A 63,093-nucleotide genomic window follows, 5' to 3' on the forward strand; every position below is an offset into this window, starting at 1 on the left:
ATCATTTGAATGATCCCATGACCTTTCCTCTAGCACCACCCTGAGGCAGAAATGTGAACTTTGCACACAAAACATCTCTCAATCTAGTAGGAAGATTGCAGGATTTTAATAATTATACTACTTTATTTTATTTATGTTTATTCAACAAAATGTGCATTTATTGGTCAATGGACAGCTGTGTTGTTTCTAATTCCAGACTCAAGATGAATAATTAAATTGGAGGGCAGATTTGGCACATGAAACTGGTCACCAGTGGGATGATGAACTGTGTAACTTGATCAACCTACCCATCTACAGATCCCGTGCCAAACAAGCCAAGGATGGAGAACCATGTGAAGCCAGCACAACACAACACAACACCAGTGATGGAAAAAGTACTACATTTTTTTTACCTAAGTAAAAGTATCAATACTGCAATGTAGAAATACTCTGTTACAAGTAAAAGTCCGGAATTCAAAATGTATTGGTATCAAACTATACTTAAAGTACCAAAGTATACTCATTAGGCAGAATGTCCCGTTTCACAAGTTTTCAAATGTATAAAAATCCTTTGAAAATAGCAGATCTACAAGCTCACAACCCATCGCTTTGCGACGCGTTGTGAGATTGTAGATTGGCTATTTTCAAATTTCCAAAGTACAGGTCTGAAGGGCTACAATGGAACTAACTAAAGTTTTCAAATAATGGTGTAAAAGTACAATATTTGCCCTTGAGATAGTGGCGTAGAAGTTAAAGTACTGAAAATTGGAAATACTCTAAAGTAAGCAACCTCAAAATTGTATTTAAGTACAGTACTTGAGTAAATGTACTTAATTACTTTACACCACTGAGAAATATTAGTACCATAATTGTAAGTAACAGCATGTAAATATGAGTATCTAATTTGTTAGTCCTTAAAGTGTTTTTAATGTCATACTTTGTGTTTTCTGTCTCTGCTTTCCATTAAGCTGTTTATTTTCTAGTGGGCAATAATGTCATCACAGCTGTTTTGTCTAGAGTTGTAACCTTGTCGCCACTCTCTCTCTGGGTCTGTCCTTTTAGGATAGTGAGTAATGCTGCCCTGTCATTGGTGCAGTTTTCAACTGGCCTCGTTTTGCCTACCCTACTAACTTTCCTTTCCTCCCAAACACACACTTGCCAGCACTTACATCTCATCTCATACCTTAACTTAACTGTAAATCCCAATTTTGTCATTCTGATCTAATTCAGGGGTCATCGCGCTGGCTTGTGGTGGACATTTTTGTCAAAATTCAATTTTTGCCTTGGACATGCAAATGAGTGGACACTAATATTACAAGAAACACAGAAAGAGCCTTAAATGACCTTTACAGGTCTGTAACTCTGTGCTACTGGTCCATTTTGTTCTATTTGTGCACTCTCAGAGTTATGGGGCCTTGAAAATAAAAAGTTAGAGAACCACTCCTAGTGTGCCATAGTGTCATAGTAAATCATATTCTCAGAAAAGCCTGGAGACTGACATTCAGCAATTGGGTCTTATGATCAAAATAAAAACATTACAATGTTATGTAAAAAAAACAAAAAATCTAAACATTTGCCATGGACAAGGCCAAGTCTTGCCGCGGACACATTTGTCCGTGTACGGACACATTGATGACCCTTCATCTAGATACTTGATATGGTGCTTGGTTCAAATAATGTTTGGCTCATATGAGTGCGAGATGGCTGACGTCCTTGCATATATACCCAGGTTTCCTGCAAGCCTTTTAACCAGGGTTCACTGTAGATTTTTTCCACAGATGGGTCATGCTTTGGATCTGATTTGTAATGTAACCATGCCCCCTGCTGTTCAATGTTAGGTATTTTTTACATTTAAAACCATGGTATCCTTCGACCTGCCTCTTCCCCTATTTATGGTATATGTAGCATCAAACACCTGTTATTTATTGCATCGTCATGTCAAGGCAGGAAGGCCTGTCCATAAAGACACACAACTTGTAGAGTAAATGACCGCTCTCAGAAACTGATTTTATCTGGTGGAATAGATGTGTGTACCCATTGTCTAGCACCATATGAAATCAGAGTTTTGGGAGATGGAATATCTACATACAGATGCTGTAAATAAAAACCTTTACACAGCTCTGTACGGCACAGTACAGAGCTGTTGATGAGCCTTAGATAGATATTTTCCGGTTATTCTGAAAAGTCGATTGGATACATTACTGTGCAGTCTTTTTCTGTGCCTCATTTACTACAATTTAGGCATTTAGACTCTTATCCAGAGTAACGTATAAAATATAAGATCAGATTGCATGAACGCTAGTCAACAAATGTTGACTAGGGTTAAATATATTGCAAATAAAACTATTAAATGCTACAAAGTAAATATGATACCAGGTAAACATCAAATATGTCTAAACAACATTCTATCTAAATAATATTATTTGCATTTGCGGTCAAGCAAACAATAGGCCTATAATATATTATTATATTATTTAGATAGACATGTCTATCTATGTCCAACCTATTGTGTACGTCAGTATAATATAACGTGCCTCTACTCAAAATAGTCAGCAAGAAGTGATATAAGTTATAAGGAATGAGGGGTGCTAGAGGGTGATGTAGAGCCTGAAGAGGTGAGTTTTTCAGACTGCAGTAGAAAATGGAGAGTGAGTCTGCAGTCCTGACAGAGGGGTGGGGTGGGTTGGAGGGGGGGGGGGGGGGGGGCTTGGGAGACAGGAGGGAGTAGTAGTCTAGGAGGACACTTTGAGCATTGGCCTCCCCTCCCTACAACACATAGTGAAGGGAGGGACAGGACATGACTAAACTGGCCACAGTTTCCTGCTTACTGTAGCATTATTGTAGATGCCTCTGGGACTCCACCTAGGTTTTTCTGACTTTCTCTGTATTCTATTTCAAAAGTAAACGGCCTGATCCAGCAGCACTACAACATTTTGCCCCGTTGAAGCACTATTTACCAGATGTGTTTACATACAGATTTACTGGATTTGTTTTGTGCATAGGATATTTTTCATTCTGAAATTTACTGTAATCAATTGAATTGTCCCTTAATCTATTGTCACTTTTTATTATTATGTGCCAACATATGGGTTTAACTTGCATTTTGAGGCTATTTTGCAGCATCTGCAACACTGGAGGACAAGAGATTTGTATTTTGACTTGTGAGCTTTTGATTAAACAAACCTTGTTTTCCAACTACAAGTTTGAACCTTTCAATTTGAAATTCAGATGATCACTTCAATTCCAGGTTACATGTTTCAAGAACTCGATCATACTAATATTTCCATGCTCCGTTACTCAAGAAATGACAGATTTTTCCTGACACTTAATAACTCACAAGGAGCAGGAACTGAAATCAACAAATCAAAAGGACCAATCCATTTGATGTTCTACTAAGTCTAAACCAACTCAGGAGTTTGAGAGTGGGTTTTAAAACTGAACTAGAAGTAGTTGTGAACATGCAAGTGAGGAGAAAATATATCATACAACATTCCCTCATTATACCTTTTTGATAATAATAATATTTTAAGTGCGCACACGCACACACACACACACACACACACACACACACACACACACACACACACACACACACACACACACACACACACACACACACACACACACACACACACAGACACACGTGACTTAATGAAGACAACCTTGTAAGTGATATCAGGCGTCATATTTCATGTGACTGACAGTTCTCCTGATTAAAAGAGGAATTGATGGCCTCACTGAGGTGATGGTCTGCTCATGAAGGGCAGAGGGTCAAAGGAACTAATAATGTCCTCCTTGATTTACAGTACTGTATGATCACCCCAACCAAAGGGTTATGGAACATCAATACTCTGTATGGTCCAGTATACCTATACACAGAAAGTGTTAATTTAACTTTGAGAGAGTCAAAATGGACCAGCCTTACACCCTTATGCTCTTACTTATACTTTTACACACTCTGGGTTCAGTTTTTAAACACTGAGTTCCATGTTCACATTCTCAGGCTTTGAACCCTAGCATTCCTATTCTGGGCATGTCATAACAAGCGAACGTTCACAGAGAATAGCAGGTCCACAAGCTCACAATGCACTGCTTTGCCATGTGTTGTGAATGTTGATTGGCTATTTTCGTCAAACAGATTTGGTGTAGTGTAGACTGAGGGAAAAAAGGAGTGGACCAAGTATGTCAATGAAATACATAGGGTTTAAAGGTAGTACATAGGGGTTTAAGTAATACTGATAATCTTACTATATGTTATATACGCAGTGGTTTGTTACAAAGTTTATTCTAACTTCTCATTATCTGTCAAGCTTAGTGCTTGCTCATGAGTTTTGGTGGGATGTTGAGTTTGAGCCACATACTTCAGAATGTATTTATTGTTTTGTCTTCTACACCAAAAACTGTAATCTTATATTCAGTGACACATTTATATTTGTGACCGCAAAAATCTCCTTGAATGCAAATTAGAAGGTTTTCCATGTTATGTTCTCCATAACATGGAAAAACTGTTGCTTTTCAAATTGTATCCCTTGTTCTCATCTATCAGCCTGGCAGGGTCGGGTATCACATGATGTCACACTCTCATGTTACAGATATTTTAAAACCCATTTTTAACCACTCATGAACAATGAGGTGCATTGTTTGCATTCAGTATATTCAGAACTCAGACAACAACCACACCCGCAATATTTACAGCAGATGCATTTTGCCCTCCATAATGGTTGGTAAAACACAAAATTCTGTGTTATTCTTGCTTTTGACATCACAAATATATCATACACAATAGATATATAGATAGATTGTGTACTTAGTTATCCTTTAACTGTTCACAATTCAATTATGCAAAATAAAATAAAAAAATGCTCTAAATTTTATCCCACGATTTTGTAACCCATTTTTTCACCCAGTGCCAATTGCCTATGTAATACTGGCGCTACTCTCCCGCTGCCAGCCTAGGGAGAGCCCAGACTGAGCTCATGCCCCCTTCAATGCATGAGGTGTGAGCAGGCCGCTTCTTATCACCTGTCAGGCTGGAGTTTCCGCGGTTGGACGTAGCGCATGGAAGGAACACGTTATTCCAAACAGTTCCTTTCCCCTCCATCAGGCGCCCCGGCTGACCAGGGGGAGGCAGTATAGAGACCAGGATTACTGCATGTTTTTGTGAGGGTACCTAATTATGCAAAATGAATGCTGAGTTTCCACATAGTAGCCCAGCACTGCACCACACCGCCTGCTTGTGCCTTCGTTTCCATATACAAGGACCCGGGCCAAAGTGGGATCAGTGGGGCCGAAAGGGCCCACAAAGGGTGCCAATTTTGGCCCCACTCCCTGAGAGGTCTGAGGCAGGCCAAACAGGGCAGTGACGTGTAACACGGCTTGCTACTGTTTGGCCATGGTCATGATGTTTTGGTGGACTCGCTCCCCCCCGGGACATGTACAGTATAGTTTGTTGCAATTTTTGTTCTTATTTGTACATATATTTTGCATTGGATTTTCAGTGATTTGAACTCAATTCGCTGTGATTTGTTTACATGTGTTGTTAATAAACAGTCCATTTGGTTCCTACGGTTAGCTGTAGTACTGCCTCGACAGGTGATTTGCATTTGTGTACAGGACAATTGGTCACTTTACATTACATTGTTAGGAAAGAAGCAACAATCTTCTATGTACTTACAGGCCAACTATATTGTGCTATGGAAACAGGAGATATTTTTGGTGCTGGGCCTTGCGAGCCAATAAGGTAGGTAGGTATAGGTAGGTAGGTACTTTATTCATTCCCGATGGGAAATAAGGTGTTACAGCAGCTCTCATAGACACATCAATAAAAACGAATTATTGTAAAAAAAAAAAAAGAAAAGAAAAAAGTCTTGCATCATCATGGCTTCAAGCCAACCAGATGAGGAATTATGCAGTCATGTTGCTGCAGGCAGAAAAGATCTCTTTATAGCGCTCACTTCTCGCAACTTGGGTGTAACAGTCTGTTGCTAAAGGAGCTTTTCTGCCATGCCACAGTGTCATGTAGGCCCTACATGGCACTGTGGCAGGACAGAAAAGATAACCTCAACCCCTAGGGATGAGGTGCGGTGTGTGATGCTGGGCTGGGTTGCTATGTGGAAACGCAACATAATAAAGTCTTGGGAACCAACAGTTCAAGCCATGTGGCCCTGATTCCTAGCCTGGTTCCAGACCATAGACCCCGCCCACTCTCTGAGAGGACTGCTCATCAAGCTACGATTCCAGGTACAAGAACATGATGGTAGTAGTATGTCAAAGGGACTTGATGCCGAGTACCAGGCATGGAAGCATTGGGTAGGCAGGCTACCATTTTTGTAGTCTTTGGTATAGGCTAGTACTTGGCGAGGGATTGACCCTGACCTCCCAATCACCAGGCCACTAAAGCTGGCCTGGTATGTTAGTTTATCAGTAGGCTATTAATATTGACTTGATCTGAGCTTATGAGAAAAGAGAATCTTTTTTATCTCAGCAATTAGGCTATTTTCTACAGGAAAATACAACGATACCTTTGGGAGATGTTCTATTAAATGGCAAAGACCTTTCCATGACCTACATCACTTCATCAGTCAAACATGGCATCATATCATATTTGCACAAAATATAAAAAAAAATAAGCACCAACCAAGAGAACTAACAATCACTTTATCAACGGATTCGTGCTGAAAATATTGCATGGGTCATGGGTGGTCTACAGTGTGGTGAAAGCATGTTATTTATTAACAAGTAAACCATTCATAACTTTTATCTCGGTTTACAACCCCGCCCACCGTACAGTGACCAGATTGTGACCTGACTTGGGTAGAGATATCGCTGGGCCAAAAAAACGACAGATCTACAAGCTAACAACGCGTTGCATCGCTACGCGTTGTTAGCTTGTAGATCTGCTGTTTTTTTTGGCCCGGCTAAAACTAGTTCCTCCCACCCTATGGTATCCAAGCAACAAGTGCCCAGAGCCTAGTGTTGCCATGTCCGCTTATTATAAGTGACTTTGGGCTTGTTTTTCTGTGAAGTTTCTTGTAAATAATTGGTATTGTTGCGTTTTTTTGGAGCTTGTTTCTAAAGGGGAGTTGTTTATTTGGGCTTGTTTATAAAGTGTAGTTGCTTATTTGGGCTTGCTTCACAAGTTGTACATTATTTTAACCAGTGGTTCTCAATTTGGGGGTCCATCCACCATGACATCAAAATATTTGAGATTCTCAAATATTTTGATGTCATGGTGGATGACCCCCAAATTAATATGTATTTGTTTTTGAAAATATGTTGTGCCAGGGGAGCCTCGTGCCACATTTGTGTTGTTAGAATGTTTCAAAAGTCTTCCAAATATTCCACATTTTATTTCACGATGTTTTGAAAATAGCACATCTACTTGTGTGAGCTTGTAGATCAGCTGTTAGAGTATATAGGTTTAAGTGCTCATAATAGCTAGCTTGCTTCTTTTGGGCTTGTTTCCATCAATCACATGGGGCTGCTTGTTTCTTTCTCACAATCTGGCAACACTGTCAGAGCCTTGTCGTGATTGGCCGCTTTTCAAGAATCCGCCATATTCAAACTTCCGCCGTCATCATCATTGTCTTTCTGCGTTGCTGTTGTTGTTATCGATATTCTCAGTAGTATTATCCGTCATAAATCACACATCTGACCGGTTCACATACGTTTTTCTGCCGCTTTTATCTCGGCTATCGCTGCTTAATTGTCACGGGAAGCTTGGTTAAAATGGACGGGACGGAGGACGGAATAATACAACAACATGCCGGTAACAAAAGGCAGAGCCTTCGCCGAATGTCCTCGAGGACAGCGTCCATTAGCAGTGTTATCAGTGCTGTGGCTGAGCCCCCGTCATCACCACCACAAACAACGAGACGAAAGAACTCCAAAAAGTAAATATAATTATCACACTAAATACTAAAGTTACGAGTTATTTTTGATTGCCCGTCGTGAAATTGTTTTGCGATACTATTTACTTCGTTGCCCAGTGTTAAAACAATAATATAAAAATAATAAATACAATTCCTCCAGCCTGCAGGGCTAGGCTACGATGGCCCCCTGCTAGCAATGATGCTACATTAGTTGTCCAGTGACAGGATAGGTGGGCACTACTATGGACATCTGGGCACCTCGATGTAAAATTGGCCATTTTGTCCAAAATGTTTAAAAATGTAATATTTGAAAAATAGTCTTAAGTAAAGTATACATGCTTAATTAAGGTCTAATATTTCTTCAATTGCTACAAATTGCTGCGAAACATGTATATCCAGTCATTTTGGGGCATAAACAAGAAGCTGAAGGATAAAATAAAGTCTGACGATGATGTACCGTGCATGTTCACATCATATATACTTTACATTCCTTTTCCCTTTTTTTTAATATATATATATTTTTTTTAACATTTTGGACAAAATAACCAATTTTACATTGAGGTGCCCAGATGTCCCGAGTGGCCCCCTATCCTGTATCCATTAGTTCTCCTGTCAGTTTTGAGAGATGTTCTACAACTTCTACACCTTGTTTTTGTCCTTTTTGTTTTTGGGTACAGTTACGTTTCATTTAAATATGTTTACAAAATAATAATATTAATTTAAAGGTAGGGTAAGTGATTTACTTTGGTCAAAATAAGTGTTAAATAGCTCTATATTCTGATAGTATTAGTGTTTGTTAGTAAAAGGAGTCTCCCATGTCTCTCCAGCTCTTTATTAAACAGAACATGCATTTTCAGTGCTCTTTCCTGATTGGCTTAAAATGTGTCACCTACCTGAAAATGTACTGTATTCTGTTTACTAAAGAGCTGCAGAGACCCCTGTGACCAAACAAACGCTCTGTACCAATTATTACTATCAGAATATAGTACTTTAACCTTTTTAACAAAAAATATCACTTACCCTACCTTTTAATTTAAAAAAAAATAAAAGTAGGTGAAATGATTTGTACAAGTACAAGCTCCCAATGTTTTGCACTGATAAGAATAGAGAGAGAAGCAAAGGAAACGGGTCAGATGACCCGACACAATGTCAAATAATATATTCATAAGCTGCATGGTCAAATAGAAATAAGAATGAGGCAGAATGTCAGTCTTGAGTACATATTGACAATGACTGAAGAATTGTGCAGGAGTGGCCAAAAACAAATAAACCATAAGGGCTTGTCAGGTTGCTCACCTAATGTGGAATATTCAACATAAAGACAACAAATAAAGCAGAAGAAACGATTACATAAAAGTGTGTATATATATTTATATATCTATATCTATATCTATATCTATATATATATATACACACACACACACACACACACACACACACACACACACACACACACACACACACACACACACACAAAATCGCACGGCAGTGAGTGTTTATATGATGACGCATTGCTTAATTGGACAACATTTTATATATATATATATATATATATATATATATATATATATATATATACAATTTTTATATATATATATATTTTTTTTATATCTATACTGTATAATGTGTGTGTATATATACACTGTATAATGTATATATGTGTTTGCTACTGACCCGGTAAACTGTTCCAACAAAGTGGACATCGGAATCTAATGGAAAATTGGTTAAATGTTGTCTTAAAGAAGGTAGGATGAAAATGATTGACTGATGTTGTATCGTAATGATAGATTTGGGAATTAACTTGCATTTTAAAAACAGACAGAGGAAAGTGAATAGGTTGAAAAAAATACATCCATCTGGTGTACATCTGTACAAAGTACATCTGTTGTAGAAAGACATCGATACCATTATGTTATCATTTTGATAAACGTTTTTTTGGACAATGAAAACAGTGGGAGTACAGTAAAGGAGCCTGACTTAGTTGATCACTGGCGTCGCTTACCGAAAACAGCAGATCTACAAGCTCACAACAACGCGTTGCGATGCGACATGTTTTAGATCTGCTATTTTCGGTATATGACACAGCGGGCAACCAAGTATAAATTAGGCTTTAGTGAAGTGTGCATAGCTGTTCATTTCAGCCTGACTTCTGTGCACTCGCTTTCACTGTTACTCTGACTGCAACCGCTTTGTTTTGCCACTGTAACTTTCTGTTTACCCATTCTTCATGCATGCGTCACTCAGATTTTCATCATCCATAACAATCTCTTTCCGTTTCTCTATTTTTAAATGCTATGATCTGAAGTTTAATAACATCATTACAACCACACCCTTTAGGGTGGAAATGTTTCCCCTATTTGTGTGATCCCTGCTATTAAACATGAGGGGGAAAGCAGAGCATGGCTGTTTGATGTATCAAAACACAGAATTCATAATCTAAAACAATTGCTTATTTTTCTCAACTTCCGTCCTTTCCTGCAGGCCCCCACTGCAGAGAGGAAGCTCATTCACCTTCCTGACTCCAGGAACACCATGGGACTTCAGTCTAGTGAGTTAATATTAATTGCCACTGTGCAAGTTATTTATTATTACTTATAGGATCCACCTCTTTCATACTATCAATTTCTGTGGTTGCTATGAGGCTGAACGGGCCATGATTCATGTCTCACTGACTGGAAATATTGTTAATGTCACTATCATTTTTATTTTATTTGTATTTAATATCGCTTTGGTTCTTTGAGACATAATGATAGTGATCATTAATTTTAGTCGTCAAAATCTGTTGTCAGCTTATTGGACTTGTGAAAGTAACTTGTGCATCGTCGCTTCCCTGCAGAAAAGAAAACGGAAGGAGAAGGATGATGACACAGTCAGTCTGTCCAGCTTTGACCTCAAGGTGAGTGTCATTCCAACCCATCCGTCTCAGGGACAGATCCATTTGAACACCCTTGTGTAATCCTTTTGAGTTATGGCCTAGCAACAGATAGCCTTGAGAGAGAGAAAGTGTGTCATGACGTCAGGATAATCTCCAGACTGAAAGGCTCTCCTACTATTTGTCTTAGAGACTAAAAGTAATGGAGGATTTAATAGAAGTGGGCTTGTTCCTCAGCATGAACTGAGTCTGTCTTCAAGTCCTCAAGTACAATGATTGGGTTTGAAACAGGTTTGTTTTCTCTACTTCCAGGAACCTAACCACAAGCGTGGACGACCACTGTCCAGAGTGTCCTCATTGGCCAACCTGATCTCCCCCTCAAAGAATGGGGCAGTTCGGCGGTTTGGACAGACCATCCAGGTACATGACTTTTCTCCCAAAATGGACTCGTCCACGGTCAGTGTTTTGCAGGATGCGCTACCCTGACATTTTTTTTGTGCGGTCTACAAAGCAGAGCAGCTTGCAGCAGCTTTTTCACTTTATCGCTTTGAGTTGTAATTGTTTTGAGTACAAAAGCAGAAGATGCATAAAGCTTCACTCACATTGTTAACGATTTCAAAAAGGCGCCCCCAGCTGGCATTGTAATTTCGTCCTCTAGGCTTGCCGTAGACAGATTGCCTGTGCCAATCCTTAAAATGAACTTTGGTGTAAACAGAAAGAGGACTAAGGACTGTGAAAACCAAGCGCATCCTGTCTGATCCGGCTCTTGATTTATCATATGCCGACATCAACTAATGCAACTTCTTCCAATTTCTTCCTGTTCGTAACGGCACTTTTTTAATTATGTCCGTTAGTCAATGGCGCAGCGCGGTGATAACAAGTCACCAGGACTGTCTCTCAAACACAACAGCAAGGCAGCAGGCCCCACCCCCACCAAACGAAGAAATAGCACACTGTGGTCTGAGACGATGGACATCCATCAGAAAAACACGTTCTCCCTAAAAGAGATCAAGAGACAAGAGGTAATGAGTGCTCAGCCGGTTAAAAAATACAGAGAGCAAACCTTATCATGCTGTGGTTGACGTTTTTGTGCATTCTCTCCAGGCCATTCACGAGCTTTACAGGGGAGAGCAGGATCTCATTGAAGACCTCCAGCTCGCACGAAAGGTGCTGAATATTATTTTAATGATCATACAGAATTGAAACATTTACTCTGTGCTTTGATAACTAACTCTCTCACTTGTGTTTTGTGGGAATTTAGGCATATCATGATCCCATGTTGAAGCTTTCTATTTTGACTGAGGAGGAACTGACTCATATCTTCGGGGACCTGGATGCGTACATCCCTATGCATGAGGGTAAGCCATTACCACTCACACTTGCAGTCACTGTTAAACCTGTTAGCTGTCTTTCTAGTTCTCATGTAGGGAGGGCAGCCAGTCATTTAACCGCTTTAAACTGGCTACGTCATTAGATTTTTTGGGTACAAATGTACAACATCTTTAAAGAAATGTCAAAATATTTGAAAATAGCATATCTACAAGGTCACAACGCGTTGCATCATGCCATTCACTGTTTGCCGTATGACATGTCTATAGGACTTAAGTGGTTAAATGTTGCTGGTTCGATCCCCAGCATAGACAGGAGGGTGTATTTCAGCTGTTGACTGGTCACTGGTGGGTGGCTGATACTATCGATTCTATAGTGCCTACCAACTCTTCCAAAGGGCCCATGAGCAAGTTCTCTGACCTGAGTGACCTATGTGATGAATTTAATATAGACTAGAAAAGAAAGCCTTTTATTGTCAATGTTTAAAACACCATAAAATTTGAAACACTAACAAAAAAAATAAAGAACATCTAGAATAAACAAAACAAAGAAACATAACCGTGGTAGAACAATCAACCACTAAAAGTATCAATATGGTTTTAAAATGCTAAGTATGGTAGATACAATACAATAACAGGCCTGGAAATGAAAAATAACAAATACACAAATGAAAGTTTGTGGTAAGATATTTGTCATGCTTTTTGAAAGTAAATGTGTTACTGACAGCAGATACGATATTTTTAAGCAGAGAATTCAAGAGTGCCATTCACATTGACCTGTATATGACGTTATGTTTGAGAAAATATTTTCTTGGAGCTGGGGGTGCTGTGTGACCAGAGGCAGCTCTTCTAGTGCTCTAACCATGCTCAGAAACCTTCTGTAACTGGTGAGCCACAGGAGCATCAGCCCTGCCAGTTGTTCATGCATATAGCTATAATAAATGTAGGATAAATATTGCACCAGACCAGAATAAATGTGTATGGGACTGTATGTTGGACTTACATGCTAAAAGGCAACTTTTAACCTGTGTGTTCCATGACAAATACAATGTTTGTTCTTCTAATGAGATGGTTTTGTCTCTGCAGAACTATTGATGAAGCTCACCAAAGGCACTGGCCTAGATGGAACAGTAGGTCAGATCGGACAGATTGTGATAGACTGGGTATGTATGACAGCAGTCACAGCACACACACACACACACACACACACACACACACACACACACACACACACATGCCTTGCTATTTATGATAGAAATGTCTTTATTGGGATGACAAAACTATTAGAACTGATGCTACACAGTGCAGCTTACTGGACACATCGCATCATGTGAAAGGTCATGGTTGTAATTGTTACTTAGGCTGTGTTCAGACTATGAACTGCAAAAACCTACTTTCCTAGGTATGTTTGAAATGTGATACAAAAGATACTAAAGATGTGTCTCAGTCTGGAGTGGATACTCTGACACTGAAGTCTGATTTATACTTTCTTTGTATCCCAGTGTTGCTTGCCGAAAATAGACGATCTAAAAGTTCACAACGCCTCACAATGCAAATCGCTGTGAGCTTGTAGATAGGCTGTTTCCTGGAAGGTACATCGTCAAACGACAGCACATATAACTAGCATTACTCACGCCTATGTCGTTACATCGTTAACACAGCAACCAATTCAGATAGGTCGGCGAAGACTGAATACACAAATCTGATCTGATCAAGTTACAGTGTGGACACTCAATCCTAAAGACCATATTTGATAATCAAATCAGGTTTGCCTGCAGTCTGAACAAAGCGTTGTGTCTTTCTCAGTTGCCTGGCTTGAATGCTTACAAAGAGTACTGCAGCAATCAGCTGGCAGCCAAAGCCCTTCTGGACCAGAAGAAGCAGGACAGACGGGTCCAGGACTTCCTGCAGCGTTGTCTCGAGTCACCCTTCAGCAGGAAACTGGACCTCTGGAGCTTCTTGGACATTCCCCGCTCACGCCTGGTTAAATACCCGTTGTTACTCCGAGAGATCCTCAGACACACGCCACCCGATCACCCGGATGTACCCAATCTGGAAAGAGCTGTATGTTATTGCATATATAGTGACGTTGCATGCATAATGTCAGTGAGACATGACATGGCAATAGATGACTAAATGATTACTGCTTGGTCCTTGTAATTGTGATACATTCTACTGGTAATCTTTTGTACCTTTTTGTAAAATAACCAAATATATGTGGTCATTCAGATTACCATAATCCAGGGAATTCTGACTGACATCAACTTGAGGAAAGGGGAATCGGAGTGCCAGTACTATATTGACAAGTTGGAGTACCTAGACGATAAGCAGAGAGACCCACTCATAGACGACTGCAAGAGTCTTCTATGTCATGGAGAGCTGCGGAACAAGAGTGGCTCGGTGAGAATCTCACTCTTAAACCTGATTTATGCTTGGGGCATGCAGCATCACTTAAACGCACACAATAATCTTAGCTGGAAAAGTACAAGTAAACATTTTCCTCTGTTAAAGGACGACTTCACCACTTTTCAACATATCTTCATATAATAGGTCCTCACTAATGCTCATGATAATATGATACAATTTTTTTCTAATCAGTCTGTGTCTCAGAGGAGGGCTGTAGACAGTTCAGAAACCCGTCTACCAGTGACATCATCGATGGGGAATCCAAGCTAATAGAAACGGCAGGCTTTGTATTCCTGGAAAGTTGCAATGCAATAATAGATCCCATTGTTCTCGCCTTAATAAAAATCTGAATAAAATAATTGTAATCTTTTTGAAAAAAAAAATCCTGCCTAACGATGATGTCACTGGTAGACGGGTTTCTGGACTGTCCACAGCCCTCCTATGAGACACAGACCAAGTAGAAAAAAATTGTATAATTTTATCATGAGCAGTAGTGAGGACCTATTATATGAAGATATGTTGAAAAGTGGTGAAGTCGTCCTTTAATGAATTTCACGCTTGGTTTTCATGTTGTATTTTAGAAACTGCACGTATTCCTGTTCTCCGAACTTTTGGTTCTGGCACGACCGGTGACTCGCAATGAGAGGAGCTGTTTCCAGGTCTATCGGCAACCCATCCCAGTCCGGGACTTGGCACTGGAAGAACTCCAGGACGGGGAAATCCGCATGGGTGGTTCCTTCAGAGGAGCTTTCACCAATGGGGAGAAAGGTAGGTTGAGTCTATACCTTAGAGCCGTGATACACCAGGTATAGATTAAGGATAATTTGGTGTGATACCTGAGTGGAAATTATTTCTCTGCAAGTTCAACCCTGCTTGTTTTGAGTGAACGCACAGGGGAGTGTTTTTTTTGTTTCCTTGTGGCTGTCTACCACATCATTACAACAAAGGCATGGCAAACTGTGTGGTCATGGAAAATAAAGAGAACTTTGCATTGAAACCTTTTGGCTGTTGTCTTCCCAACCAATGCACCAACATGACATGCTCAAGGTTAGGACAGTGTCTTGCTCAGGGACACTTCGACACATACTGTAGACTGCAACCTTCTGATTGCCACAGTGCCTCGCTACCCAGTCATCCTCCAGTAGAGATGGCAAATATAATCAGTCCTCAAGTGTCTTGCTCAAGGACACTAACCAGCCGACACAAAGCTTAGGACAGGATGTCCAATTAGTCCATAATGTTGGTCTGGCCAGGTTTTTAACTAACAAGCCAGATGGTAAGCTCTGATTATCGTGTAATTTAAATGGACACCAGACTAGAAACGTTTAGTCGATAACATGACATTACGACCTCTAGTCAGGTGTCTCTCAGTTTATCCATATCTTACTTTGCCAGCTGAGAGGCTCGCTTGTCACTACTCAAACATTTCAAGACAATGTTTGTATTTTGTTTTGCACCACCTCCAGCTCTATGAAGCCTTTATATTCCCCATTGATCTCTATCGACCCATGTCTTTGTCCAGAGGTGGTCAATTATGAAACAATACATTTTCTTTACAATAAAGGTGTAGTAGGACATTTGTAAAATAGCCACAAGTATGGAGTGAAGTTTTTATTTGCATTAGTAATTGTATTTAGCAGGAGAGCCTTTTTCATTAACCATGTCCCTCTTCTTGCAGCTAAGAACATATTCCGTGTGAGCTCCGTGGATCCATCCCACGGCCAGTCCCACACCCTGCAGGTCAACGACGTTTACCACAGACAGCAGTGGCTCAACTGCCTGCGCAGCGCCATGGCCCCGCACCAGGGAGTCATCAGAGATGAGCGGCGCTCCTCCACAGTCTCAGACAGCGTCTGTGATGAAGAAACCGACGAGAACTGCCCTCATGTCTCCATCTCTAAACTCGGCCCCCGGGCGCGCTCCAGCACCGGGCTGGAGAAGAAGTTCCGCAGCTCGCTAAAGAGGAAGGAGACTGGGGTCTAGAAGTTCTCTTGAGCCGAGTCTGGGCTCTAGCACATGGACAGTGTGTTAAAATTCTCTTGGAATCCTTCATGTGAATCTGTCAATGAATGTTCATGCCACCTCTGTTTTAGCTATACCGTAGAAATGAACTATAGAATGGACATTTACATTAATAGCAATGCTGTGCTTCCATGTCAAACACGAAAGAAGACTTAATTATTTCTGCTCTGTGAAACGTTTTTTTGATGCAGAATTGTCCTGAGTTTCATGCAGTTCCCTATATCCAGCCTCAATGGGTTCACCAGAAAAGTAGATGGCTGTGGACACGTAAGTAGGGTGCTTATGACCTATCTATACTATTTTATATCTATGGTTTTTGCTTGCTTAGTAAAAAGCTCTTATGATGAGTGGTAGTAACTGTTTAGCAGCTATGAAAGAAATCCGTCCAACTCTATATTGTTGAGTGTTGTCCCTTTTTAAAAAAGTGTATTGGTTTACAAATGAATCATGTGCCAGTGTGACTGAAATGTATGTTTACAGCTATGAAATCTGTGTAATTATGTTTTGCATTGTCTTGTAAGTTAAAAAAAACAACATTGTTTTATACCACTGTTATAGCTCTTAAGGATTCTTTACTCCAAACTCAATTTGGCAAACATTTATCCTATTGGTCTCACTTGCTTATATATTTAAAAAAAAAATGTTCATGTTGCTTAGAAAAGGGTAAACTTTTTGTCAGTTTTAATTTGTTATGGGTTGTGGAGAAGAATGTTTGGTAAGGTGACCTATAGGGGCCACCCTTATACACAACTGACAGACTGATGAAGTTACAGAATTGGTTGGCTAGTTGGCCTAACAACGAGCTAGCCAATTGTAAGCTCAGCTTGTGCTTGAAGAACAATGATCGATCAATCTCTGTTGCCCCTGTACAGTCTTGTCCAACTGAAACTGTTTCTGATTATTTTAGGTGAGAAATAGCCCAGGTTGCTCAATTTCACTTTTACAATATTATGGAAATTTGCAGTTGCTTAATCTTCTGCATCAATTTCACACTTACAACGCCTAGTTTAAAGGTTTGTAGTGTTTGTGATTACAAACACAATCTTCTTTCAACAGTCACAGCTACTTTACTAGTGCAGAGCAAGATAGCAGAACGACACAAGTAGCTCACTGGCACAGCCCAGACATACATCTTGTTACTTAAAGTATCCACAGCTCTGTGACAAGCTGAGTGTAAACATGATGGTCGACATTTCTTAAGAGGACTGAAAAACTATACATGTACAGTATGTGGTGAAATAAAAAGTATTTGTACACTGAAGCTTATTATTTCCTGACTCATGCAACCCAACATCCCCTCTAAACCTTATTGTTCAAAAATCAGTGTGTAGACTGATACACATTTTCCCACATTATAATCTGGACTAGTTTTTGACAAATTTCTAGCAAGTATATATAAAAACATTATACACCTATTTAAAGCATTGATGGATCATCAATGCTATCATTGAAATCTATTATCTGTTGTAATTATCTAAATGTTCCCATCACTTCATTTAGAATTTCTGAAATTCTATAGCAAGTCACTAAATTGTATAACATCTTACAATAAATGCACAGAATCTCTGTACGTATGTCTAGTTCACGTATCTCGATAACCGTTCGATCGACCAACTTCAATTTCGGCACACACATCGCAGATGACCCGAGGGAGTTGAGTGCAAGGAGTTGAGTCGTTTGGATAGGCGGTTATCAATTCATTGAAATTCCCCACACCTGCCATTTGATTAGTCAGTCCACTTTCTGTAGTCAGTTTGCACTCTTCAGACATTCTCCACAGATGGTTAGTATTGCATAACAGGGTATGCATTCCCAACTTGCAACGTCTGTTATTTACATATAAACAATCAAATAAGCACCGGTCTTGTGGTCCACTTGGGACATAAATAATAATCCACAAGGATGTAACAGAAATGAAATGCACATATGTAATAACGATTGTTTGTATATTGTTATGTTTGGTCAAAGGCATTTTATGACAATGTATAGACCATACATCTCATTTGATATTGTAATCCCAGGAGGTATGTTTTTATTCAACTCATCGAAATGGCACCTCCATAAATTAGAAACATACAAATACATTTCTAACATTGTGATTTTCTGTCACATTGTGACTGTGACATGGCAGCAATCACAATTAGAGGACCACTTATGCAGTTTAAATGTTGTCAATACAGAGGACAACTTTACTTATGTTTACAAGTTAAAACAAGTTGCAATATGTAATACAGAGATTATGGCTGCATAATTGTAAAGAGTGTTTTACACACTATTAAGACATATTTTCATGTATTTTAATAAAGCATAAGTGTGGAATCACTGTTCTACCCAGGTATTCCTTCCATGAAACAAAAAACAAGTCAACATTTTTTGTGCTTTATGACTGCAACACAGAACAGGTATGTTTTTAAAATAAATGTACTAGTCTACATATTTACACTTTACATTTAGACAGAAGGTCTGTGTTATTTACAAATAAACATTCAAATAAGTGTTCATAACATATTTATAAATAATGACAGTATACATAGGACCACAATGGAAATAAGCCCTCAGGGCTTTTTGTGTTATCCTTTTAGCATCATTGTATAATTGTACCACTGTACTTTTTGCAAACTGTTAATAAAGTATTCAATCAATCAATATGGCAGTAACAGTATTAAAATCACTGCTTAATGATATAGTCAAGTCTACAATGCATTGCTCAAGCTTAAACAATTTTATGAGCTCAAACCTAACTGAGCAACAATATTTCATTTTAATAACCTCCACATGAACCCAAAAACATCTCTGTATATAATGTTGGTCTTCATGATTTGCCTTCTTTCATTCTGTTGCATCAACCACTATGTATACAATACATGATAAAAGCAGTACATGTGAGGTTAAAATCATAAAAACCACATGGGCAGGTGCATAAACCCTTGAACGTTACAAACCATAAACTCCCTGTAAGCACGCTTCCTACTTCAAGTTCTTTGCCACGATTCAACGGCAGCAACACGTGTGAATGAATCACTTCCTTACAAACGTTAGGTTTCAGGAAGTGACTATGTTTCAACTTTCACATCCTGTTCTATTACTTCCTGGCCAGTTAATAGCAGAAGCTAGAGCAATGAAATCACAATGTGCCCAATGCAGCGACAATTCCTTTTCGTCTGTTTATTCCCCCTTCAGTAGTGAGTAATGTTACCTCTGATTAAGCCCTCTATATTATATTCTGTTTTGTTTTTGTCTCTGTTTTGTAATTGTGTTGTTGCTCCCTGCCTCCCTTCCCCAAAAGGACCACAATGGAAACAAGCCTTCGGGCTTTCTTGTGTTTTTATCCTTTTGAATTCATTTTCAATAAAGTGCTCAATCAATCAATATGGGATGTGACTAGAGTTGTCAGAGGTCATAAAGTTCAATAACTGGAGGTGGAATGTAAGAAAGAAAGTTTATGATGCGATTGGGCAAACCCAGTTTGGAAATGACTTCACGTGTTCTTGCTCCATGAGCCCTTCTCAGGGTCACTCTGCTAAGCTGCTGCAGGGTGAGGGGTGTATCTGAGAAAGAGACGAAGATTGGACATGAGATCTTAAGTGGTTAATTCATAATGTACGTTTTCCCTTCCTAGAAAAGCACAATATTAGTCTTTGAAATGTAGTGGAGTGCACAAGTATCCAACAATACAAATACTCAAGTCAAGTACAGATACTCATATAAAAAAATACTATAAAGCACTGTTTCCCAAACAATGGGTCGGGACCCATTTTTTTCTAATTATTTCAAAAGATTACAAACAAAAAAAAAGTAAATCAATGAAATTGCATATTTTCTTTGACTACTAGTGAAAATAGCAAATCTACAAGCTCAATGTGTGTGATGCGACATGTGAGCTTGTAGATCGGCTATTTTCACTAGTTTGGGTCTCAAGCTAAAAAGATTGAGAACCACTGCTATAGTACAGTATAGTACAGTACAGTACTTGAGTAAATGTACTTAGTTACTTTCCACCACTGCTGAATCCATACTGTAGAAGAAAAAACTCACTCTCATAGAACTCAAGGCAGAGATAACAGGGAGATCCATGCCTGGTGTAGTTGAGAGGCTTTCTTCCAAGGTTATCCCTGGCATACACATCACCCCCAAACTCTACAAGTAGGTCTATCAAGCTGATGTTCTGTACTTTTGCTGCATGATGAAGGGCTGTCTCGTGTAGTTTAGCAGCATTCACATTTGCACCTTGAGGGGAAAAAGAAAGCGGTTATTGTTTTTCCACCATTCTTGTTGTTTATAAAACATGAATACCACAATATCTTAATAAATGATACTGTTTAGGCTCACCTGAGTTGAGGAGCACTTTAGCACAGTCATGATGTTGCCTGGCACAGGCTACATGAAGTGGGGTACCAAAATGGCAGTCATGGGCCTCCATGTGAGCCCCTTCATCAATCAAAAGTTGAACGCAATCTGAGTTACCTATTGCAAACAGGTTAAAAGGTGGACAATATATTGCAGTTTTGGACAACAATTTTGGTAATTTCTTGAAGTTCAATATGAAGTTGTTTAATATTGATAAACAATAATAATAACAAAAAACCTAAATAATCAAAATACAGGCACGAAGAGCAATAGAGCATCATTGTACATCTCTGTGCACATGAGCCATAACTGGATGTAATGTACCTCCCATGCAAGCCTCGTGAAGGGGTGAGAAGGTGAACAATGGAGGGTTGACTGTTGCTCCATATTCCAAAAGCAGCTTGACACACTCAAGGCTCCCAGCAGAGCAGGCATCACAGAGCGGAGTGCTGCCATCAATATTACGTGCATCTACCTGTGCGACACAAATGCAATGCAAAATGAGTGCAGGATGAGAGCAGCTGCAAACTTGAACAGAACCAGTGCAGATGTCTGGTGGTGGTAGACTGAAAATAAACAGTATAAATCTTGTAAAATTGTTACATGAAGACCTCACCTGTGCGCCAGCGGCCAGCAGCAGCCTGACACATTGTGTCTGTCCCTGTATACATGCTTCATGTAGAGGAGTGATAGAGTCCACAGCCACAATGTTAACTGCTGCCCCTCCCTGGATGAGTTGCTGCAGCTGTTGGGCCCTGCCTTGTGCAGCAGCCTCGTGAACAGCAGACCGGTCTGACCAGAATCCTAGGCCATGAGCTGTAAACACAAACAAGCCAATAGCTGTAAAGAGCCCTATTTATTCACTACCTCTTTGGCCCCATTTAGACCTGAGGCCGATTCTAAATACGCCTTCTAAAACCTAACCTAAGTTCTTTGAAAACGTTCAAATTCTTACTCAAAAAATAAATAAATAATTATGCTGCTATATGTATGGCAACAACTAATGAGACACAGAGGTGGCTCCCGGATTGAAAGGTATAACAACGTATAGGTTACAACAGGTCTAAATGGGCTAGAATAGCTTGAATTCAATCCACATACAGTATACAATAGAGCCATAATGCTCTCTACCAGGCCAGAGGCTTTGTTTTCACCCGATTTATGAGTGCGTTTGTCCACGGCTAATCTTGCAAACTACTAGATCCGTTCACAGTCAATTAAAAATTTGTGTCTACATGTTGTCCAATGTCCAAGTTTATTTCCTGTTGCAGTTTTTGTGAATATCAGTAATTGTCACCTGACAGGAAATAAACTTGTAAAAATTATCAAACTGTAAACCTTGACCCAAGCTGCTCCGGTGACTCATGCTTTTGAGTCATGTGCTAAACTAGTTAGGAAATGAAGTCCAAAGGGCGTGTATCTCTCCTGCAGTACATGGTCGTGAAATATCAACATGCACATACTGTATGCTTAAACAACATTTTGAAACACACCATACCTTAGTTAAAATCCTCCAGATCATTATGATTGATTCAACAAGAACATTACATATTTCCTCAAAAACACACAATTTATAATTCAGATATTTAGCATACACAAGAGTGACTTATGATAAGAAAGGTAGAAACTAGGATACCAGGTAAAAAAAATAATTTATCGGTCTAACAATATACTATCTAAATAACAATCTGTACATTGAAACTATAGGATACCAGGTAAACAATGAACATCATCGATGGCATCGATATTAATAATATGCTATTACATTCATTACACACATACATCAATCAGCAGAACCACAGTACAAAACCATCAAGACATTTACACATACTTGTCACACCAGTCATTTACAAGACTTCTGCAACAGTGTTGATTTTGACAGCACATTTTGATTTAGTTTTAGTCATAGTCTTTTGAATCAAATTCCATTTAGTTTTAGTCTAGTTTTAGTCAACTAAATATCATACGATTTTAGTCGACTACATCTACAGTTGATTTAGTCAACTAAAATGTATTTTGACGGTGCCTTGATGGCGTCACAATGGCTGCTTTTACACTTGGTCGCATGCTGAAAATAGCCGATCTACAAGCTCACGTAGATCGGCACAACACCCGAGTGCAACCAAACATAAAATGACTTGTCTTAGTTCTACTGGATCTCTTCTCCCTCCCTAACATTTTAGTCTAGTTTTTATTTGTTGACGAAATTGTCAATATATTTAGTCTAGTTTTAATCATCATAGCTTAGTTTTTATTTGGCTTTTATTTAGTTTTCGTCAGTGAAAAAAGGTAGTCGACAAACATTTTTTGTCATAGTTTTAGTCGACGAAATCAACACTGTTCTGCAAACATAAACTACTGAGTGTACAAATAGTTCCATTTGTACACTCTCAGAGCTATGAAATTCAAAAGTTCGAGAACCACCGGTATTGTAATTGTATAGCAGACGTGAAGTCCGCATACAAGCTCTGACAGTGTGACAAACCGGTTCCAGACACAGTTCCAAATAATGTGATGGAACCGATTCCGGCTCCTCAATGTCGATCCACCAGCTCTGTGGTTTCGAGTGTCCGCTGTGAGACTGGGAGGTCGGGTCGGGTTCGATCCTCGGCCGGGTCATACAAATGGGAGCCAGTGCCTCCCTGATTGGCACTCAGCATCAAGGGTTGGATTGGGGTAAGTCCCTGCGACATACTAGCGTCATGTCCAGGGGATGTACTTGTACATCAAGCTGCCTCACGCTAAGAAAACAGGAGATAGGGCCTCAGGGCTCGGCAAGGCTTACTTAATGTCGGGTCCGGTTCCTCCAGTGCCGAAACCTCAACCCTAATTGGAATGCTGTTCAACACCACAATATCGGTGTAAAAGAAAGTTCTTGTCTACTTTACAGTTATGTACAGTGACAGTCATACATTGGCTCCTGTGTTGTGGTCATATTGATTACCAACCATAACAATTTGTGAGCTCAGGCACTCACTATGGTCAGCTGTATCCGCTGATGATCTACAGCAGGGGTCGGCAACTTTGAATGTGGAGAGGGCCACTATATTTCCACACTCAATTCCGAGGGCCACATTGCATATACTGTTGGGCAGACACCTTATCGCCGTAATTTCACTTTTTTGCCGTACTTCACACAAAAGTAGCAAAGGTTTGATTTAATATCAGTGGCTGTACCATCAATGATGTTATAAATAATACATGCGATTGAGTTTAAGCTGAACAGGTAGCAAAACCAAAGCTTTAACTTCATATGCCCCAACAACTACTTTGGAACATTACGCACGTACCAAATCTTTCCATTTTTAACCAATGGATTTGTTGACTGTGCACTATACCATGGAACTATATTGGTTTTAAAAACCTCCCAAAAACCTGCCTTTGATTGAGCTCTTTTCCTCTTTTGCACGGTAATTGTATACATTCTTACTTCTTTTGTTTTATGCATCCTAAAGTCATTTTATAATTTCATAATTGTGTTTCCTTTGTGTGATGTTCTGAGTAAAGCACATTGAATTGCCTTGTTGTTGAAATGTGCTATACAAATAAAACTGCCTTGCCTTGCCTCCCAGTGGCAGTATTTTGAGTTTATTGACACGTTTGTAGATTTGTAGGTCCAGTCAGTTCACCAGTGAGTTATGATTTCACTCCTAAATGTGTGGCAGATTATTTAGTTGCAACTTAATCCTTTCCATTACCACTTTTAACTTGTCCAACAACCCAAAGCAGGCGTAGAACCAACATAATGTGTAAAATATCACCGTTTGTTTGCTTCCAACAATGAATATTTGTACCTCCTTTTTAGTATTACCATAGTTATTACTAATAGCCTTGGATCAAGACTATGATGTATTTTTTATCGATTTTGACATATATATCTAAATACGAAAGTAAAATACATCTATGATAGACTTGATCCAAGGCTAAGTCACTACTATGCATTTTAAAGACTGTGGACCTGCGTTGCTAGGGAGCAGCCTTGGGTCTGCGTTTATTTCCTGTCAGCTGATAATAATCAAACACTGCAGTCAGTGCAACAGGAACTAAACTTTGGACCCATTTAGAACGTTTATATAATGTCAAATGAGAAAAGGTCTATAGTTACTGTTTTTTTGCATTAGTCAGCAAGCGAATGTCCCACCATGACAGCAGTGGTGTTAAGTAACTAAATACATTTACTCAAGTACTGTACTTAAGTAAAAAATAAAAAATAAAAGGTATTCTTTTTACTTTACTAGAGTATTTCCAATTGTCAGTACTTCTACTTCTACTCCACTACACTCCAGAGGCAAATATTATACTTTTACTCCACTACAATTATTTGACAACTTTAGTTACTAGTTACTTTGTAGATTTTGATTATTATTACAAAACATACATTAACCACTTCAGCCCTAAATACATTTCGGCCATTCGAAAATAGCTATATGCTATTTTCAAAAGATGTGTGTATACATTTGAAAACTTAATGAGTACTTTCTACTTTTGGTACTTTAAGTAATAAGTATATTTTGATACCAATACTTTTGTACTTTCACTCAAGTACATTTTGAATTCCAGACTTTTACTTGTAACAGAGTATTTCTACATTGCAGTATTGATATTTTACTTAAAAGTAAACAAATGTAGTACTTTTCCCACCACTGCATGACAGCCACCAGACATCTGACAGACAGGGCACTAACAAGCTTAGCAGCCTTGCTCAACTTAATGCCAGACAGTTTAGGAAAGCTAGTTGGTTACAGTAGCTGTTTACCGACGCAACATTATAGCTCTAACAAAAGGACATCATGTAAATTATAACATCTGGCTGACCTCCGTTCAGTTGATACAGAATCATGGCATGATTAGAATCAGGCTAGTATTGCTAGTAATTATTCCCTTTACATTTGAGGCCATGTTACTACTACCGTACTACCGTAGCAACGCAAGTCACCTTCCAGATAATGCTAATCATCCGGCTGATTTATTTACCTATATCTCCAAACAACGACGGTCTGGGCCGAGAAATCTCCATTTCATGATACCTTTTATGTCTTTAAGTAACAAAATAATGCTGCGAAGAAGGGCAACATTGTAGCTGCAAACCCAGATCCCCAAAGTGGCTTGCACTGTTGGACTGTAATCCTGTTGGATTGTGGGAAATGTAGTTATTATTGTTGCTGCAACCAGCTTGTGGGCGTGGCTTACGGGAGGTGATATAGCCTAAATGAAACCTGTTTATACCTATAGCTCTGTGGTTTATACAAAAATAGTTTCTTAAAACATTTTAGGTGAGAAATTTAACATGTAGTCGAATAATATTGATTCATTTCACATTCACGTTAATTTCACATTTACAGCTGGCTGACCTTAAAGGTATTTTGCAATATTAGCAGCTTCTCTGTATACAATGTATATTTCACCTATATATACAGCAAAAATAGTTTATGATAACATTTGAGACAAGAAAAGACCATGCAGGTTAGGCCTGCTGGGTGACAAATATCACAATATTTTTTACCGAATACCTCAACATCGATATTGTGACGATAATATTGTATTGTGACAATAATGTACTTGCCTAAAAAAGAATCATACATTTTCAAAACAGCGTAAATAGTTGCTCAACAAGCTCACAATGGGTCACATGGAAACCCATAGTGAGCTTGTAGATTAGCAATTTTTATAAATGTCAAAACATTTTTGAAAATATAAAATAGGGCTTCAGTAATTAAAGCCAGGAAAGGACAACACGTATGATATTACAAAATCCAAAATCACAGACGATAGGCTATCGAGGCTCATCATACAATATCAAAATAACATTGATATATTACCCAAGAACATTTAGCACTCGGGGTCGCTCGAAACGGATGATTGAACTTGTTCAATCCAGTGGATAGTTGAAACCAAAGGATACTAGAATATTTTTAGGAGCCAAACAGAAATCCAAAATATGTAAATATGAAAACGTGTAGCGAACAGAACAGAACAGAACAGAACAGAACAGAACAGAACAGAACAGAACAGAACAGAACAGAACAGAACAGAACAGAACAGCTGTTGCTCTGCATTCCTTGGATCATGATGCAACTCTCATAGGCCTGCCCATTTTCTTCAAAAACACAGGTACATTTTTACCTGTTAGTTTTTCATCCTTGGTTTAAAAGAATATTCCTGTCTACGCAAAGTATGTTTAAAAAAATATATCTGTCCACCCTAAAATTGATTAAAATGCAAAGAAATGCAGCTATCATCGCGAGACGTGTATCGACAGCCTGTCAACAACTGCTGTACATGACTATTACTTAAATTTGGTCTTTTCCTGGTCTTTAAGGAACATCAAGGGATGGTCAGCATGTTTAGCCTATCAACTCCAGTACTGTATTGTTGTGTCCTGGAGCCTCATGCCTCATTCCTTTTGCCTCAGACCTCTCGCCTGGATGAAGTGGCATGTACAATGGCAACTACACAGGGACAAAACAGCAAACCATGAATATGAATTTGTTTTATTTATTTATTTGCCGGTGCGCCGACAGAAGCCCTGTGGGGCACGTCCGGGTAAGAGGAGAACCGAGCAATGGGTGGCAACCAGTGGCAACTCACTGCAGTCCCAATTGCATACCAATAGGGTGGAAATCAGTCATCTATTTTGAAAGTGCACATTGTAATTGACAATTAGTCGACATGGTTCACATCTAGAAATGTTGACATAAAATACATTTTTGGTTCAGAAACATGAAGCTGTGGTTTTACATAATGGTAGACTACTGAAAGGTGGAATAGGCGCAAGGTTTTATTTGGAAAATTAAAAGCTCAAGAGTGTGTGGGTTTAGCATGCCAAACAAGAGGTATGAGAGGTATAAGAGGCATGAGACCCATCTCATCCAGTATTATGACAATGCACTCATTGAGGACACAGAGATCATATCTTCATGAATTCCTAACTGTCACCTTGAATGACATTTCAATGTTTGCTCTACGACCAAATCACAGCCACGCTGATATACAGTGCCCCATCTTGTGTGATATTAGTTATTTTTATTCTTTTGAACAGTTTGGCTTTTCATTCCACTCATTATGACTTCAGTTTGTAACTTTTGCAGGTGAGACTGAGTGACAATTGCAGTTTGTTGCTAATATGTATGTTACCCTCACCATGGTAACTGGACTACAGTAAATATATATTGGTTTAATATATTGTTTGACTTTTGTGTTTAAACTACTAGTCTTTATCAAATCTATGTGTAGAAAACGTCCTCTATCAGTGCAAGCATCATGTAAAATGGACTATTTTCCTTGGGGCACTGGAATGCACTGGTAGAGCGCATAACATTAAGGCTCAGTCCTTGCGCAACCGGCCGTCTTCAAATCTGACCCGAGGCACTTTGCTGCATGTCCTTCCCCATCTGTCTCTCTGTATTTCCTGTCTCTCTCCGCAGTAACTGTTAATAAAGGCTACATCCCGGTGTTGATGGCAGTGACTGGCCAGTCTCATTCTCCTGGCTGCTATCTTCTCACTCACCTTCGGTAGCCCCCCCCCCCCCCCCAAAGATGCTTGTTGGCTACAGCATGTTCATCCTGGTTGATGTTTAGTACTGCACCATCCAGGGACTTCTGTACCTAATTTGGTGAGAAAAAACAAATCATGTTTGTGCAACAAACAGCAACATTTGTAGCCTTTCTGGCATCCACTAGGGGTCTAAGTGAGATTGCTATTATTGTCCCCCTAGATATGTGGAGTTGCATCATGATACAATGATGCAACTGGAATTTGAGCTGCGCACAAGCAGACAGAGACACACACTCACACGCACGCACGCACACACACACACACACACACACACACACACACACACACACACACACACACACACACACACACACACACACACACACACACACACACACACACACACACACACACACACACACACACACACACACACACACACACAAGGAATCCATTAGATTCATTTCATTTCGGTAAGCTATGAAAAGCAACTTGCAGAGACTTGAAACTAGGTAATGCCCTAAGGACCAAAAGCAGGTCCAACATTACGGTAATTATGCATCAGAACCTTTTCAAACCGTGTGAATAATTGAAAACTATTTAGTTGTAAACACATTTTGTTAAACAAATGAAATGAATCTAATTCCCAATCCCAACCACCCCCAACGTCTTCCCTTGTGTATTGTGAAGAGGAAGCCCTTTGAGAATAATAAGTGCTACAGTATGTAACATCTCTCACTCATTACCAGTGTTTATTTGTTTTATTTTATTCTTTGTTTTGTTTTGTTTTTATTCTTAGTCCGCAAGGAGATCATGTTTTCACCCCTGTCTGTCTGGGTGCCTGTCGGTAGCTAATCTAGCAAAAAATACTAGCCTGATCAGTGTCATGTTGATTGTAAACGGCAGTGGCTCAGGGGTGGCAGCTTATGGGCGGCAGTTGCTCAGGGGTAGAGTGGACAGTAGAGCGGCCGGATGGCAACTGTGAGGTCCCCAGTTCGATCCCGGGCTCCCCCAGAGTTTGTGTAGAAGTGTCCTTGAGCAAGACGCTGAACCCCTAATTGCTCCCGATGAGCAGGTTGGTGCCTTGCATGGTTTCCTCTGCCATCGGTGTATGAATGTGTGTGTGAATGGGTGAATGTAATGCACAATCTATCTGAAGCGCTTCGGATAAAAGCGCTATATAAATGCACTATTTATGTAAATGCACCATTTTAAACACTGCCAGCTGAAGGAACTCAGTTCCCATGTGTTTTTCAAAACGGGCAATGACAACTTTAAAAAAAAAAAAACCTCTAAAACCAACATTGTTCAAGTAGTTTTGTTCATATTGGTGAACATCATAATGAGGATTGCAACATGCAGAGGAAGACGGAGAGAGAAAAAGGATGTCAGTGTACATACACCACATCAAAGCGCTATTGACTTTTACAATTTGTCAGAGAGAGAGAGGAAGAGCTGGAATGTGTGTGAGAGAGATAGAGAGAGAGAGAGAGAGAGAGAGAGAGAGAGAGAGAGAGAGAGAGAGAGAGAGAGAGTGAGAGAAAGAGAGAGAGAGAGAGAGAGAGAGAGAGAGAGAGAGAGAGAGAGAGAGATGCTGTTCAGCTCAAACTCATGATTATATCTTTACGAACATAGCCTACATTTATAAATGTGACAAAATATCCTGTGCAACTATGATGCGCACGTGTGTGCATATAGCTGTTAGCCACAAATGCTAGGTAGGAATGTTATTTAGACAGCATGATGATGTTAGAGAGATGCTATTTGATGTTTTCTCGCTATCGTAGTTACCTTGAAATGCTAAACTGTTTTCTTTGGACTTTGTATAGGATTCATTTTCACTCTGGAAAAGAGTGACTGCTAAATTGTATTGTTATTACATTTTTTTTGGCGTTTTTTTTGCAGCTCCACCATGGCCTATCAACAACTGAGTCTGTCTCCTTCTTCTTGTTCTTGGGGTTTTATGGCAGTTGGCAGTTTGTTTACCTCAGATAGTATAGTTGTGTTTTGGCGCTTTTCCTTCCTCTCCACTGAGGTTCGTGGGTGTGAACTAAATACTTACATTTCTATGAAAAATGTAGCCTAGCACACAAAGAACACCTATTTGCCTCTGTTTTAAGAAGAGGAAGTACAAATGAGGGACTTTCCACTTAAAAAAAAAAAAGAAACCTAATCTTCAACAGGATGTGGTCTTATATGCTGCAGCTCAGGCCACAAGCAGTTTATAATTATGCAGTTATAACAGAGAAACCTTTTTTTGTTAACTTTTATAGTAATACAATTATGAATCTTTTTTCTATCATGGTCATATCATTGATTATTGTCTATTAGGCTTTAAGACAACATACTGTGCTACATGTCTGACTTTGCTTACATGTTGTGTTTTTGTGTTTTTCATGGTGAATTTGAACAAATCAAACTACATCCATAATGTTCTATTTTATGCGGGATGGCAGATGTTACTAAACCCACACCTATAGAATGGGATGCCCAGAGTATTCCTGGGGCATCACTTAATGGCCCTGCGGGCTTGTATGTAACATTCAGAGGAGGCAAAAATGGTTGATGCTAAAACAACTAACACTTAGCCTCATTCCTTGGCCTATCTATCTAGTACCTGTCCAAGTTGTGGCTCAGCTTGCGTGTTATACTCATGTGGAATATCCTTGCTCTATTTGAAGACTGGCACCTGCAGATTGTTTTCAGGGCTGTTGACACAAGACACAGAAGGATCACATGTAGTTGCAGTGTCTAAAAGTACACAGTGTGTTTACATTCAATAGAATTGAATGTGTTCTTTTGTTACATTCGTTAGGTTCATTCTGCATTCTGCATTTCTTTCTTCCCTATATTCTGCTGACAGTAACTGAACAGGTACAGAAAGGGGAGTAGGTGGCACATCCAATGCCCCTGCCATCCATACACAAAGCAAGCGCTTATGTCTTCCCCAGTCCTCCCACCCATACCATGGTTTTTGCATTATTGTACCTTCATTCATCTCTCTCTGAGACTCTCTCTCTCTCTCTCTCTCTCTCTCTCCCCATTGACCTGACTTACTTGGATGTATATAAATAATAAATACACGCCCATCACACATGTGGCGTTCAGTGTTCAATCAATCAATTTCAAGCAATAACAGGACTCACATTTTCACTCAAATTTGGAAATGTTTTTCACAAGAAATGAACAAACCATATAAACAAACCGTATAAATGATTGCTGTATATACGTAACCTTCTCATTATTAATGCTGAAGTCTGAATATTTTGTGAGTGTGAACCTACTTGACCATGATAAGAGATGTGAGAAATACGATATATGAATGTTTTTATTGAAAACCCCCTAAAAAACATAAATACAAAACCACAGTCAACACTTGTATTGAACACACTAAATATTTTTTATGCTAAAATACAAAAAATGAAAATGAGCACTAGGGACAATCAGCAGTATTTAACAACTGTTATTACTAACAATCAGTGGTGGAAAGTTACTAAGTACATGTACTCAAGTACTGTACTTAAGTACAAATGTGAGGAATTTTTTATCATACTGGATTATTTTAAAATTTCTATACTTTTACTCCACTATCTCAGAGGCAAGTATTGTACTTTTTACTCCACTACAATTATTTTTAAACTTAAGTTACTTTGTAGATTTTTATTATAATTACAAAACATGCCAAAACCATTTTATCCCTATATACTTCGGCTATTTGAAAATAGCCGATCTACAAGCTCACAATGCGTCACTTTGCGACAGTTGTGAGCTGGTAGATCTGCTATTTTCAAAAGATTTGTATACATTTTGAACACTTGTGCACTAATGCATAACGAGTACTTATATTTGTGTTAGTTTCAGTACATTTTGATGCCAATACTTTTGGAATACCGGACTTTTACTTGTAACAGAGTATTTCTGCATTGCAGCATTGATACTTTTACTTAAATAAACATTTGAGTATACTTTACCACCACTGCTAACAATGACTGAAAACCACAAGATTAACATCTGCAACTGTAAAACGTTTTCTTCTCCGTCTCGCTCACTCTGACTATGTATGTATGTATGTGTGTGTGTGTGTGTGTGTGTGTGTGTGTGTGTGTGTGTGTGTGTGTGTGTGTGTGTGTGTGTGTGTGTGTGTGTGTGTGCGTGCGTGTGGTGTGTGTGTGTGTGTGTGTGTGTGTGTGTGTGTGTGTGTGTGTGTGTGTGTGTGTGTGTGTGTGTGCCTGTCTGCGTGCGTGCGTGCGTGTGCGCGCGCGTGTGTGTTTGTTTTCAAGCAGGACAATATTCAGGGGGGGGGGACAAGCTTAATCCTCCAGGCAGACAGAATGCTGGAACACACCGGCAGAAAACAGCACAAGCAGGAACAGGTACAGGCAAGATATAAAAGAACGATAAAAAGATCACCTGCGTATTCATCAGGTGAAGAACAAAGTTACTCACAATACACCAATAGGCTAGAATAAATAAACAATTTGACAACTGTCTGGCAGTGTACACATTTCTGGCCTTTCACACTCACAGGAGTTAACAGGACACAGGTGAACACAATCCAACATCAACACAGGATAGACTGATGGGAATGAGGTGAGGTAGAATGGAATGTAGATGTGTGCAGGGGTGGAGAGACAGATAATGACGCCTCTCGGTCGTTATTCTGCTGTGTCCTATCTATCCATTCCTCACTCGAACTGGAAGTAGAAGTCAGGCTGTCATTTTGCCACTCAAGTCTTTTATTCCTGCTCCAATGAGCTATAGGAATGAATCACAATAGTCACCTAAATCTCCCCAATGCATTCCACAAAGTAAATAATACCACAAAAATAACCAATGGTGGACAAAGTACTCCACCCCAGTACTTGAGAGTCAAAGTATAGATACTCCTTGTCAAATATTACTCAACTACAAGTGAAAGTTGCTCTGTCAAATTTGTACTTGAGTTAAAGTACTCCAAAAGTACATGCTTTTAAAAATACTCAAGTATTGAAAAGTACAAATTATAAAGTACATTTTGTATGTCAATGCATTGCTGTATGGAAATTTAGACATTTTCCAAGGGATTGGTGTCCCCATGGGAGGAGGCAGGCCCTCCTAATTCCACCACGGCTCCCTGTTGCTCGAGCAGATCGTCAACACAGCCAGATAGAACTTGTGGCACAGTCTTTTACTCGCCACCATGATGGAAAGCAAACCTTGTCCTTGCATTTGCACTCTCTCTCCGATTAAATTAATGTCCGCATCTCTTGTGTGTGTCTGGCAATTTCCCAATAGATGGACCAAAGGGGACGGAGGCTCCCATGTCAATCAGAGCTTAGCCTCAATCTCCAGGCTTTTATTTTCCTTCACGTTTTGCTCAAAAAGAAAGCCTGGACCAAGTTGTTGACATTTCTGGCATAGGAAGTGGGAGTCAACCTTTCATTTACCCAACCAACCAGAGTGCAGTGGGCGTCGCTCCAAATGTTGTGACGTCAGGGCTCTCAATGCTGCACATTGGGGGAGGAGGAGGTTGGCAGGCTAATCAGAGCTTGACACGGATTGAGCGGAAGTTCTCATTCAGATATAGTCCCTTGGCTTGGCCAAGTAGGGAAGGATAGATGGGATGGAAGTTCCCTCATTGTGCCATCCTTCTGTAGTTTATCCGCAATAAAGCAGAAGGGCTCATGGGTGTTGGAGCTGGGCAATTATGCACTATGTGCCCAAGTTCTCCACACCGGTAGCAGCCAGACTGGGAGCGTTGGCCTTTCCTCTGTCTTCCCGGCCACTCTGCTGTCTTGTGACTGGAGGGGGAAACCTAGAGACACTTGCTGTCAAATCCTGGCTGGTAACACATAGCATGGGCTCTACGTGTTCTGCTTCAAAGGGGTTCGATACAGAGTCCTTGAACAAAGACCTGTAGCGCCAACTACTCCTGGATTGATAGATCATAGACCTTTATTTATTTTTTATTATTGATCCAGAGGGAAATGTAATTGATGACGAAACAAAGGTATACGTAAGGGTAGAGAACAAGAACAGAATAAGTAGTAACAAAAATAACAATACTAAACCCGAAGCCCTTTTCCTTCAACACTCTGCACACACTGCAAAGGACTCCAACCATGACCCAGAGAACATCTGCCACCTACTTGCTTTGTTGCAACCATCACCAAGGACATTGAGTTACAGGTCAAACAAGCCCAGAAGTCACAACTCTAACCCGAAAATGGTCCTCCCAATCGCTTGTTTGTTCCCGACTGAGTTCGGTCACAGTTACTTGGCTGTCAATACTCATAGTGTTAAATGCTTTGACCATTGCGACTTACTGTGATTCAAAGAATCGCAGTTGATTAGTCCATCCATCCATCCATCTTCAACCGCTTATCCTGAATCGGGTCGTGGGGCAACAGTTCCAGACTTCCCTTTCCCGAGCAACATTTGCCACTTCCTCCTGGGGGACCACTTCCTCCTGGCAGACCAAGGACCATCTGTTCCTTGGTCTGCCAGGGGGTGTCCTCCCAGTGGGACGTGCAGCGAGGACCTCCCTAGGAAGACGCTCAGGAGGCATCCATACTACTGTAGATGCCCAAACCACCTAAGCTGGCTCCTTTCCAAGTGAAGGAACAGCAGTGTCTCTCGCGGATGACTGAACTTCTTACCCTATATCTAAGGGAGAGGCCGGCCACCTGTCTGAGAAAACGAATTCCAGCCGCTTGTATCCGCAATCTTATTCTTTCGGTCATGACCCACACTTCATGACCATAGGTGAGAGTAGGAACGAAGATTGCTCAGTATATTCTGGCTCAGCTCTCTTTTCGTCACAACACTGTGGTACAGCAACTGCAATACCACTCCTGCTGCTGCGATTCTCTGGCTGATCTCCTGCTCCGTCCTCCCCTTACCCACGAACAAGACCCTGAGATACTTAAACTCCTTCACCTGGGGCAAAGTCTCGTTTCCTAACCGGAGAGCAAAATCCCTCCATTTCCTGCTGAGAACCATGGCCTCAGATTTGGAGATGCTGATCCTCATCCCAGCCGTCACACACTCAACTGCGAACCGATCCAGTGAGAGCTGGAGGTCTCTGACCGATGGTGCCACAGGATCAGGACCACATCATCCACAAAAAGCAGTGAAGCAACACTTAGCTTACCAAACTATATATACCCTCTCCTCCACTACTGCGTCTTGAGATCCTGACTGAATATCACAAACAAAATAGGTGACAATGCGCACTGCGCAGCCCTGGCAGAGGCCGACTTACTACCGAGCACACGGACACAGCTCTCGCTTTGGGTGTACAGAGATTGGATGGCCCTCAACAAGGATCCCCTCACCCCATATTCCCGCAGCACCTCCCACAATATCTCCCGGGGGACCCGGACATATGCCTTCTCCAACTCCACAAAACACATGGAGACTGGGTATGCATCCTCCCATGCCCTCTCCAGGATTCCTGCAAGAGTGAAGAGCTGGTCAGTCAGTCACTACCAGGACAGAATCCACATTGCTCCTCTTGAATTTGAGGTTTGACTATCGGTCGGACCCTCCTTTCCAGTACATTTTCCCAGGAAGACTGAGCAATGAAATGCCTCTATAATTGGCACAACCCTTCTTTAAAAGAGTGGCACCATTACCGTGGTCTGACACGTTTTCGGCACTGTCCCAGACTTCCGTAATGTTGAAAAGACATGTCAACCAAGACATCCCCTCAACACCCTGAGCCTTCAGCATTTCTGGATGGATCTCATCAACCCCTGGGGCTTTGCCACTGTGGAGTTGCTTAAGTGCCTCAGTGACTTCCTCCCGGGAGATTGACACCAGTCCCCCATCAACCTCATGCTCTGCCACTTCCTGGGAGGATGTGTCCGATCTCATTGGGTTCAGGAGATCCTCAAAGTGTTCCTTCCACCGCCAGACAACTTCTTCATTCGAAGTCAGCAGAGTCCCATCCTTGCTGCTTTACACCGCTTGGATGGTTCCCCGCTTTCCCCTCCTGAGGTGTTGGATGGTTTTCCAGAAGCACTTTTGTGCCGCCCGAAAGTCCTTCTCAATAGATTCTCTTAACTCCTCCCACACCCGTTTCTTTGCCTCTGTCACGGCTGCTGCCCTTGCTGATTCTATCTGTTTGCCACATACTCTCAATCCCATTGACCTATCGACGGTCCGTTCTGTCTGCCAGTCAGTACCCATACCTGATCCATTCCGGTCCGCTTTCCAAATCCTTAACATTTATTTATTTATTTATTTATATCTGAACTACATTGAGGTCTTCCACTCCAGTAACAGCCAATAGGCAATTAGAGAGAAATAGCTTATATATATTTGTTTTAAACTGTTACAATATGCACAAAGCTTGACTCACATTCATGCATTAACGTATAACAATGCACATATAATTACTTACTGTACTTATAAGACTCATGTCTTCCGGCCACATAGTCAAATGTATATTCTCTGTGTTTGCCTTTTAGAACTGGTCATGTGACACTGGCTTGGTGTCATCTTGTTTGCCAAGCTCCAAGCGGTGTAGTAATACTGTGTTAGCAGTATTACTACACAGTGTACTACTACGCGGTGTAGTAGTAGTAGTAGTAGTGCTGGACAGTAACAAAGTACATTTTTTGAGTATCTATAGTATGTGTTTTTGGATTCTTCTGATCTTAACCCCACTACATTTCAAAGACAAATATTGTATTTTTGAGTCCACTACATTTCTAGGAAGGGAAAATGTATGTTATGAATTACCGTAATCACTACGTAATCACGCAAAATTGCAGGAAGATCATTGAATTTCCTTTTGGAAAATGTCTTATTTTTTATAAAGCAATGCATTTAAGAAAATGCACCTTGTAATTTTGTACTATTGAATAAGTATTTGTTAAAGCATGTACATTTGAATACTTGACCAAAGCATACTGGGAAATCCCTCCTCTGCCAACAGCCCTGGGAGGCAACAATATTCAAATAATTATTTGAAAGGAAACTCACTTTCCAGTGAGTGTTGTGATATTAGAATAATCAACTATGAAAAAAAGTAATCCTGAAAAAAAAAAAAGTAATCCTAAAGGTATGTTCAGTTCAATTACTCATCTGTAATTGTGAGCGAGCTTGGAGAACAAAATGACACCAAGGCAGTGTCACTATGACACTGTCACATGACATGACCTGTTCCAAAAAGCAAACACAGAAGAAACATTGAACTTTGTGACAACACACATAATGACTTACAGAGCCTGATTTGAACCACACAAAGAACAGATTTAGAGACACACATCCCCCGCAGGATGTTACACACTGGATGCTCCTATGGTCAATGATTAACAGTGATCTAAAACAACACATAGTCTTTGTACTTATATACATGTATCTACACATAATACCATATACCATTATACACTAATATACCAGCACCCATATTGTAATGCACTCGCATTACAATATAATCATGCACTGTGGTCAACCTTAAAGTGTGGATACTGAGTGGTTGCCCTAACACCAGATGTCCATTTCCCAGGGGTCATCTGACATTAGCTGACCACTATATTGTCTTACCTAACTCATGTACAATAGACCCATACACACACAAGAGATGTAGCACACACACCTAGCTCCGTGCACATCCAACACACGCAAAGGCAATGTATTACTGGTCTTACACCCCTGCCCGACCACTTCGGTCGGCCACCTCGGGGCGACTGATTGCCTCGTCGCTCAAGGGTCCTTCTGGCCGATCTACACGGTCACAACTTTTTTTCTGTTCTGGCCCCACAGTGGTGGAATGAACTCCCCACTGATGTCAGGACAGCAGAGTCACTGCCCATCTTTCGCCGCAGGCTGAAAACCCACCTCTTCAGGAAACACTAACCTTCCTCTTCGCCTTGCCTACTTGTTGTTAACTACTTGTACAAACTCTTGTTTTATTGTTTTATTGGATCTTGTTTATTCGATACACTTATTTGTTTTAGCTCTTGCTCATTTGATTTTCCTATTTTGTCTCATCTGTTTATGAAAGTAGGTAGCTGATATATTGCACATTTACTTTAGCGCTAGGTATACTCTTGGTTGCTTGTTTTAGAAGAGAATGCACTTAATGCTTCTGGTGATTAGTAGTTTCGTTCCCTACCTATGTTGAATGCACTTATTGTAAGTCGCTTTGGATAAAAGCGACTTACTTGCTAAAATAAATGACTGTAATGTAATGTAATGTAATGTAATGTAATGTAATGTATGCAAGTACATAGACACAAAGTCTGCATGTAAATACTGGAGGACAAAGAAACCGTCTCTGTTCTGTTCCAGCCACACTATGTAGCAGCAAGGCTGACTCCTGTGCTCTGTCTGTTTTATCGAATAAATCGACTTGAGGAACATTGGTCTGGACCTTTCTACTTCCTTTCAACTATATTGTCATGCTTGTGCAAAATACACCACAACAGAAACAGGAACGGACAGTAGCCTACGATAGTCTGCAACTTTATTTATTTATACGTGTGTGTGTGTGTGTGTGTGTGTGTGTGTGTGTGTGGGGGGGGGGGGGGGAGAGATATATATAAGAGATATCTTATTTAAAATATCTCAGCTATATAATTGCCTGTTGGCTGTTACAGGTGTGGAACAAGAGCTCAATGCAATAGTTATAAAATAGGTTTCTACTATAACATGAACATTATTTCTTCCACAGATTACAGATTATTGTTGCTATTCATTATTTTTAAGGAATAAAAAGGTCAACCACGGCAGTGTTTTTTATGTAAAAATGTATCTAGGCGAAACTAGTTCTACTACTGCGTGTGACTTTCAAAATGGATCCGCTGGCATTGAGCTGTGCCAAGAACGTTTAAATAAACCACAAACAGCGTCACGTCAGACGATCGTAAGCTTTTGACTTCCGGACCGAATATTTCAGAATAAAGGTAAAAACAAATGTGCGATTTTTTTATCCACGTATTCTAGAAGACAATTTAGTGTTGATCCCGCAAGCAATATATTGGTTTATTTTCCGTACTTTACGTTTCTTTTCTATTTTTCTTTTTTTAAATTCCATCTTATATCAAAGCCACAGTAGGCACTGTATGTGCTGTAGGTTGCTATTATGTCAATTTACAATGCCTGGATGGTGATGTTATTTATAATGAATATTATATTACTAAATTATATTATAATAAAAGAGTATTCTTATCAAAAAACGTAGGCTTTATTTCTTTGAAGCAGAGCAGTCATTACAATGCAAACTTTCAATGTAGCTTACAAAAGGCGTTATTATTATTCAAGATCCAAATAAGAGCAGATAAAACAGCTTGTAACTGTCATGAGTCATGACAAATGTGTTTCTGAGTTTATAGTCTTTACAGTTTGACTCCGGCAAGGTGGGACATAAATCAATATTGTAGGGACTGCGATTCTAGGACATACATGGTACTCAGGGGACGTAGCCTACATACAGACCACAGACAAACGCTACACCATAAAAAAAACTTGGAACGTTATCTTGTCAACCTGAGCTTTTATTTGGAAATTGCCGACCGGAAGTCAATTGTTTATGCTCGCCATACTAACGCGCTGGTGTCGATGATCTCCAAACTCACGCTTGACACTGGTCTCAGTGGTTTCTGTTTCTTTTTTTAGAAACGTAGCCTTATAATGCTTAGACTACTTGTATTAAGTGATTAACAAGCAATCAATACCAAATTGGTCTTTTCGCAAGGAATAACAAAGGAGGTTCATGCGGGTATATTTCTCGTAGGTTTCGTTCTAACTTAAACTTTTTACTTCCTGGTTTTGCAAGACCATTCCTCCCTCCCTTCGTTTCTGGTCGGGGAGGTAAAGTGACTTGTAACTTTTTTTCTCTTTCTGTTTTTTTTTTTTAATCTTTCAGACGCGTGGAGTTACTGGAGTATCAACACCATTCTTTTGGGATGTTTTTCACAAGAGAGACGAGATTTCGACGAATGCCAAAAGGAGACATTTCATAAGTGTTCAGCCATGGAAAAAGGAAAAGGTTAAGTTTTCTGTTTGTGTGTGTCATACATTTGTGGACTCAGTATATTTGGTTATATTCACCAAGACTGACTTAGATCTATTATAAGAAACTATTATTTCATGACAGCGTCGTAGACGCTGGTTTCCTGCTTGACGGGTATTTAAAGTTACGAAAGTGTACACTAGGTCGAAAACATGTGAGTTAGTCGGTTTTATATGAAGGTTGGTGAGTAGAATATTTTCATCACAACTATAGCTATATTTTTGCTTATTTTACGTAGGCCTAAGGCTACTTCTACATGGAAAATTACAGCATTTCTTTCTGCTCAAACCGACTTCCCTTTTTGTCCACTATTAGGTTTTTTGGTACCGGTCTCAGAAAGTTCAGATAACTTTCTGAAAAAAGTCTTGGCCCCTCTTCAGAAATCATACTTGTATGAGAAATCCAAGGAGTCATTCAGATATAAATCCGCCTTTATAGTCAAGAACGCTAGACTTCGAAAAAAGGTGAGTTTGTCTATTGTCCTCTGTCTTTCTTCATGTCAGTACATGTCGTTGTTGGCTTTGTAATGTCATACTCTGCCCTGTCCCCCCCCCCCCCCACAACTCAACAACTCAAGTTACATAAAGTACACAAATAGAGAAAAAAATACAGTCTAAAACAAAACAATATCAAATACACAAATATATACATTTAAAATAAAAACGGCAAAGTCTCTTACTTTTGGTCACTTTACCAGAAACTGGTTTAATTGATAATAACACAAATAAGAATGAAATTCCAATCATTGACTGTCACTCAATAACTCACATTCAATCATCATTAGTAATAGTTAAATTAGTTTTGGCAGTTAAATATATTTATAATAACGGATGAACAAATCATACATTATAGTTGTATCTAGATCTCAGACTTTTAAACCGAACATTAAAAATGAAAATAATATTTTATTAATGTCAGCTGAGCACAAAATCTGAATTAATTACATAATTTTCTTCACAGTATGAGGCCTTCCGGGCCAAGAAAAAAGCAGAGGGTTATTCAAAAGAGGAACTGAAGGAGTCCTATGGATTTGTGCTATTTGATGATAAAAACAAGGTACTGGAATATAACTATTTAACTATTGACATTTCAATTTTGACATAGGCCTATAGAAGAAATGCCATAGCACATTAGAATCAATGCTGTTCTTATTGTGTGTGTGTGTGTGTGTGTGTGTGTGTGTGTGTGTGTGTGTGTGTGTGTGTGTGTTGTATTTGAAAGGCTAATAAGCTGGGAGAAACTGGTGTGGTCCCTGGAAATAGCACATGCACAACACTTGGAGATCCATCTAAGGGTAAATAATATTTCTGTGATTACTATCTAACACTTTTCCACTTTGCCAGCCCACTTCCTGTCAGTGATCACGTCACCACAATTAACGCTGTATTGAGTACTATATGTAGAGAAAAACAGAATTCTGCAATCATTACAGCTTTACATACAGTTTTATAACAATTGTGTTTTAGAGGTGTAAATGATAGGTTAGTATGTGAAATTAATTCTAGAATTTTAAACACAAAATTACTCTAATGACTTAGCATGCATGCAAGAAAATAAGTTTGAGTTAAAGTTTAGCAGATGTCTTACCAAGCTGTGTTAAGAAGCTGTTGTTTGTCTCGTGTCCCACTGGTTTTGAAAGTGAAACTATGGTCATCATATGTATGAATGTGCAAAAATGAAAGTGGAACAGTTGTTGCCTGTGGTAGAAGGAAACGTACTGTGAACCTACAGTATAGGAGAACCACATATAAAAGGGGTGGGAGACTATAAGGAACGAAACATACAGTAGCTATTCTAATATAAGAGTGAAACCCTGACATTTTTATTGAGTTTTTTGGAATTCTCTGTTTTCCTTAAGTTAACAGCATCCATTTAATGTTGAATTGTATGGTCATTGACATGGCCTGACCTTGCTTGTGACTGAGGCATGGGGAAACTTATCTTCAAATGGGCAAAGAATGTAGATAATGTTCTTCTTATGTTGTAGATATCGCTGTTAATTTATCAGCTGGATCAAGACTGTACCTGGTAGTTATTGAGTAACCACACCGATCAAAGTCCTTTTACTGAGCTGTTTGACTTTAATGTTTGTAGCTCTGAGCTGTAGAGCTGTAGCTGACTGTAGCGTCGCCAAAAAAACTACTGAAGTAGATGTTACACAGTAAGAGCCCTCTCTTGCCTCACACCTCTTCCTGTGGAGGCATGCCCCGCCCACATCCAGTTTTGTAATACCTGTTGTACCTGTTATCAGAGTACCGGTTGTACCATGTACAATTCAAGTTGAGAATGCATGCCCCACCCAGTTATGCAACACCCCTTGTACCCGTTGTCAGAGTACCCGTTGCACCCGACTGTCTTTGTACCTTTTATGCCCATACTTACAGAGATTTTGTGCATTTATTGTAAGATTTTGAAAAAACATTTTAAAATAGTGAAAATAGCCGATCTACATCGACATGTTGTGAGCTTGTAGATCAGCTATTTTGACTATTTTAAAGTGTTTTTCAAAATGCCTAATAAGGGATAAGGCACCATGCAAATACATTCTAAACGTTTTTTGTAACTCTTAATGCAACTCGATTGCCTTCTTAAATGTGCATGAACATAGTTAGACTTAATTTTGCTCATTTTCTTTATATTTAGAGAGGAACCACTGCAAATTGAGTTATACGCACATCTACATTGCATGTAATAGATATTCTTTATAGAAGTGTAATTATCTCTGCTAGGCCGAAGGCAGGGCCAGAAGTTTCACTTCTGCCCTTCGGGGGCCACAAACACGAAAAGTTGCACCCCACGACTGACACAGCTCTGGGTAGGCAACCTGGCCTGGAGGAGATCTGCGCTCAGAGGAGTGCACTCTTCTAGTAAATCAGTCTGCAGTTGACTGTAACCTGAGAACATTAACATTCTGCTCATGTGGATATTGCACAATTGGTGACTGTTTAAGGTGTGTCTGTGTCCTTGGATGCCTGTTGTGTCAAGCACCACTGTCAATGGTGTGGATTTGGTTTCATCGAGCAATGTCAGTTTTTCACAGTGGTGTAGTCTAGTTGCTGTAGTAGGTATACTGTGAGGATTCCCCGAGCCTCAATATTGTCTCTCTCATTGAGCAACGTTAGTTGAGACGGACAGACTGGGGGTGTTACTGTACACAATTTTATTAATGGGTTGTTGACTTGAGTCCTTATAATGGTGTTCAGATTATTTCTGGAATTTGATTACATGTGCTCAAAATTGCTACCTACCTTGAATTGGAATCATGTTATTTATACAGTATAATTCCAGCATGAGTCTTCATAATACATAAATAAGCCACAAATGACTCCACCAAATGTTGTTCTTGCATATACAGTACATCCTCAATGTAGAGTTTTCCTTATGTCCGTCTTGCATTGCATATTTAATACACAGTCAATTCAAACTGCTTTAAGGCATAAAAAGGCAATTTAAGGACACATTAAGTGTAACAAGCATGAGCAAGCACGTTGAAGTTAGAATATGTAGCCCACCGCCCAGTGGTGTCGCATGCATCATTGCAGTTTGTCCATGACTGTCCTGAATTTGGCATTGTATGCCAAAGGCAGATTGATGTGACTGGCGCCGTGGTCAAAATAAAATGAGAAACAAAATGTAAAAAAAGAATAGGCCCAAGTGCAGTTACAGTTTTATTGTTCCTACTTGGCTAAGTTGCACACTATAAGCAAGCAGTAAAGTCTTCATCACGAGTGAACACTTTTCACTTGCCAACTCACTTCCTGTCAATGATCTTATCACCAGCGAGACCACAATTTACACAACATCATGAGTATCATTTGTAGAGAACAGTATAGAATAGAATCATTACTTTATATACAGTCCATTTTATAACATTTAATCACACAATATGTTAAACTCTTACTTTGTGTGGTTAAATGAAACTGAAACACAATTGTATTGTAAAGTTGCAACTTTACAATACAGTACAATACAATACTAAGCAGTAAACTCAGTCTTCATCAGGAGTGATTACTATCCATCACTTTTTACAATATAGAATTCTGCAATCATTACTTCATAGTCCATTTTATAACATTTAATAAAATACTTGAACCTCTGTGTGGTTACATGAAACAATTGTATTTTTGAGATGTACATAATGACAGATAAGTAATTTAAATGCATTTGAATATTTTAAGCACTATTATTACTATAATGAGTGACTTACCCCATGTTTTGTAATGTGTTGGATGTATGCAAAACAAAGCTAGATACAAAATTAAGCAATTTTCTTACCAAGCTTTGGTTAAGCACATGTTGTTTGTCTTTTGTCCCACAGTGTTTTGAAAGTGAAACTATGGTCATCATATATATGAATGTACAAAAATGAAAGTGAAAGAATTGTTGCCTGTGGGTGATTGAAACTTCTAGTCAGCCTAATAGTAGAGCAAAACATAAAAGGGTTGGTAGACAAGAAGGAAAGAATCCTAGCTATTCTAATCTAATCCAAACTATCTTTAATTATGGCACAAGCTCTGCGCCAGTGTGAAGCCCTATTGAATCACGTTTTTGAGGGCCTAAACGTACTCCAAAAGTTGCGCAACTTTGCACATCACATCACAAGTGGCGAAAATCTCCAAAAGGGGTGTGGCCTAATGTTACAGCCAATAGGGAGTCAGCCATTTAGAATTTATTGTGGCATTTTAGCAAATTTTATGCCATTCATGGGTCATACTTTAATGAACTCCTCCTAGGAGAATGGTCAGATCCACCTCAAACTCGCTCAGCGTACACAAGAGGCCTGAATGATAAAGTTATCAAAAGCGTGAGCGTGGCGTAATGTCAAACTTCCATGATTCACCGCCAAACAGGAAGTGAAAATAGCTGATCTACAAGGTCAAGTTTTTCCTTTTTTTCTATGTAAGTATTGAACTTATTGTCTGACAGACTTATGGGTGACCGCATTGGACTTGGTTCAGAATCCTTGTCCTTCGAGTTACTTGGCCCCGCCCCCTTTTCTGATTGGTTGACATATGATAGTGCCCCGATCTTTTGCCATAACTTTTGACTTGCTTGTTGTAGCCACTTGTGAGTCATCTCATTGGACTCGGTTTAACTAACGTCCTTGTCCTTCTTTGGTGTTTTTTAGCTCCGCCCCCTGTTCTGATTGGTTCCTATTTTTTAGTTCCTTTATTTAGCCATACATTTTGACGTGGTTTTCATAGCCACTTGTGAGTCACCTCACTGGAATCCTTGTCCTACATTTGTTAGTTAGTTCCGCCCCTAATGTGGATAGAGGTGCGAGGACCCGGTCATCGCTGCTTGCTGCTTAAATTGTGGGATCGCTAGGGCGATCATACTAATTGTGGGATCGCTAAAGCAATCACACTCATGTTATCTTCACTATTTCTATACTATACTTGCCCCCATTTTTTGGCCCCTAACTAGTCCTTCATACTTTTAGCTACAAACTCCGTTCCAACTCTTCAACGTTCGGCCTACTCAGGACATGTCGGCTACCATTTGAATTTTTGAAATAATTTGTACTTTTAGAGATATTTCACTTTTTACTGCTAAAAAAATCCCATTCATTTCAATGGGGAAATTCATACTTTTAGCTAGAAACTCCGTTCCAATAACGTTCAGCCTACCGAGGACATATTGGCTACCATTTGTACTTTTAGAGATATTTCACTTTTTACTGCTAAAAAATCCCATTCATTTCAATGGGGAAATCCTATTTAGCTACAGTGGAGCATAGCAACTGCTTATTAGACCCTAGCAACACAATATTAGACCATAGCAACCACCTATCATACCCTAGCAACCACCGATTAGACCCTAGCAACCACCATTTTACCCTAGCAACCACCTGTTTTACCATAGTAACGACATATTAGACCAGTGTTTATCAACCTTTTTTGTGCCAAGGCACACCTGGCTTAGCCAAAAGATCCCAGGGCACACCTAGATATACGGTATGTATATGTATATATATATATATATATATATATATATATATATATATATATATATATATATATATATATATATATATATATATATATATATATATCCTGTATTCTATATATATATCCTGTATTCTATATATTTTATATATAAACACTGCTCTAGAATACAGGATATATATATAGACTGCATATTAGACCTTAGCAACCCCCTATTGGACCCTAGCAACCGCTTATTAGATGCTAGCAACCACCTATTAGAACCTAGCAACCGGCTATCAGACCCTAGCAGCCACCTATTAGAACCTAGCAACCGGCTATCAGCCCCTAGCAACCACAGTTTTACCCTAGAAAACTACATTTTACACTATTCAACACCGACAAACCTTTAGAACCGTAGACCTTTAAAACCTTTAGAACCTTTCAAACCTTTAGAACCTCTTAAACCTTTAGAACCTTTCAAACCTTTCAAACCTTTCAAACCTTTAGAACCTTTCAAACCTTTCAAACCTTTCAAACCTTTAGAACCTTTCAAACCTTTCAAACTTTTAGAACTTTAAACCTTTCAAACCTTTAACACTACTAACAAAATCAATACTCAATACCATCAACATTCTTAGCGACCCCACACTGTTTCTTCAGGAACAGTACTTACTAGTGTTATCTTCACTATTATTATTCTGCTCGTTTTTTGGCCCCTAACTAGTCCTTCATACTTTTAGAAAGACACTCCTTTCCAACTCTACAACGTTCGGCCTACCTAGGACATGTCGGCTACCATTTGAATTTTTGAAATAATTAGTACTTTTAGAGATATTTAAATTGTAATTGCTAAAAATAAATCCCATTCATTTGAATGGGGAAATGCCATTTAGCTGCAGTGGAGCCTAGCAACTGCTTATTAGACCCTAGCAACCGCGTATTAGACCTTAGCAACCACCATTGTGCCCTGGTAACCACCTGTTTTGCCCTAGCAACCGCATTTTGGACCATAGAAACTGCATATTAGCAGAGATGGGAAAAGTACGGACATTCTGTACTCGAGTATAAGTACAATTACTTGTGTAAAAGTAGAAGTACTCGTTCAAATAATTACTCAAGTAAAAGTAAAAAAGTACAGGCTCTGAAATGTACTTTATGAGTAAAAGTAAAAGTATTTTTACCGGATGTTTCTGTGCAAAGCCAATTGAACCCGAAGGCTATTAAACTATTAAAATTGTCTATTTTGTCCAAAATGTTAGAAAATATAATATTTGAAAAATGGTCTAAGTAAAGTATACAAGATGTGAACATGCGCGGTACATCATTATTAACACTTAATTTATCCTTCAACTTCTAGTTTATGCCCCAAAATGACTGGATATACAGGTTTTGTAGCAATTTGTATCATTTGTAGAAATATTAGGGGGTCTTCAACAGGGGGTCCGGGACCCCTAGGGGATCCTCAGAGCTACTATAGGGGGTCCGCCAAATCTTTGTGCAAGGCGTTGTGAGCTTGTAGATCGACTATTTTCGGCAAAGAGGTTTGGTGTAGGGGGGAAAGGAGCAAATCAAGTACTAAGTAGCCTATTGAAGGTTTAAGTGGTTAAATGTCTGAAATTAACAAAAAAAAATCATTTACGCAACATGTCTATGAAGCTATCTATGAAATCTATGAAAATGTTTAATCTGCAACACAATTTTATACAATATGCAGTGGGGGTCCCTGCTTCATCTTTCTCTCAGCTAAGGGGTCCGTGCTTCATCTCTCTCTCAGCTAAGGGGGTCCCTGCTTCATCTCTCTCTCAGCAAAGGGGGTCCCTGCTTCATATCTCTCTCAGCTAAAGGGGTCCCTGCTTCATATCTCTCTCAGCTAAGGGGGTCCCTGCTTCATCTCTCTCAGCTAAGGGGGTCCCTGCTTCATCTCTATCTCAGCTAAGGGGGTCCCTGCTTCATCCCTCTCTCAGCTAAGGGGTCCCTGCTTAATCTCTCTCTCAGCTAAGGGGTCCCTGCTTCATCTTTCTCTCAGTTAAGGGGTCCCTGCTTCATCTCTCTCTCAGTTAAGGGGTCCCTGCTTCATATCTCTCAGCTAAGGGGTCTTTGGCCTGGAAAACATTGAAGACCCCTGCTTTAGACCATTTCCCCCAATTCTTTTTTTACAGTTTGAACAAAATAGCCAATTTTACATCGAGGTGCCCAGATGTCCCGTTACCATACTACAGACAGACAGACAGACACAGAGATGGCATTAACAACTGTACTGTACTTCATTCAAACACAGCAAGTGAGCTTACTAGACAAGCCTACTTCAAAGTAAACACGCGTGCGCGCACACACTTTTGCAAGGCTGACATTATGCCGCGCGCACGTTATGTGCTTGATTTGTCCATCTATCGGCACTTTGTGTTTGGTTGTTGTAGATGAACTTACCATGCCGCAGAGGTTCAAAGAGTTTAACGCACTTCTAGCGTTGATACAAGATAAGACTAATGACCGTGTTGATCCAAGGCTAACGCACTTCCACAGTACAACAATGTTTAAGTCACAGGAGCATGGTTTGGACGAAACCTGCGATTAATCCACGTGTTGTTGTTTATATTCGTTTCACCGGTACACACACACACACACACACACACACAAACACACGCACGCGCAGCTCTCGGCCGACGGATGAGTCATAACAGCTCGTGATCAACAGAAAGGAACTTCCTCTAAGGATTTCAAAATAAGAGCCACTCGTAATAATTGCTCACCTTAGTTTTATTTTTGTGTCTACTTAAGTGTATACTCATTTGTAGTAACGTGACACACAGAGCTACAAATAATCTACAACTCTTGCGCCTCTTTTCGCTTGATCTGCGCGCAACATTAAAACTAAAGTAATGAGCCTGTTTTGAAAATGTACTGAGTAGAAAGTACAGATACTTGTTTTAAAATGTAGCGGATAAAAGTAAAAAGTAGTCCGAGAAATAAGTACTCGGTAAAGTACAGATACTTGAAAAAAGTACTTTGTTACAGTAACGAAGTACTTGTACTCCGTTACTTCCCATCTCTGCATATTAGACCTTAGCAACCACTGCTTTACCCTAGCAACCGCCTATTAGACCCTAGCTACCACTGTTTTACCTTAGCAACTGCATATTAGACATGAGCAACCGCATATTAGACCCTAGCAACCACCTATTAGACCTTAGCACCCACTTCTACCCTAGAAACGGCCTGTCTTACCCTAAAGAACTATGTTTAACACTACTTAACACATTCTCTGCTCAGGTATCAATATAATTCATCCGCCGTCAATTAATTCATCCGCCACTGCCAGCGTTTTTCACCTTATTTTGACGATCCACAGAGAGCCACGGAAGCCACGATGTGGACACGGCTGTAAACAAAGGCTGTCTGGGGAGGGTCTCGTCTATCCACCGGAACAAACATTTTTACCACGATCGTCCATTCTGTTGCTATAGGCAGTTGAATATGGAATATAGAAATCCGAGATAGTTGTGTTTTTCTCATAACAGAGTGCATGGAATTACCTTTTTTGGGATGACATTTCTGCTTCTATCATTCTCTCGCAGGCAAGGGATCATTCATAGGTTAGCGAAGAGCGCCCTCTAGCGTAATAAAAAAAAGTGTTTAATTGACGTAGATCTACGTCAATGGTGGTCAACGATTGGATTTGAAAGGAAGTAGATCTGGCAGGGGATGTGGTAACATTGTCAACACTTTTAACACTACTAATACTTTTAACACCTTTAACACCTTTAACACATTTAAACCTTTAACATTAACACTTTTAAAACCTTTAAAACCTTTAACATATTTAATTTAAACCTTTAACATTAACACCTTTAAAACCTTTAACACTACTAATACTTTAACACCTTTAAATACTTCAACACCTTTGAATATTATTAACACTTTAACTATTTTAAAACCTTTAACACAATAGTACCTTTAACACTTATAAAACTATCAACACTTAATACTATCAACATTCTTAGCGATCCATGTATGGTCATTGCTATGGTCTGACCTGGGGCATAAGGAAAGTTATCTAGAAATGGGCAGAGATTGTAGATAATGTGTTGTTGAGTTCACTATAATTCATCTGCTGGGTCAAGACTGTGATAAATGGTAGTTATTGAGTAACTACATCGGGTCAAAGTCCTTCTACTGAGCTGTAGTTGGACTTTAATGTTCGTAGCGCTGAACTGTGGTTTGAAACCATGTCATAAAAGGTGAAATGAAATAGACTTTACAATCTATTTCCTTTAATCCAGTGTTAATTTCCTCGACTAAAACTATGACAACCTTTTTTTGTTGACTACCTTTCTTCACTGACAAACGAAATAAAAACGAAGCAGCGAACTATGTCTAAATTTACTGACAATTTCGTCAGCAAATAAAAACTAGACAAACATTTTAGGGAAGGACTACTGGAGAAGAGATCCATAAGAACTAAGACATGTCATTTTAAGCTTGGTTGTTCACGAGTGTGACACTCCGAAAATAGCCGATCTAAAAGCTCACAACGCATCGCAGTTGTAAGCTTGTAGATAGGCGATTTTCAGCGTGCAGCTATGTGTAAATCAGGCATTACACGATCACGGCCGGCCTAAAACATTTATTGTCGACTAAATCAGCTGTAGATTTAGTTGACAAAAATCTTATATTTAGTCAACTAAAACTAGACTAAAACTAAACATTTCAGATGACTAAAATATGACTAAAACAAATTGGAATTTCATTCAAAAGACTGACTAAAACTAAATTCAAATTTGTTTGTCAAAATGTACTTTTATCCTGCACCTGGCCTAAAAACAGGTTGATTGAGAACTCCAATGTTACACATCGCATTGCTACTAGACTGATATTGCTAGTAGACAGACCGACAGAGGGTTTTGGTACTTGGGGTGTGGGGGCTGTTGAATATTTGTTATATGCCTTAATGCCATTGTCAAGCGAGTTTTACTTCCTTCCCATACACATTTCTATGTGTTGTCACTGCTGTTATATCCTACTGGCTCACTTGCCAGTGAGGAGCCCCCACCGTGAGGACGTAGAGCCTCCGTCCTACTCCTCCCGCCAAACACTCCCTGCTGACAATGCACGTATTTCTATGGGCTGGGGCGGTACCTGACTAGTATCACCCTCCGCTGCTATCGCTCAATACTGCTTTGGGTAGTTGAAAACAGATTTCAGTAGCCAGCTTAACAATGGTATTGTAAAGACTCAAATCGTTAACGCCCAGTCTATTTAGAATCAATGACAATCGTTAACAAGCCATTACCGCGTTGTGAACAACCCAACACCCCCAGTCTGTCCCTCTCAGGTTACTCAATGCCGTTAATGCAAGATCACGACAAACTGGTTACGGAATGTTGTTGTAACATGCTACCTTTCAATAGGCATCTCAGAGATAAAGGTGACCGTGGCACAGTCCCGTGTCCTGCATGAACGGAAAAATATCCTGCATTCAACTATCATGATTTAAAGGTTTTAATGACGTTCAGTTTTGCCACACATTAAAAGTCTTTGTCCTGGTCCTTCAAATGTGTATAAAAAAAATCCACTCCATTGATCCATGGCAGGTGTTTTTCTCTCACATTTCTAAAGCCTTTTCAACTGCAATGAAAAAAGAAATCTTTGCCTGCGGGGGTCGCTGTTGAGGGATTTTGCCTGTCAATCATTGCCTCTGCTCCGCCCCCCCCCCCCAAAGGAAAGGATAGGGGAGGAGAGGGGCGAGGAGGAGAGTGGGCGGGATTAATGGCCTGTGACTTCACTGCCCAAGGGCCAAGCTCAGATTACTTTTCAGCCTAATTATTCAGAAAACCCCAGACTACAGAAAATCCTCTGAATGTTCAATGTTCAGATTTTTTGGGTGTAATTGAGGTCATAAAACCCCCCAAAAAACATAAAAAATAAAGAAAAATGAATGTCATAGAACCTTTTTAAGAGAGAGAAAGAGAGCGAGAGAGAACTAGGACGGCACGTTTCACATCCCCCATCCCCCCTCAACATCTCGAGGTTTATACCCCTATATTGCTCAGACAATTACAATAGGACAGGTAGGCTACAGTGATAATGTTATGTTGTAGATGCCCCTGTTATTTAATCTGCTGGATCACAACTGAGATAAATGGAAGTTATTGAGTAACCACACAGACAGTAAATCCTTAGTGTTAATTTAACTCATAGGAGTATACAAATGGAATAAAATATAACCTTACGGGTCCATTTCGTACACTTTTCAGAGTTGAATTAACACTAGGATTTTACTGCGTTTGGTCAAAGTCCTACTGAGCTAGTTGGACCGTTTGTTGCTCTGAGCCATATTATGAAACCATGACATCTATAACTGTATGTCTTGTCTGTCTGTCTGTCTCGTCCAACTTGGGCACTGTCCGACCGAACGACTTCAAGCTTGGTGTGTGTGTGTGTGTGTGTGTGTCCCAGCTGACGGAAAACAATGGGGAACGGGCGTAGGGAGGAGCCTAGTCCAGAATGGCGTAGTTCTGGTCGCCATTTTTGTATAGTAAAAGTACATTTACTCAAGTACTGTATTTAAGTACAATTTTGAGGTACTTTTACTTTACTGGAGTATTTCCAATTTTCAATACTGTTACTCCACTACAACTCAGAGGCAAATATTGTACTTTTACTCCACTACAATTATATAAAATGTCAAAATGTATTCATATTGAGGGACATTTCTCTCTCAAAATAACAACCTTCCTGCGAGTGTTATCTCTATCCTGGGGTCCATCTGACAGACAGACAGACCCTGTTTACTCAGCCACCACGTTAGACAACTTTTCTAAGACTGGACTCAGAAACAAAACTTAACTTTAGCTCAATCTCATTGTATTTACGATATTCAATAGAAATTAAAACATTTTTAATGCCAGATTTAACTACTACGGCCACAAACTTCCCATGTAAACTGCAAGCCTAGCTACTAGCCCGCTGATCTGCGAAACTCCGACTGACAGTGGTGTAAAGTAACTAAGTACATTTATTCAAGTACTGTACTTAAGGACACATTTTAGTAATCTTTACTTTACTGGAGTATTCTAAATTTTCAGTACTTTTACTTCTACTCTACTACATCTCAGAGGCAAATTTTGTACTTTTTACTCCACTACAATTATTTGAAACCCTAAGTTACTAGTTACTTTGTAGATTTGTATTATTACAAAACATACATTAACAACTTTATCCCTATATACTTCGGCTATTTGAAAACAGCAGATCTACAAGCTCACAACTTGTAGATAGTCTATTTTCAAAAGATTTTTATACATTTGAAAACTTTGTGAAATGGGACATTCTGCATTGATTGATTGATGTACCTTATTTAGTAAGACATGAGAACAACAGTACATGGAAGTACAAATTCACAATACAAGGTCTACTAAACTGGAAGCTTGTTTAAGATGAGATCCCCATGCACACAAATCATGATGCATAATGAGTACTTTCTACTTTCAGTACTTTAAGTACATTTTTATACCAATACTTTTGTACTTTTATTGAAGTAAATTCCGGACTTTTACTTGTAACAGAGTATTTCTACATTGCAGTATTGATACTTTTACTTAAGTAAAACATTTGAGGACTTTTTCCACCACTGCCGTCTAATAGCATAGCACTACAGTTGCTGCCCGTCAAACTAGTCACCCAGAAATATGTTGTCGAAAGTGGGCGGAGTTAACGGCGAATCTTAACTCTGACGTCACTACGCCCATTCCCTATAGATTCATATAAGCCCAGTCTCATATTCCATAAATAAGCCACAAATAACTTTTTTGTATATATCCTCAAATATTAGGGTTCTTTATATCCATTTTGCATACACAGACAATTAAAAATGCTTCACTTAAGCTCTAAAGGGGTATTTAAGAATAAATGGAGAATGACAATACGAGGCATGGATGGACCCAGATATATACCATTGGGGATGTGTGTTGGTGCATGCTGCATGCAATCTATGTGATTACAGCATTGATCCCGTTTTGAGTATGCCAATAAATGGGAAGGAAAGTGGCCTGGGATAACTTGGTGGTTATTTATTCAGGTGTTTTCCCCTGTGACTGTTGGGCCAGCCAGACAGATAACACTATCTGGCTAGATAATATACATGTAAACAGTAGTGTCATTGGTGCAAAGTGATAGGGCTTTAAGCTGCAAGAAGTACTATTGTTAATATGAAATGAAAATACCAGCAATTATGTTGGTCGGTGAGCGACGCCTCACTACACATGGCGACCTGTGATGACCGTGCACACACCGCCTATACTACAACAGATTTCCGGCCACAGGCGCTTTCCAACACGTTTCAACGGAAATGTCGGCCTGTAGGTAAGGGTTGTTAACATTACTTAGCTGTAGCTAACCTTGACAAAGTTAGACAGTATGTACATTTATACCTATAGCATGAGCACTCACACTATACTAAATTATTTAATAAATGTTTCGAGTGCCATCCAGCTACCCTTAAGGAATCCTCTGAATGTGCTAAAGTCCTCCAGCTGGGCGGAAGTAATGTGCACCTGCTTGCAGCTATTGTTTACATTTTAGGATTCTTATATCAAATATACTGTATGTAGCTAGCTAGTAAACTGTCTGTTAGATAGCCTAAGGCACATGTTATTGTCATTCAAGTGCTATGTGCAATTTCGAAATAGATTAGACTAAATAGACTGATACCCAGCCTATCGGTAGGAAAATTTGGACAATTTGGTGTCTGCCTGCCTAGTTTTTATGTAAAGTGGATAAAAGGTCATGCATTTGTTGTTCAATTAATTCAAAAGTTATAACTATATAATTACAAAACACGTCACATGTAGCACTAGTAGGTGCTAGCTAAAAGCTAAAGCTTATCTTTAGCTAGCACTTTAGCTTTGCACAGGAGCAGACCCCTCTACCGAAACTGGGAACATTCTAGGATTTCTAGTGAAGACTAGCCACTGTAGATGTGAAATTATTAACCACATGAACCCTATCGTCCCTATTATCGGGCGAACATAGCAGATCTATAAGCTAACAATGCAACATGTTGTGAGCTTGTAGGTCGGCTATTTTCGTCAGAGATTTAGAGGGGGGGGGAAATAAGGGGGCCAAGTTTAGAACCCTGGGACTTTGATCAACAAAGTATATAGGGTTTAAGTGCTTAATAAAGTTTGAGCAACTGCATGAGCTACTTGTTTCCTAAATCTTTATCAAACTGTTTTGTTGAACTCTATAGGCTATTAGAGGACGGGAGAAAGAACTCTGCTTCATTATTACTTCCAGAAGGTCTATGAGACGGTGTACGAGACACCCTAAGGAACCCTGACAGACCTGGACAGACCTGGAAAACTGAGGTCATAACCTATAACACAGCACATCCGCTCCTAACAACCAGTGTTGGAACTAACGCGTTACTGTTACGCCACTACTTTTTGCAGTAACCAGTAACGTAAATGGTTATTTTCCAGTTTGGTAAGGACGTTACAGTTAGACATTTGAATGGCCACGTTACTCGTTACTTTATGTGAAAATAGAAGACAACTTAAGAGGATTAAAGGTTGATTATGATCTGACTCCTACTCTCACACTAGTGGCGTCTGTAACTTCCCCCTATGCTCGCTGCACAGCAGCAGGACTACTCCGCTTGGACTACTCGCTCGGTGATGAAAGTGTTGTTAAGAGGGGTCGATCGGTTCAATCAATTCTTATCTTTTTCTGTATTGTATCAAAAAAGGTTCATATATCTACTAGGTTTCATCATACTGAGCTACAATAGATGACAGTGATAGTTGTCGTCTTGTGCTCCAGCAACATGAAAATGTATACATTGATTTTGAAGCTAAATAAATGAATACAAGTAAAACTATAGCAACGTAACTAGTTACTTTTATAATGCAGTAACTAGTAACCTTTTTAAAGTAACTTGTCCAACACTGCTAACAACAATAGAAGGCACTGCGCTAAAGGAGGTCAACAACTTTAAATACCTGGGCGCATGGGTCAACTCCAGACAGGGACCTTAATGTGAGGAAAGCGCTTGCATAGAGAGCTCTTAATGGCATGACCAGCATGTGGAAATCCCACCTCCCCTGACATATCAAGATCAGTTTCTTTTCTGCAACTGTGGAGTCCGTTCTCCTTTATGGCTGTGAATGCTGGACACTGATGCAAGTCCTACAGAAGTCCCTTGATGGGTGCTACACCAGAATGCTACATGTGGTGCTGAACAGCAAACGGAACGAACACACAAACGGAACGAACACATTACCAATCAAAAGGATGTCCTACACCTACAGTACCTACGTGCATGTGTTAAAGAAAGATTCTTGTGCAGAAAGCACAAACAAGCTGGCCAGAAGTATGGAGAATCAAGATAACTGGAAACGCCGATGGAGGGTTCGTTGGAGGGCAACAGAGAGAGTATAGGTGATATGGATTGTTTCCAGACAAACCACCATTGCTCACTCATGCGTGTTTCAACACGTTTGACATATGTTTAGTTATTTCGTATGTGTTGTGATGCTTTTACATGATTTAAGTTCCTAATGGATAAATAGTCATTTTGAATAATAATAATCCCTCTCTGTGCAACTACAAATGTAATGTATTGATGCTTCGCTTTTTGTATTGAGACGTTTGTATTGTTCCGTTGCTCTTCCGTACCAGCACCACAAACAGAAAATAAACAGTCAAACAGACAACTATAGCACTTGTCTAGTCTGTGAAATTACATATGTGACCAAATTTGACTAGGAGACAGTCATCTAGCTTTTTCATTTTTTCATGGCATATGAAAGTAGGGAATCATAGCAAAATAATGATATATTGTTTAATAAGATTGAGTGAATAGTTTTGAAACTACAGCTTATATAACTGAAGTCAAGTTAAATCAAGTTAAAACTCTTAAGTAGAGAAAACACCATTTCAATGGCTCTCATTCAGAGTAGCACTACTGGGCTATCAATACCATCATGCATAGCGGGGGATGCAATTCTTTTGTTTCCAAGGGTCTCTTTGTTCTTGTATGCTCTCTGAGACCAAGCATTTGCCACTGCCCCCTGCTGGAACCGGCTGGAACCAGTGGCCCAGGTGGACAAACAGAGACAACAGTTTTAACAAAATATGATTGTTAATACATCTTTATTTGAAATTTACATTAGGCACAAGCCAACAGACTAGTGATACCTTTCAAAACGATCGGGTAGAAATAGCGGATTTTACCGCGATTTCGCAATGTTTGGATGGAAACTGAGGATTTGGTTAGCAATGCTAGCAAATGCTAACTCTAACCTTATATTTTACTACATGTTTATGCATTTATTTCATATTCACATGTCGATTTAAGCTCTGAAATTTCTGTCAGACATACTCTAGTAGTATGTGAAGAGTTTTTGCAAAAAAAAAGTTTTTCTGCTTTCCTGAAGAATGGGCACCAGAGAAATGACTGTCCTCCAGTCAAAAAGGGTCACAAAAATATCTCTACTGGGATGGGCTTGCCATAAAACTTGAGCTGAACACGTTAATGCTACTTTTAGAATCAACCTTACTGATTTTGGTGACCCCATAGCCTTTTCTCCCTTAGATCAAATGCCACTTTGTAGCCTTATACCAACGGACTTCTAAACAATTTCATTGTCTCAGTCAAGTTGTATAAGTTACATTTGCTGCCACAACTCTTTCTAATTTCCACCTGGAACATTTATCCCAGAAGGAATATTGTCCCAATCTTTGCAAAATCGTAGACTGTGACAAATTGCGTCTTTAGATGTTAGACTTGAAGTCTTTGGAAAGGTTTCTAATTGTGAGAGGGTGACATACTTTACTCTTTTAGAATTCTTTTCAAAGTCTTGTAGTATATAGGAGGCATTAGTGAATTTGCAATTATGGCCCAATCCTCTACTCCCTTTACATGCTCCATGCGACTTAATTCGCAACATTAACTATATTTTTTTATGCCCAGGACACAACTTTATCTATCAATCCCAACAACGAAACCAGCTCATAAACCCTTAACTGCTTAACCGATATTAAATCCTGGATGGGTTTTCTCAATGCCTTCACCTCTCCCCACACCCCCATGTCAGAGTTAGATTGACAACAATCTCCTTTGTCCACTGGCTCCTAATCTTAAACCATCAACCAGAATTTTTTTTTTCTGATTTCAAACTTCATCTCCATGTCAAAAAAACTCAATCCTGTTTTGAACAGTTCTATAAAATATTTCCAATAATTTGTCACCCACTGATTTGTAAAAGGTCATTCATACTTTTAATATTATGTCTCGACTATTGTATCTCTATACACTTTTTTACACTATTTTAGATTTAAATACATTCAAGGCTATTACCAGTTTGGCACGTATGTTAATTTCATAACTCTTCACCTCATACGACCAAACATGCTCCTTGAGATCCTTAGATAGGGCGCTTCAATCTGTTCCATGGCCACGACTAAAAACTAACGGTGACTGTGCCTTTTCTGTCAGGGCTCCCAGACTGTACTTTCACAAGCTCCTCTTAGGAGGATGGCTAGATTCACCTGAAACTCGCCCAGCGTACAATACATAAAACAACAAAGGCGTGAATTTTCTGAAACCAGTGTGACCGTGGCAAAGCGTCAAACTTCCATGTTTAACCGCCAAACCGGAAGTGAAAATAGCGATCTACAGGGTCAAGTTTTTCCTTTTATTAAATGTAACTTTTGAGCTGATTGTCTTTCATTGGTTAACTTGGCGCCACCTCCTTTTCTGATTGTTCAATAGTTTATAGTTCCTGTTTTGCCATAACATCTGACCTGCTTTTTGTAGCCACTTGTGAGTCACCTCATTGGACTTGGTTTAAAGTCCTTGTCTTTCATTGGTGTTACTTAGTTCCGCCGCCACTTCCGATTGGTCGATATTTGATAGTTACTATATTTTGCTATAACGTTTGAGTGGTTTGTCGTACAGACTTGTGAGTCCCGTCACTGGATTCGGTTGAAAGTCCTTGTCCTTAATTGGAGTTAGTTAGCCCTGCCCTCTATTCTGATTGGTCGATATTTTTTGTTGTGAGTCATGAGTTGCCTCACTGGATTCGGTTAAGAGTCCTTGTCCTTAATTGTAGTCACTTAGCTTTGGTCTCTTTTCTGATTGGTCTAAGTTTTAAAAAATCGCCTGACATGTTTTTTCTAAATAAAACATCCACACATATTAAAAAATAAAAGACTCAACATGTTTTTTTTATTATAAAAGCCATAGACATGTAAATATTTACACTGAAAAATGCTTAGCCTGCTACAACAATATCTGAAAGATGACAAACAACATTTAGAAAGTGATCCTGTAGTAACTGCACAGTGGCTGCTGCCCCTCCCAATGTTAACAGAGGTGCAAGGGCCCACACACTGCTTGCAGCTTTAATTTATTTTGTTATAATAATAATAATAAAGCGAGTAAAAGTGAGTTTTCAGGAGGTATTTGAACCGGGGCACAGACTCTGCAAGCCTGATCTTCCAGAGAGTCGGAGCTCTGAATGCAAAAGCCTGATCACCTTTTGTTTTTAGTCGGGAAATTGGGATGACTATGAGAGCTTTGTCCGAGATATAGCTTGAGTAGGACGTAGATATAGGATGGAGCCAGACCAGAGATGGCCTTAACATTTTATTAATACAATTATGTTGCATCTGTTATTTTCCCATTTGATTTAGTAATTTTGTGGTAATTTTGTGAATTGCCCTTGGTACCATGCTATTTTTTGGCACTTTTTGTGCTTTGTTCCCTCCACTGTTTTGTGTGTACAGCACTTTGTGAACATTGTTTTGAAAGGTGCTATAGAAATATTGTAATAATAATAATTATTATTAGTATTAGTATACCCCCCCCCCTTTTCCAATTCTGGCAATAATGATGCTCTTTTCCTTATTTGTTTTAGCCCTATTAGTGAGATTATGAGGCTTTGTCTGATCACATGTGTGCACACATACAATGTGTATTCTTTGTGTATAAGTGTACAGAGACTTCCTGGGGTGATGTTGGCACTGTATAAAAAATAAAACTGATCTGAACAAAGGATTGCAATGTCAGTCTGTTCAAAACAGATGGCCCTGTTGGGTGTAACTTGCATGAGCTGGTAGATGCTTGTTTAATAAGTGCAGTTTTCAAAGCTTTTGGAATATTGCCTGATAGGAGAGTGCTATTAACTATTTGATCATGTAAGCACATTATAACTGAGAATCATGTCTGTTTAATCAGGAGCTTATGTATCCAAGTATGCTGACTGCCTGGATGAAAACCTGTGGTCCCATGGGAAATCTGGCTACATTGTCATCTTCACGCTGACCAAGGTATTTAGAAATATATAAATGAGTCGCGACACTGGGACATTGTTTATTAATAGGGGTGCATGAAATTGAACTTTTGGCTCATATCTTATAACCAATTAATTGCATGGTCAAATTGACTGTACCAATATTGCTATACATGTTTCCAGTAGAGTTTACTTTATGTCTGTTATACAGTAACTGTGATTCTGGGTGCAGATGAAGACCTACAGGAAACAGTGCATTCTAGGCCTACTGATATTAGTTCCAACAACTTAAATGAAGCTTAAACTTGTTGACCCTTTTTGAGTGGTGCCAACCACTCCTAGATTTGACCGTGTGTGTTTGTTTGTCTGTCCGTCCGAGCACGGCCTCAACAGCTGCAGCTGATTGGAACACAAAGATGACACATGCGCCACTTAAAAGACATGCTCAGCACACGTGCGCGCTTGTACACACACACACACACACACACACACACACACACACACACACACACACACACACACACACACACACACACACACACACACACACACACACACGTCTGCATGTTACACAAGTAACATGCAGACCTGCGAGGCCCACCGTGCACACCCAAGCCAGCACTGTGCACGCGCGCACACGCACGTAACATGCGGACCTGCAAGGCGCACCGTTGCTCCGATCCGCACCAAACTTGCCACCAACACTGGTCAGGGGTATGCAATCACAATAGCTACACCAGGGACCACGTGTAGGCGCACCATTGCTCCGCCCCCTCTGTGTTCCTATTGGCTGGGCATTAAACAGCCTTAACTCCAGTTCCCAACATGCTAAACTTTCGATACTTGTTGGTGCACTTAGACGGCCAATAGGGACAGGCTGTAATTGCTAAATACCCTTTGTTTTGCCGTTTTCATTTTTTTTTTTCACAGAATCAAAAGATTTATGGTCATGATTCACCAGGACCCTGGATGGCTTGATTCTAGACCTAAAATAATTGATATAAATATTTTTGGAAATGTCAATGGGAAAAATGCATTGACTATTTTGAAGTGGAGCCAGAAAATGGCCGCCACTGCTATGCCCTATTGGCTGGGCTTTAAACAGCCATAACTCCAGTTCCCAGCATCGAAAACCTACGAAACTAGCTGGGTCCACTTAGACGGCCAATAGGGACAGGCTGAAATTGTGTTAGCCCCGTCCCTTCTGTGTTCCTATTGGCTGGGCTTTAACAGCCATAACTCCAGTTCCCAGCATGCTAAACCTAAGAAACTTGCTAGCTGCGCTTAGACAGCCAATAGGGACTGGCTGTAATTGCTTGAGCCCCGCCCCTCTGTGTTGCAACTTCAAATAGTCATAACTCCAGTTCCCAGCATGCTAAACTTCCCAAACTTGATAGGTGCTCTTAAACGGCCAATAGGGACAGGCTGTAATTGCTTACGCCCCACCCCCTCTGTGAATGGACAGGGATTTAACATTTTTCCTCTCTAGTTCATATAGCTTAATGAAATTAACTCATCAAAGGCACCACTCACTTCACACTGGGTGTGATTTTTTTTTTTTTTTTAAAGCTTCTCCAGAAAACACTGAATCAGCAGCTTTCATCACAAAAGGCTTTTTCAGCTTCACATTCAAACATAAACATTATAAAATACACTATCGGCTGAAACGGTAATTTTTTATATCTGTTCGATACCGATATTGTATTTTTAATGCCGGGTATTGCAGATACCGATATGATGACCGTTTAATCATGCATAAAGATTGATGTGCCGTAATCTAACTTTTTTGTTTTACTACAGGGCAGAGTAAAAAAAGTGCCTGAAAACTACACGCAGAACTTCACCGCACCTTCTGTGGGATTTGACTGCCATGTGTCACAGAAGTTGTCTGCCGTATCCGCTAACACCAGCTCCTTCCTTGCCTTTGAGAGGACCCAGGTGAGACACACGTTCTCAGTTGCCTTTGTAGTGTTGGACTCCATTTTGATATTTGATAAAATATTGTATATGATATTGTATTGTGTCAAATGCTCCATATACTGTACACCTTAAATATTAAATCATCAGCTCTCCATGTGAAAATACTCGATTCATTACTGCTGCTGTGCTCATATTCTGGTTTTAAGGGTGCTCAACATTTTTGACTGTGTGTGTGTGTAACACGTAGTCCTATAGTCGTGGATAAAGGGGCGTGCACTTCCGTTTACATATATATGTTAAAGGTAAATTGGAGAAGGAGCGCTCGTTTTCACCCCCCCAGGCAATTCTGTAGAACCAACACTAGAGGGCAATGCAAGCCACGAGGCTTCCCAACCACAGTGCACTAACATATGGTCCCGACCACAGACACGCACATGAGCACGCGCTCATGCTTTCAATTTGGTTTATTGAAAGCATGACTGTTAAGATCATTTAATTGTGTTCTGGCTTTTAACATTTATTTTAGTTTATCCCTGACACACACACACACACACACACACACACATGGATAGTAATCCATGAAAAGATCTATTCTCTCCCTATCGGTTTACAACTGCGCTGATTC

General features: G+C 39.7%; 3 protein-coding genes across 5 annotated transcripts in view; 2 read left to right on the forward strand and 1 right to left on the reverse strand.

Annotated features, from left to right (window-relative positions):
- The first annotated feature begins 7,565 nt into the window (after positions 1-7,565).
- On the forward strand, positions 7,566-17,104 carry LOC311048003 (neuroepithelial cell-transforming gene 1 protein-like). Its single transcript, XM_084060982.1, has 12 exons — positions 7,566-7,871; positions 10,332-10,398; positions 10,687-10,746; positions 11,035-11,142; positions 11,577-11,744; positions 11,827-11,889; positions 11,984-12,080; positions 13,137-13,213; positions 13,857-14,114; positions 14,280-14,450; positions 15,038-15,224; positions 16,135-17,104. The coding sequence occupies exons 1-12, from the start codon at positions 7,708-7,710 to the stop codon at positions 16,437-16,439; spliced, it is 1,725 nt and encodes a 574-aa protein (XP_083917108.1). The 5' UTR covers positions 7,566-7,707; the 3' UTR covers positions 16,440-17,104.
- Positions 17,105-18,407: 1,303 nt separating this feature from the next.
- Positions 18,408-25,936, reverse strand: LOC311048011 (ankyrin repeat and SOCS box protein 13-like). Its single transcript, XM_084060990.1, has 6 exons — positions 25,800-25,936; positions 21,442-21,641; positions 21,150-21,300; positions 20,808-20,942; positions 20,514-20,705; positions 18,408-20,026 (listed from the first exon to the last, which is right to left on the reverse strand). Exons 1-6 carry the CDS (start codon positions 25,840-25,842, stop codon positions 19,869-19,871), a joined length of 879 nt encoding a protein of 292 aa, XP_083917116.1. The 5' UTR covers positions 25,843-25,936; the 3' UTR covers positions 18,408-19,868.
- A 13,926-nt stretch (positions 25,937-39,862) lies between these two features.
- The window catches only part of tasor2 (transcription activation suppressor family member 2), a 56,768-nt gene continuing 33,537 nt past the window's right edge, over positions 39,863-63,093 (forward strand). For 2 of the 3 annotated variants that reach the window (XM_084060973.1, XM_084060975.1), the window contains exons 1-6: positions 39,863-40,300; positions 40,640-40,788; positions 41,285-41,380; positions 41,546-41,618; positions 60,494-60,585; positions 62,349-62,486. In XM_084060973.1, the coding sequence (XP_083917099.1) occupies positions 40,285-40,300; positions 40,640-40,788; positions 41,285-41,380; positions 41,546-41,618; positions 60,494-60,585; positions 62,349-62,486 (564 nt within the window). In that variant the 5' untranslated portion in view covers positions 39,863-40,284. The remainder of the gene's footprint in view (positions 40,301-40,639; positions 40,789-41,284; positions 41,381-41,545; positions 41,619-60,493; positions 60,586-62,348; positions 62,487-63,093) is intronic. The other variant, XM_084060974.1, reaches the window with a different exon arrangement.

This window comes from Gymnoscopelus microlampas (genome assembly GCF_963454915.1).
Source record: "Gymnoscopelus microlampas genome assembly, chromosome: 6".
Taxonomy (NCBI): domain Eukaryota; kingdom Metazoa; phylum Chordata; class Actinopteri; order Myctophiformes; family Myctophidae; genus Gymnoscopelus; species Gymnoscopelus microlampas.

Excerpts from the sequence above, each read along its gene's own strand:
- LOC311048003 (XM_084060982.1), top strand. The coding sequence starts at position 7,708 with ATGGACGGGACGGAGGACGGAATAATACAACAACATGCCGGTAACAAA. Across the intron at positions 10,399-10,686 it reads CACCATGGGACTTCAGTCTA|AAAAGAAAACGGAAGGAGAA; the intron begins GTGAGTTAATAT and ends GCTTCCCTGCAG. Across the intron at positions 14,451-15,037 it reads TGCGGAACAAGAGTGGCTCG|AAACTGCACGTATTCCTGTT; the intron begins GTGAGAATCTCA and ends GTTGTATTTTAG.
- LOC311048011 (XM_084060990.1), bottom strand. The coding sequence starts at position 25,842 with ATGGAGATTTCTCGGCCCAGACCGTCGTTGTTTGGAGATATAG. Across the intron at positions 21,301-21,441 it reads TGCTGGCCGCTGGCGCACAG|GTAGATGCACGTAATATTGA; the intron begins GTGAGGTCTTCA and ends TGTGTCGCACAG. Across the intron at positions 20,706-20,807 it reads TAAAGTGCTCCTCAACTCAG|GTGCAAATGTGAATGCTGCT; the intron begins GTGAGCCTAAAC and ends TTTCCCCTCAAG.